Raw genomic sequence first — 70,803 nt, 5'->3', positions numbered from 1 at the left:
TATCAAACTCAAGAGCTCTCATACTTGCTAAGCTATCTTACCCACCCTCCATCTTTCCTTTTTGAGACAAGGCCTCTCCTTGAAAGTCGAGGGTCAGCATTTTCACTGGACCGGCTAGTCATTCTGGAATCCACTAAGGTTAACAAAGTGCACCACAGTGCCCTGCTTTTATGTGTGCAGAGAACCCTGGAGTCAGTTCAAGACACCCCAAGACCCAAATCAGCACCAAGGAGATTCATTTGCTCCAGAGAGACAGAGGGCATGGAATGAGGGATAAAGGCACAGATGATAGAGGCTGAGGTAGAAGGGGAAAGAAACAGAGAGAGGGAAAGAGGTAATTTACCTTGGAGAACAAAGGACTTTTTCTGGATAGAGAGGAGACAAAGTTGGCCTATGGGGAAATGGAGGTTTATAAAGGTAAAGGGAGGAACCCATGTTAGGATATGGTGTTTAATTTTTATGGGATATGTTGATTAAATAGTTGAGCAAAAGGGGGCTTCCGATTGCTGAACTTCAATACTATGATAACTGTATCTTGGTAGTTAGCCTCAGGAGAAGGAAGAAACCAAGTAAGGAAATAAGCCTTGGGGGGCTAGCTTCAGGAATGTGACCTAACAGTTTTTAGCAGGCAGAGGGAAATGGGGAAAGGCAGGGCTTCTCAGAGCCATGTTTGCCATGCTCAGAGTCCCTTCGTTGTGGGCATGAGATGCAAACTCAGGCCTTTGTAGCAAGCACTTTACCCACTGATCCACCCCTCCAGCCCTCTTGCCTCCCTCGTGTCTTTTGAGACAAGGTCTTTCGATGTAGCTCTGGCTAGCCTGGTGCTGGCTATATAGCACAAGATGAATCCAAAATATCAACACCACTGCCTCAGCCTAAGTACTGGGCTTACAGAGGTGTGCTACCATGTCTAGCCTAATGTTGAATTTTATCCCAATTTTGGGAGTATAAGTGTAGGGGGTCTTTGTCCCTCCATTTTGGAGGAAGAACATAACTTGGAGATTTCACTGCTACAAGTACTGTTTGCCCAGCCAAACCTCCTGTGGAGGGCACCCACTCTGTTCCATCCATTTGAAAGCACCCCTCACTGAGATCCCACCTCTATGTAAGAAGTGGGTTAGGGGAAATGGCTCAGTCAGTAAAATATTTGATGCACAAATAGGAGGATCTGAGTGATATTCCCAGCACCCATGTAGAAGTGGGCAGGGTAGCCTAGGTGGTACCTCACCCCCAGCACCCTCCTCCCTACCGCATAGAGGTAGGTAGATCTCTGAAGATCATCAGGCAGTTAGTCTAGCAAAAAAAAAAAAAAAAAAAAAAAAAAAAAAAAAAAAAAAAAAAAAGCTTTAGGTCCAAAAAGAGGTGCCACCAGAACGCCATGCTTGGGACACTCTTGCAAACTCCTTCCCACATCTAAGCCTTAGCACTGCTCCTGCTGCGGAAATGGAGGCAGGGGGATGCTCCCAGCCTCAGCCGGCCTCCCCAGCTGTAGCTCATATGCCAAGGACCGGGAAGAAACAGAAGAGTTTACAACCTTTAGAATACAAAGTCGGAACTAGGAAAGTGGCTTAGTTAACAGAGTGCTCGTTCAGGCCCTGGGTTCAATTCCCAGCATCATGTAAAACCTGGAATGATGGGTAAACATCCCTATTACACTGCTCAGGATAGAGGCTAGAGGACCGACACATCCAGGTCATCCTAAGCTAAGCAAGCTTGTAGAAACAAGCTGGCATTATATGACCTTGTCTCAAGCAAAACAACGGGAAAAAAAACACCACCCCAAAACACAGGGCGGCTGAGATGGCCTATTGGACAAAGGCACCTGTTGCCAAGCTAGAAGACCGGAGTTCAATCTCAGGGATCCATAAGATGGAAGGAAAGAACCAACTACTACAGGTTGTCTCTGACCTCTGAGAGAGCGCGCCATGGCATGCGCGCGCGCACACACTAAATAAGTAAATAAATAAATAGTAAAGAAAAAACAAGCTCATCAAAAACTAAAAAGTTCAATCCCTCTCTTTTTACAAGGGGTCTAAAGAGGTAAAGGAAAGTCAACCCCTAGCGGAAAGTCTTGGGGGGTCAATAGACTCCTCGGCTAGCTCCTTCCCAAGTTTATTCTGCTGGGACTTGGAAGGGGCTTTTGGAGTATTCAAATATAAGAATCTTGAAGTGTACGGCAGCAGGCTTGTGAGGGTGGGGTTCGGCAGCTTTTAGGGCGCTCACTAAGATGAGCTCTGGCTTTCTCAGCTACCTCCGCCACCCCACGCTGGCACGGGCTGCGGAAATCAGGATTCTCAAAGTCGCCTGACGCCTGCCTGTTGATCTCTCTTCCTTCGCTTGATCCCGAACTGCCGGGATCCCAGGACACCAGCTCCCTGGGGCCAGGCTGAGGATTACCGCACCCCTCTCCCAGCCCCAGCTCCCAGTGTGGGTGGAATTGCTCCCGCCAAGGCCACGGAACCACCCACACCTGAGCGACTCCCCGCACTTCCCCGGGCCATTCCCTGGGTCCAGGTTGATGACCACGGTGGGATGAAAGCCTCCCAAGCCCCCGCTACTTACACACTGCTCAGGGATGGAACTCTGGGGCCCAACTCCTAGATCCTTTGGAGTAGATGGACCCGGACTCCCGCAGAGTTCCCGGGCGGGCCAGAGAGGGTGAGTCAGGGCGGGCTGGGCCAGGAGCCGCCCCGCCCCGCCCCCGGGATTGCTCGGCCCCGCCTCGCTACAGACGCTCTCAGGTCGACCCCACTCCGCGCCACGCCATCGCTAGCACGGCGAGATAGTCCTGAGACTGGGGACTTTAGAAGCCTGCAGTCCCTCTACCTCCTGGCCTTGGGGGCAAACTGGTATCCTGTAGATGCACACCACCTGGACAGGTGTCAAGAAAGTGGTTCTGGGAAGGATTTTCTTCAACCCCTAAGCATCCCCAGCTGGTACTAAAGCTCAGTCGAGGCACAGGTACCACAGGCGAGGCACAGGTACCACAGGCTTCCCGCAGGGGAAGACCAAGAGCAGAGAGGGCTGTCCCTCTTCCAGAGCTGGCCTGCCATCAGGAGCTGTGTGCCCAGCCACAGGAAGCTAACCCAATGTGGATGCTAGCCTGCCTCTGCTGAAGCTTGTGGCCCATCCTGAATGTTGAAGGGCTGGGGTAGGGACAAACACTTTCCTCAGCCTGGACTGTTCCAATTCGTAGAGTTGGGCATGCAGGCCAGGGGAGGGGGGAGGCGGGGGGGGGGAGGGCAGGAACTAGTTTTTACTTCCCCCACCCTTCTCAAACTAGCTTCAAATTCTTCAGGTAAACAAGGATGACCTTGCATTTCTGATCCCCCCTGCCTCCAGCATCTGAGTCTCTACCACTTGAGAGGATTACAAGAGGGTTTGCAGCCTCAGGGATTACAGGCTAGTGCCACCATGTGTGGTTTATATAGTGCTGGGGATGGAATCTAAGGCTGTGTGTGTGTTAAGCAAGCACTCTATCAGATGAGCTAAATCCTCGGCGTCTGAAAGGCTCATTAAGGGCTGGAGAGATGGTTCAGTGGTTGAGAGCACTGGCTGCTCTTCCAGAGGTCCTGAGTTCAAATCCCAGCAACCACATGGTGGCTCACAACCATCTGTAGTGAGATCTGATGCCTTCTTCTGGTGTGTCTTAAGACAGCGACAGTGTACTTATATATAATAAATTAATTAATTAATCTTGAAAGGCTCATTAAAAAACCAGCAAGACAAAAACTCACCCTGCCTCTCCCTGACTACCACCATTCCCCAGGTCTCACAAGAATCTAAAGGAAACTTTGACCCCCCAGTCATACACCATCAGACCAAGAATACTGCCTAGTTCCATCTGAAGGCAGGTAAAGTTGAGCCTTCATCTATTCTGTGTGAAAATGCCATTCCTGATGGGAAAACTCCCGCTTTAATGAGGAAAATGAACATGTCCGCAGCACGCGCGCGCGCGCGCACACACACACACACACACACACACACACCTCTGCAGGAACATGCACACAGAGAAAAAAATTTGGCAACTGGAGACGGGCACAGCAGACAAAAGCATGTGTGCATTGCTCTTACTGGGGTCCTGAGTTCAGGTCCCAGCTCCTGGTGATTCACAACTACCTGTAATCCTACAGGATCTGATGCCCTTTTCTGGTTTCTGTGAGCTCCTGTTCTTTTGTGCATATAATTAAAAATGAAAGAAATCTTTCCTTTTTTAAATCCAGCTCTTGGGAAGATGGCACAGGTCTACATTGCTGTGAGGTATCCACCAGAGACTTTCCCAGAACTGTGACCTTTGATGGATTCGGTTTTGTTTTTGTTTTAGCTGGTGGAGCTGTCGATATGCTTGCTGATTTTTATGGCCTGAATGGTACTTCCATCATGGAGTCAGATGTGCTAGGGGCTGGGGGTCTACTGCACAAATAGAGAGTTCCAGGCCAGCCAGGTCGACATAATGAGACCCCCTTTTTTTCCCTCCAGACCAGAGACTGGAAATGAATTGGAATGCGTTAAGCCTGGAGTGACTCTTCAGGCAGCCCAAGAACAAACCTTTCTGTGTTTAGCAGGCTTTCCCTCACCCCATTCCCTCCTCCTCTTCTTCATTTCTTCTGGCACTAGATAGCAAAACTAAAGCCTTCTTTAAACTAGGAAAGTGTACTACCACTGAGCTATTCTCTCCAGTGACCTGTCTTATTGATCTTTGTTTAAAACAGGGTGTCACCACTAAAGCCTACGATGGCCTCAAATTGCCAAAATGGTGTGTGTGTGTGTGTTTTGTTTTGTGTCTGAGACAGACTATTTCTCTCTATGCCTGCGTTCTTCTGCCTCAGCTTCCCTGGTTCTAGGATTGCAAGAATATGCTTCTATGCTTGGCCCTCCTCTTTTTTGAGACAGGATATCACTGTTGCCTGGGCAATGTACTAACTAACGTTCTCAAAAAATACAAAACAATACTGCAAAGGCAGCTCAGCTGACAAAATACCTGCCCCTCAAGTATGAATGCCTGGATTTGGATTCTAGCACCCATGTGCAGACTGAAAGAGGTGAATCCTTGGAGCTTGCTGGCCAGATACCCATCCTACCTAAATGGGTGTGCTCCAGGTTAAGTGACAGACTCTACCTGAAAAGATAAAATAAAGGAGGCTGGAAAAATGGCTCAGAAAGTAAAACACATATTGTTCTTGCAGAGGCCCTGAGTTTGATTCTCAGTACCCACACCAAACAACCTATGTATGACCCCTTGTAACTCCAGCCCCAGAGGATCCTGGATAGTCTCTCCTTGTCTTTGCAGATACTGCACTCTACCCCCACACAAACACAAAACTAAATAATAATAATAATAATAATAAACAACTAAGGGGCTGAAAAGATAGCTCAGTGTTTAAAAGCACCAGCTACCTTTCCAAAGGATTAGGGTTCAATTCCTTGTACCCAAGTGGTAGCTTACAACTATATGTAACCAGAGTCACAGGGAATCTGGCGCCCTCTTCTGGCCTCTATGGCCACTGCACACATGTGGTGCACATACATACAGACAAAACATCCAAACATACAAATAGAGATGAGCCATCAAAGATGACACTTGATATTAACCTCTAGCATGTACATGCACACGCACACATGTGAACACACACATGCACACATGTGAACACACACATGCACAACAAAACTCTGAACACATAGCTGGGTACGGTGGCACCTGCTTGCAATCCCAGCACTCGGGAGGCTGAGGTTGGTGGAGCTGTATGTGTCTGAGACCAACCTGGTAAGTCCCTTTCTCCTTTCTCAAAACAAACAAAATCAGAACGCTTACTAGAAACATTTACTTAAAAAAATCATATAAAAAACACATGAGCAAAAAAAGAGAGAGAGAGAGAGAACAAGTTAACATGAAATATGTTCTGCAGTTATAATACATCACAGCAAAGCAGGATCCAGTGAAAAGGGTTTTCTGGGTTCTTCATGGAGTTGGAAGCATCCATCTAAGAATGGTTGTCTCCTTTCTCTCTGACAGGCTCCCTTGTTCTAGGGTGCAAGTGGAAGGTTGTGTGTGTATTGATCTGCTGAATAAGATCACTGATACACTTAGATCTGTTACTTGTTCAAGAGTTTGACTCCAAGGATGGAGCTGGAGCTTAGAATGCTTACCTACCTTACTTACATTCAGGAAACTCCGAGTTCCATTTCTAGTACTCCAAGACAGGACGTGGGATAATCCTGGGAAGGTAGAGGTAGTGGTGTGTGTGTGTGTGTGTGTGTGTGTGTGTGTGTGTAAGAGAGAAACAGACAGACAGACAGAGACAGAGATAGACAGAGGCAGAGAGAATTTCATGAAAACCAGAAGTTTAAAGCCATCCTCAGCTACAAAGCAAGTCTGAGGCTAGTCTGGTATGTAGCAGACCCTGCCTGCTTAAAAATAAGCCAATGGTGATGTACATCTTTAATTCCAAGACTTGGGAGGCAGATGCTGGTGAATCTCTGAGTTCCAGACCAGGCTGGTCTACAGAGTGAGTTCCAGGATTGCAAGGAAGGGCTGCACAGAGAAATTCTGTCTTGGAAAAACAAAACAAAGCCAACCAACAAACCAAGTAGAGGTCAAGATCAGAAAAAAAAATCTGTGAATTCAAGCTAGCTTGATCTGCATATCAGATTCCAGGACAGCCACGATTATATAGGGAAACCCTAACTCTCAAAAAAAAAAAAAAAAAAAAAAAAAGTTCAAGGTCTTTTTTGCTGCCTAGTGAGTTGGGGATTAGCATGAGCTAAAGGAAACTGTCATCAAAAGGAACAAACTGTTACTGCTACCAACAGTAATCTGTCCTCACTAGAGTACAAGCCCCACAGGCGTGCTCAGTCACCTGCCTCTTTACTCTCTCTGTATGTTTTACACTAGGAATGGTGCCTGGCACAGCAGGGGGCATCCGATGTACAGTGGTAGATGATCTAGCTAGTGCTGTCTTGGTTTTGGACCCTCTAAATTTGGATTCTGAAATGAAAAATCAAATGAGAAAATTTTATCCGGCACAAAATGGATTCTGGTTGAAGCAAGGTGGAGAAAAAGAGGTAACCCGGCGAGATGTGTGTTTTGTATTTGTTTACTCATTCGTGCTCAACCCTCCTCTCTCTGTCTGTCTGTCTGTCTGTCTGTCTCTCTCTCTCTCTCTCTCTCTCTTTCTCTCTCTGTGTGTGTGTGTGTGTGTGTGTGTGTGTGTGTGTGTAGTTCAGAGACAAGCAGTGGGAGTCAGTTCTTTGTTTCTACTATGTGGTTCCTGAGGATCCAACCCAACTTGTCAGGCTTGGCAGCAAGTACCTTTTCCCTCCCAACCAATTTTCTCGACAGTGCTTTTTAAAACACATTTTTATTTACTTATTTTCTATGTGTGTGAGTGGCTGTCCCAAGCCATAATTCGTTTTCTCTTTCCCATGTGTGTGTCCCAGAGATCACACTCAAGCCCTTGGGTCATCAGGCTTGCTAGCAAATAATTCGACCAGCTGAGTTAATTCTGCCATCTCCCCTTCAAGTGTAAGATCTTGCTGTGTTGCGCAGGATGCCTAAATGGAACTCCTGAGTTCAAATGAACTTCCTGCTACCTCTTCCCAAGTGGCTGCTGTTACACGTGAACACTGACTTGCCTGGCTTCATCTCCTGGTTGATGGTCATTTGGAAAGGTTTGTGTTTTGTTTTGTTTTCTAGACAGGGTTTCTCTGTGTAACAACCCTGGCAGGCTGTCCTGGAAACTCAGTTTGAAGACCAGGCTGGCCTCAAACTCAACAAGATTCGTCTGGTTCTTGTGTCCCATTCTCATAGCAAAGGCATAGCATAGACCAGAGACACATGGTTAAAAATAGAGGTTGAGACAGAGTATTGATGAGAGAACATTCCGGAGCATGGGAGTGGGTTAGTGAGCTGAGAGAAAGCCTGAAACTGAGAGCCCTCAACCTCATATACAGAGATTTTACATGGCGCCTGCTCCAACCGTCTTAGGTAATCCAGACATTCTTTGAGCTCTCTATGAAGCCCAGGTGACAAAGGGCTTCTTTTGTGTTAAGGGTTAATCGTGTGGCTTTCTCCCGGTACTCTAGTTTGCTGCCACAGCACCACCTTTTGCAGAGGTGGGGTCTTTTATTGGCCTGATTTGCCCAGTAGATTAAAGTAGCCACTTAGCAAGCTTCCAGGAATCCACCTGTCTCCTGTCACACCCTGCTGTCATTAGGATAAAGGTACAGGCCACTGCACTGAGCTTTTTACCTGAGTTCTAAGAATGGAACTCCTGTGAGGCAAGAGCTTTTTACCAAATTTTACCTCTGAAGCATGTATTTGCTTAAAAAACAACCCTTGTTACATTTATTTATTTTTTTCTTTTATGTGAACACACACATGCATCCTGGCACATGTATGGGGTTTAGAGTGTGGGTCTTGGGCAACAGACTCAATGTCAGCAGTGTTGGCCGCAAGCCTCCTTTAATCACTGAGATATCTCCCTGACCCACTGTTTGAGTTTTTTGAGACAAGGTGTTACTTTGTATCTCCTAAGCTGACTTTAAGTTAGGGGTGGGTCCTTTAGGTTAGGCAGCAGGAGTGTTGGAATTGCAAGTATGTATCAGTATGTATCATCTCACCTAGCTGGGTGCAACTCTTGCATGGAGAGAGCTCAGCCCTCCTGCTTCCTTACTTAGGCAGCTCTCTGACTTCCGGGAAGGGAGGAATTACTCTCTCTCTCTCTCTCTCTCTCTCTCTCTCTCTCTCTCTCTCTGTGTGTGTGTGTGTGTGTGTGTATGTGTGTGTGTGTGTATGTGTGCCTGTGCATGCACATGTTTCACATGTGTATGTACATACAAGCTGAGTGACAGGACACAGGGTGCTAGTTCTGGGCCATAGGGTGGGGGGAGTGGCTCTGGATCATCAAGGCAGAATGTACCATGGGGTGGTAGATGATACTCAGCCAACGGATTTGATAATGCTGAAGGACCCTTAGACAAAAAGGAAGTTCAGCAGAAGGCCACATAAGTAAGCTACCAACCCATGGAAAGCCTCAGGAGGGGAAAGGAGAAATGAGGAAGGCAACTAGTTAAGAGTTTTGAACCAAACCAACCAAAGATACCTTCTTGAACGTTAAAACCTTGATTTAAGGCCAGGGGAATCGCTCAGTGGGCAAAGGTGCTGCCTGTCAAAACTGAAGATCTAAGTTTGATCCCTGAAACCCACATAAAGGTGGAAGAAGAGAACCCACTCCATAAAGTTGGCCTCTGGGCCTGGCTTCCATTCGTGGTATGTGCAATTCACTTCACCCCACCCCCAAATAAATATATATATACATTTAAAAAACCTTTATTTTATTATTTCTTTAATAAAACTGTCTAGTATTGTGAGCATCTTTTTTTAATGTTTATTTATTTTATGTGTATGAGTACACTGTAGCTGTCTTCAGACACACCAGAAGAGGGCATCAGATCCCATTATAGATGGTTGTGAGCCACCATGTGGTTGCTGGGAATTGAACTCAGGTCCTCTGGAAGAACAGACAGTGTTCTTAACCGCTGAGCCATCTCTCCAGCTCCCTTGAAAACCTTTAGACTTAAGGGCTGAGACTACAGCTCAGTTGGACCACGATTGCTTAGCATACACAAAACTCTGGTTTCCCAAGCATGTCATAAAGCAGGTGTGATGGAACACACCTTCATCTAAGTACTGGGGAGGTGGGTGCAGGAGATGGCTTTAATGAACATATGTCCAATGTCATTTTTGGCTTCAAGTGGAGCCTAAGACTACACTGGGCTACACGAGACCCACTTTCAAAAACAAAAACTTCATAGAACTCTCTAGATGCTCACCCACACCCCACGCCCAACATTTCTGATTACCATTCCTGCCATTCCAGATGCACCAAATACCGCTCCTTATATAACTACACCCTTATCCCCAAACGCTGCTCTCTCTTCTTTTGTTTCTTTCCCCATCCTCCTCCTCCTGCTTTTCTTGGTAAGCTGCCCTCAAACTTGTAATCCTCTTGTCTTAGCCAACCGAGTTAGAAAATACCACCAATATTTATCTATCTTGTGTGTGTGTGTGTGTGTGTGTGTGTGTGTGTGTGTGTGTGTGAAGTCAGAGAACAACTTGTAGAAGTTGTTCTACTATATGGGTCCTGGGGGATCAAACTCAGAACCCCAGGCTGGGTTACAAGAGTCCTTATCCGCTTAGCCATCCCCTTAGCCCTTCTCCATTTTTAGTTTCCCTTACCATTCTGCTTCCCTACCTTTAGCCATGGCGATCCAGCGGGAGAAATTCATGTCTGCTTTCCCTTAATTTTGTTATAAAAATGCCCTCCTGCCACTCGTACGTTTTTCTGAGACAAGGTCTCTTTGGAACCACACTGGGTTCTAAAATAGGGCTTTGCATTTTCAAATTATTTTATTTCATTTTAGCCTGGGGCAGTGTGCGCAGCTTAAATCCAAGCGCTTAGAAGGCAGAGGCAATGGGTCTCTGGAAGCTTGAGGTGGCCAGCCTGGTAACATAGCAAGTTACAGGACAGACAGGGGCTATATTATAAGACCCAGTTTAAAATAAAACCAACACCTCATTTTTTAATAAAGATTTATTTTTATTTCTATGAGTACACTGTAGCTGTTTTTAGACACACCAGAGGAGGGCATCAGATCCCATTACAGATGGTTGTGAGCCACCATGTGGTTGCTGGGATTTGAACTCAGGACCTCTGGAAGAGCAGTCAGTGCTCTTAACCATTGAGCCATCTCTCCAGCCCTCTTGTTTTTGTTTTGTTTTTTTCAGGAAAGGATCTCACTATACAGCTCTGGCTGTCCTGGAACTCACTGTGTAAGACCAGGCTGGATTCGAACTCACAGAGATCTGCCTACCTCTGCCTCCTGAGTACTAGGATTAAAGGTATGTAGCTACTACTTCTGGCTGTTACTCTTTGTTTTTTGAGACAGGCCCAGGCTGGTCTCAAATCATCTCTCAGCCAACGAGGATGTTGAAATTGATTTTCTTGTCTCCGCCCACCAAGCTCTGGGATGACAGCCGAGTTTATGTGTTGCTGGGGATAGAAACCAGGAGTTCTTGTACGCCACAGAAGCACCCTGCCGACTAAGCTACATTGCCAGCCCTAAAAATGCTCTTAATTCTGGGTCCGGCAGAAATCATTCTAGTTGCTTGCTAGCCCTCCTTCTGGAACTTTCCAAGCTGTTTCAGGACTCATTTCTTTTATCTAGCTCGCACCTGTAATGACTCAATAAGGCTGGTCTGGAACTCAGAATCCTTCCGCCTGTATCTCTAGAGTATTGACCGTACAGCCCAAAATGCCCAACTCAATGAGCCCACAAATTCAGCTCTGCCCCGAAACTCCCGAGGCCTTGACTGCCTGTGTGCCAGCAAAATTGAGATGCCCTGTCCCACGGGAGGCAGAGTCACCACCGTGTTTCCCATTTCTCCCCTTTTCTTTCATCCCGATATTCTCCCTGTTTTCTCTCAAATCTGTGGACTGCTCTGCAGCCTCTCAGCACAAGAGAGGACCTGGTGAGATAGCTCAGTGGGTAGAGACGCTTACCGCCAAGCCTGATCACCTGGATTCTATTCCCGTTCGTAGAAGTGAACTGAGCCCTACACGCTGTTCTTTGACTTCTGTCATTGTGCAATGGTATATACGTGTGTGCAAGGACACACACACACCACCACCACCACCACAACACCACCAACAACAAATAAAATGTAATAAAAAGTAACTCCCAGGGAGCTGGAGAGATGGTTCAGTGGTTAGAGCACTGACTGCTCTTCCCAAGGTCCTGAGTTAAAATCCCAGCAACCACATGATGGCTCACAACCATCTGTAATGGGATCTGATGCCCTCTTCTGGTGTGTCTGAAGACAGCTACAGTGCACTCATAGATGAAATAAATAAATGAATCTTAAAAAAAAAAAAGTAACTCCCAGGATTCTCATTCTCCAGCAACCCCCACCAACCCGTAACAGGTAAGGACTGTGAGAAAAGTCACAACATAGGTGAGCTGGCATAGGTGTCACAGGCGTATCTACCCTCCACAGTCATAAAGTACAAGAGGACCAGGGCACACAAAATGGCTGGATTGGTTGGTGGGCCAGAGGCACAACGATCCCTCCCTACTGGTTGCCAAGGCCCAGCCTATCCCTGTCTAGGAGAGTGTTGGCCTGCAAGTGCTAGAGAAGGGGTGTCGCCGGAGCAGGTGCAAGAGGACTGTGAGGGTCTTCACGGGATTTCCCCACGGAGCCTCTCTGCTTAGTTCTGTGATTGTTGGACACAGTCACCGAAATAGGCTTCTCCTGGGGTGTTACAGGGAGGCAGCACCCGCACCTCCCTTGGAGGCGCGCCTCTTTCCTCAGCACCCTCCGCACGCTCCCGGCTCTGGACCGAGAGCGAGTGCGCGCATCCTCGGCTTTCCCCACCCGAAGCTGGGGGGCGGGGCCGCGGCCAAGCTCCCTAGGCACTGTCGCCTGAGGCCCCCTCCCCTTGCCTTTTCGCTGCTCCCCGCTACTGCTCTCGGGCCCAGCCCCACCCCAGGCGACCCCGCGTGGAGCGGCTGGTGCCCAGAGGCGGAGGTGAACGCGTGCAGTGAGCAGGTGGATCGGGCGGATCGCTGGCATAGGGGACCAGGCTGGGGGAGGGGTCAGCTCTTTGTCTTCCGGAGCCCGTTCGCGGGCAACAAGGCCACTCTTTTTCTCTGGGCAGGTGCCTGTGGAACCTGAGGGAGGGCGCTGGCGAAACCCCTTCGGCGTGCACACGGAGGCCCCTGAATCTGGAAGCCGGAGCCATTCCCCCGTTTGCTGGATTGGTCATTTAGGTTTCCAAGAGGCGAGGGCGTAGTGGGGTGGATGTTGTTCTTGGAAGAGGGCAGAGGCAGGGTCGGGGGGGGGGGGTTGGAGGGTGGGGAACGACCAGGGCGTCTCAGCTTTGGAAGATGGAGGTAGCGGTGGAACTTGAGGACAACACTGAGCGGCCTGGTTGGTGAGCGGGTGTGGGTGGTTAGAAGGAAAAAAAAAAGCAAATTGAGGCTCTTTTAGGCTGGGGTTTAGGCACCCATGGGTGGCGATGTTAAAGGGAGCACAGGGAGGCGTCAGGATTGGTTCAGGACCTGGGATACCAATCCTCCTGTCTTCCTCCTTAGGTGCGGTATGGACAAGAGGGATAGGACCAAATCAGGAACTGCCCCGCGGATGCCGGCTTCACGACCCCCTGGCCTTCTGAATCCTAGGCCTCCTTCTGGGTCCGCTCGCCCTCCTCCCCCTGTAACCACTGCTGCCCTTCGAGTCTTGGAAGCAAACGGAGCTGTGGGGCGGAGGGCCCTGGTGGAGCGAACCCCAGGTGTCTGTAAAGCGGCCGCTCCACAGACCAGCAAGGCTCTTCCACAGACCGCTGCTCGTGGGGTACCAGCTTGCAGCGCTGGGGCAGGCCCTCGCAGCCCAGGTGAGTGGCTTTATTTGTGACTCCGTCTGCACTCTGCTTACCTTCTCTCTTCCTTCTTAGATGCTCCTCTTTTTCAGAGGTACCATTGATTTTTGTCTTCTCCCTGAAGCCAACAGGCCCCCAGCTTCTGGGAAAGGAGAGAGGGCCCCTATGAAGACCTCTGGCCAGGGCTCTATTTCTAGCCCGGGGCGCGCCAGCAGTGGGATCGCCAGGTAATAAGCTAATTCCTCTAACTCCCTAATTCTCCAAGCAAGGGTTAATTTTGCAACGTGGAACCTTTTGACATTACACACGAATGGGCCGGAAAGGTAGCTTCGTGTGCCAGAGTGCGTCTGCACAAACATGAGGTCCTGAGTTTGAAACTCCCGCACCTGTGTAAAAGCCGGCTTTGATGACGTACCACTGTAACCTCAGCTCTGGGTGGGAATGGGGTTTCTGGTGACTGGCAAAGGGAGTGTCTAAGATCAGATTCTATGCGAGATCCTGTCCCCTAAAGTGGCCAAGGGTAGTAGCACTTGCTGTTAATCTGAGCTCTTAGAAGCTAGAGGCACATGGGTCTCTGTGAGTTCAAGGGCAGCCTACACAGTCTGTATCGTAATCATAAGCAAAACAGAATACAAAATAAGGCAGAGAATGGATTCAGCCTGATGTCAGTGTTTATTTCTGGTCTCCATATGTGCATGCATGGGGCGGGGGGTGAGCACACCTGTATACACATGTGTGCACACACACACAAAAACATTACATAGTAGATAGCTCAGGAACACTTGCAGATTGTGGACACGAATTGGGCAAAAGCCATTATTGGTTGAAAGGCAAGCAACTCTACTTCAAAGATGGGGAAATGTGAAATTGGGAGTTCTAACAACTGGCCTTCCTGTGCCCAGACCAGGTCCTGTTGTCCAGAAGGGACTCCAAACTCTGACTAAGGAACCTGTGGTCAGAGGCAAAACACCAGAGATGCCCAAAAGGAATACTCTGAGCTCTGGAACACGAAGAGGTATGTGACCTGGAGTTAAGTAGGTTTCTACCAGTCTTTGAAGGCAATCAGCCCCAAGATACCCATGTTTCTTTTGGACTTTAGTTTTGTCTGCAGATTCTTTAGGACCCACTTCAGGAGCCCCCTCCCCCGCCATCACCCGTCGGTCCAAGGCCCCAGCTACAGAGGTGGGACTTCCTCAACTAACTCCCAGTGCCAGACAGCGTCCTCTAACCACGGAGGCATCCAGGAAACCTGTGAGCAGCAGTGCTTCTGAACCCAGTGCCACGGAGCTGAGCCCAGCCATTAGGAGGCGCTCTGTCGCCGGTGGCAGCCAGCAAAAGCTGGTCTCCCAGCAAAAGCCGGCCTCGCAGCAAAAACTAGCCTCCCACCAAAAGCCAGCCTCTCAGCAAAAGCCGGCCTCCCGTTCCCTGATCCCCAGCGCCACTCCTCAGCTCTCCCCAGCCCGCTCCGGAGTCTCACCGCGTGTAACCCCACGGGCTCCTACGCATACCTCGCAGCTCAAGTCGAAAGGGCAGCAAGCTCTGCACCCAACCCAGACCCCAGTCCCCAGGAAGAACAGGCCCTCTGCACAGAGCCTGATTTCTGCTTCATCTTTAGTCACGCACGCTCCACCTGGGGCTTCCTCTGCCCAGGTCCCAGACGATCCCTTGCAGATCACACTCCCTCCCTCTCCACCTGCCACCCCGCCTCTACCTTCTTCACAGCAACTACTCCAAAGACAAGCCTCTTCAGAGGCAATGCCCCATTCACAGTCTGGACGTGGCTCACCATTACCTTCCCCTCTTTCTCTGCAGAACCTCCCCTCTCCACCAGCCACACCCCCTTTGCTAGCTCCACCCACATGCCTGGGTCCAGAAGAGGCCTCTGACTCACCCCCACCAAGAACTGTCATCTCTCCATCGCTTCCCCCCCTTTCACAGAGTATGCCCCGCAACCAGGCTTCTTCAGCTTCGCTCCCCCAGGAAACTCTCTCGGCCACGCCTTTCTCACCTGCTCCTCTGCTTCCAGCCACGCCTCCTCCACAACTCCTTCCTTCTCGGCCAGCTTCCCCGCAGAATTTGCCCACTCCCCTCGTCACATCCTCTCAGCTGTCCCTTTCCACTCTAACTACTCCCTCTTCCCCGGACAACTCTGTGTCTCCTCCACTTCCCCAGGCTACGCCCCCTGGTCTAACCACACCGCCTTTGCAAGACCCTCTGTCTCTGGCCATTTCTTCTCCAGTTTCTTCCTCTACCTCCACCTCGCCCCCTCTGCTTGTCCCGCCCTCTTCTGTGGTCACGCCTCCTCTGAGGCTCCCACCTTCTCCGACTTTGCCCACTTCACAGGCCTCTTTGCTGACCTTGCCGCCAGCGCTGGCCTCCGTGCCCCAGCAGGCCACGCCTCCTCCTGTCGCCTTGTCCCCTCTATCCACACAACTCTCTATGGGCTCACTCTCTTTGCAGGCCTCGCCTCCTTTGCAGGCGTCTCCTGTTACATACCCTTTGCCTCTTTCCTCGCCCTCTGCCTCATCCCCTCTGCCGGCTCTTCTCTCCCCTCCTGCCTCACCTCCTCTGGAGGGCCCTCATTCCCCCCCAGCCTCACCTTCGTCTCCCTTGGCAACTCCCCCTCCAGAAGCCCCACCTTCACTGGGCTCACCCACTCTTTCACCCCTAGCCACGCCCCCTCCTCAAGCCCCACCTCTGGTTTTGCCCCCTCTGCCAGCTTCCACCTCCTCCCTGGACACAACCACGTGTTCTCTACAGCTTTCCCCCTTGGATTTACCTCCTCTACCAACCTCTCCTTCTCCTCTCACAAAACCCTCTCCACAGACCCCAACTTCTCCGGCCTTGCCCTCTCTGCAGCCTCCCTCCTCCCCACCGGCCACAGCTACACACCCCCTGCAGATTCCCCTTGTAGTTTTACCTACTTTACAGACTCCTCCTTCTCCCCTGAGCACTCTCCCTCCGGGGGCCCCTCCTAGCCTGACCTCGCCCGTTGTTCAGCCTCCTTCTCCTCCTGCCTCACCACCACTGCAAGCCCCTCGTCGACCCCCGACCCCGGGTCCAGATGTCCCTATCTCAGGTCCACGGCTGACCCTGGCGCTGGCCCCTGCCGCGCCTCCGCCGCCCTCGCGAAGCCCCTCTAGTACGCTGAGCGGCCCGGACCTGGCAGGCCACAGCAGCAGTGCCACGAGCACACCGGAGGAGCTCCGCGGTTATGATAGCGGGCCCGAGGGCTGCGTAACGATTTCCCCGGCCCCGGACGCCGAGCTAGCTGCCTGCCACCCAGCCTCCTGGAGTCGAAGTTCTGCTCCGCCCTTAGCAGTGCGCAGCGCTCCAGGTAAGGATGCTGAACAGATATTCCAGTCTCGGGGGCGGAGCTTCCCAATATGTTCTCAAGTCCGGTGTGTGTGTGTGTGTGTGTGTGTGTGTGTGTGTGTGTGTGTGTGTGTGTGTATGTATGTATGTACTGTGTGTGTGAATCATCTGAATTACAGTTGTTTGCAAGCCACCCGAAATAGGTGCTGAGAACCAAACTCAGGTCCTTGCAAAAGCTGTACCTATTTTTTTTTTTTTTTTTTTTTACCTCCAAGTCACTTTTCCAGTCCTGCCTCCTTGAAAATCACGTTTATTTTATTTGTGAATATGTTTGTATCTCTTTGTGGGCATGCACTCCTTTCGTGCACTTGAAGTTAGCCAACTTGGGGAATTCAGTTCTCACTTTACCTATGGATCAAATCTTAGTGGCAAGTGTCTTATCCACTAAACCATCTTTCTAGCTCTATTTTTATTTTATTCTATGTGAATGGGTGATTTACCTGGGTGTATGTTTGTGCGCTGCGTATGTGGTGCCACAGAGGCTAGAAAAGTGTCAAAATACCTGGAGCTGGATTTAAAGACCATAATGAGCAGTCACGTGCTTACGGGGGAATCAAACTCAGTTGTTCTGAAAGAGTAGCTAGTGTTCTTAACCACTAAACCATCTTTCCCTGGTGGTCCTTAAGGTTTTTGTTTTTGTTTTTCATATCAATGAGTTTTATTTATTCACATGCCTCTCTTGAGAAATCTTGCTGGTCCCCACTTTTGCTCTTCCAGGAGTTCCCCTGTCGTGGCCTCCCAGTGCTGGCCCGGGTTCCTCTGACGGCCTGTGCACCATCTATGAAGCTGAAGGACCAGAGTCGGTGGCCCCCACCCCTGGGTCCCTAGACGTGGAACCAGAACCCAGGCCTGGCTCTGGCAGTGCGAAGGTTACTGCGGCAGCCTGTGCGGGAGCATCCCCGAGAAGCCCGAAGTCGGCTCGCCTTGGGGAGCTGCCACTGGGGGCGCTTCAGGCCAGCGTTGTGCAGCACCTGCTGAGCCGGACACTGCTGCTGGCGGCCGCGGAAGGTGCAGCTGCGGGCGGCGAAGGTGGTTCAGGAGGCTCAGGGGGTGGTGGTGTCTCTGGAGGATCCCGGGCTCAGCTCAGCGATGCTGAATTGGGCCGCTGGGCCGAATTGCTGTCTCCCCTGGACGAGTCGCGTGCCAGCATCACTTCGGTCACCAGCTTCTCCCCAGACGATGTGGCCTCCCCACAGGGTGACTGGACCGTAGTGGAAGTGGAGACTTTTCACTGAGCCAGACCCCAACCCTGTCCGTCATACACATACCACTTTAGAATCCACCCTGCTGGTTCCACCTCCTTTGTCTTAGTCTCCACTCCTACTTCCTGTGATGTGACACTTGGATGGGTTGGTTTTTATCTCTTGAGCCCTGTGTTAGGGCCCAGGCTGTACCCCTGTTCTTCCTTGGCTTAGGCTTGGACCATACCTATACCACACCAGGCCTAGCCCTTTCATTTGAGCTTCTCCTCTTTGGCCTAAGCCCCACCCCTTCTCCGAGGAGCCACGCCACACCCTATGTTCAGTGAATGGTTTACACGCCGGCACCTGTGCGCACTGCCACCTTGCGAGCTGGGAGAGGACCGCAGAGGTAGTTCGAAGGGCCGGGCTACACCATACCAGTGGTTGTGCCTGAGCAGAGTTCTGGCTGAACTGTGTGACTCTTCGACAGAAAAGGGGCTGGCAAGACTGTGGCTACAACGATTTTTCGGGTCTCACTTCTGATGAAAACGTTAGGCTCACAAGGGCCTGGGTGGATGAACTGGAGAACCACCGAAGTTCTTACTTTGGACATGGGGTGGTTTACTCTCCTGGGTACCCCTTGCTACAGCCCCTTGTCCTGTGTGCACCCCTTCCGTGCTTGCCAGTTGGGCCTGAAAGCTGAACGTGGAGTAGAGGAATAGTGAGTCCTTGACTTCATCTGCTACTCCATGATGGGTAGTGTCAAGTTGACAAAATGTAGAAAACACCCCAAAGAGGGGTCTCTTGACATGCCTATGCTTGGACCGAGGTGGAACACCCCTCTAGTTTTGGGGGGCACCATTCCCTGGCTGGAATACTGGATTGAGTAAGCAGAGAGCTGGGCATCAGCCCGCTCCTCACTCTTCTTCATGATTGTGGATGCTAAGTGACCAGCTACTTCCAGCTCTGATTGCCTTGACTTCCCCAGTGATACATGATACACTGAACTGTGAGCCAGAATAAAACCTTTCTCCTCTAAGTTGCTTTTGTCGAGGTGTTTTTTATCACAGTTGAAAATAAACTGAGGCAATCTCCATTTGCTTTTACCAAGGAGGCTTCAGTGTTAAAGCAGTAACTTGCCCGGGTGTGCAGAAGGAACCTCCACGAATGTAGGGGCTAAGTGGATCCATCTGGTTGTAGCTTGCAGGGGTGGGGATGGGGAAGAAGACCCAGGCGTTGACACCAAGCCAACCGATGAATTACCCTCTCAGGGCATCCCTGCCCTGTCTCTAACTCTCGATGATCTCATGAATTCTCACCATCTTCATTTAAGTCCTCCAGTCGGGACTGCTTTCCATCTCCTGGGCATCAACCTGTACCAGCATCCCCTAACCCCAGGCAAGCTGACACGTTCTCTCTCTCTCTCTTTCTCCCACCCCTGCATGAGCTTTATGTTCCTCTCAGAAGAGCATTGCTGTCTCCACTGTTGAGAGGAGGAGGATTCGCGTTGAGATTTGTGACCAGCCAGAGATGTCTTCTCTAGCCGAGTCCTGGAGGGAAACTCAGATATCCTTGTTCCCAGACTTCAAGTACAAGAGAAAAAATTGATTTTTTTAAAAAGGGAGGTTTTTTTTTTTTTTTTCCTCCTATATAGCCCTGGATGTCCAGGCCTTCAACCTGTATACCAGGCTGGCCTAGAACTCAGAGATGTGCCTGCCTCTGCCTCCTGAGTGCTGAGACCAAAGGTGCCACCACGTCACGCAAAAAACTTGACTCTTGATACTGGGCAGCTAGACCCTCAAGGCCAACTTCTGTAAGAACTTTTCCTCCATAGCTAGGCTCCAGCTAAGGGAGTCAGTTTGGGAACAGGAGTATGTGGGTGATTAATTACCCAAGGGATGCAGCAGTCACGGAGCAGCTACATTTGTGGGACAGGGATGGGAACATTTGTGTTGTACCCAGTTGTTCTGTGCCATTGGGCAGTAAACAGTTGGTTTTAGTGCCCCAGGCTATATTTCCCCCATGGACGTGAGCTGGAGCTAACCTGGGCACTCACTCCCATTCAGTGCCACTGCCTGACTCAGTTTGGCATTTGATGTACTGGGCTGGTTGCTGATCACGACACCATTTCCCACTCAACAGTCTCTACTCTCAGCCTGTTCCATGGGCTTCATACTGTCGCTCACCACCTTCCTGATCTCACCATACACCTAAGTTCTGTTCCTTCTTCCTGGACACCCTGCCTCCTCCAAAGACAGTGACTCTCCCTCACCATTCCACCACTCCCCACGGCATTTGGCCTTTGTGCTTTTGTCCTCAGGGAAACCTCTCCCACTGCCTCCTCCACGAAGGCTTCTTTGATTTTTCTGCTCGATTGTCTACTTTGGCATTATATTAATGGCAATTCGCCCCCCCCAACCCTCGGCACCCATTCCCATGACATCAGAGACTCCACAGAGGAAGGTGTAGGGCAGAACACCAATGGCCTTGACAGTTTCCACTGAGCAGAAGCCACTGGGCCAGCTCTTCCTGAAGCTGGCATTTTTGCATTAGGCCAGGCTCAAGCCCCCTCTTCACCCCTGTGGCATTTCTCACACCAGCTAGCCACTGAATTCATCTTTGAACTTCCAGAACACATGGATGGGGGCTTAGCCCCTTCTTGCTGTGATTTTCCCAGTCCTCTGGCTCACTCAGCATCCCTATGGCTGTGTAAATACACTTTATTTTTCCATCTTTTCTGCCTTGGAGACATGGAGTGTGAACAGGCAGTGTGCAAAATGGTGTGGGCAGTGTGGAGGGGCACATGAGGAGCACATGAGAGGGCCTCCTCAGGGTACCCTACCCCAGCCCCCAGGCTTTTTTAACACTTGAAGAGTGGGCCACCAGGAATGGAGACTGAGCTGGGGGCCCCATCCAGAAAGCACCCAGGGAATGCTGTGGGCACCATTCTACCTGAGGCTCTAGGAGCATTGAGAGGGGGTCAGCCCCTAGGGGTCCCAAGATGCAGGGGGTGAAGGATAAAGGAGCCTGGGAGCACTGGTGGACTTTGGCACCATTCTCAACTCTGACAGGGCAGAGCCCATGGGAACACTTCAAGGAGACAAGGGGAGGTAACTGACCGGGAAAGTCTAGCCAGAATAAGTGGAGTAGGTCCACAGAAATAAGTGGACTGAGGCTGAGAACTCCCAAGGAGGGGGGTTCTCTTCTACAGACAGCCAACGCATGTGATATTAGCACTCCCCAGAGAAAGATGGGTGCTCTAGGGGAAGGGTCTTTTCTTTGCAGCCTCTATAGCCCTAGAGAGTGGGGAGACACTGCCCAGGCCTGAGCTGGTTCCCACTGACCACTCACACCCCAGGTGGTCCTGCAGACAGGGTGGGGAGGGGGCTTTGGTTTCTGCTGCAAGGGCCATGATGCCTGCACCAGGCAGAAAAGTCCAGCCTGGCCATCTGTCCCCAGTGGCAGGGGACTGACTGGCTGTTCAATATCACTGTGTTCAGAGAACCTGTCCTGGGGTTCTAATATCCAGTCCAAGTTGCCCCTCCTTCCTCAGACTTGCTGCAGTTCCAGGGCCCCACCCAGCAGGGCCACCCTTGTCCCAAAGGGAAGCTTATTAGGGAGAGGAAGCTTCCTGCTTATTAAGTTCTGGGACCTCTGCGCTTTCGGCCCTTGTCCATGTCAGGAGAGCAACACCCTCCAGGTAACTGGCCCATACACCCCTTGAACTCAGGAGGGCTTGGGCGATATGGTCTAAGACGGGTAAACACTGCTGTGTAGGCCAGGCCTGCCCGGAGGCCCCGCCCTCTGTGCTGCCTCCTCCACCCGGCCCTCAGTTGCTGGGAGTTACAGAGGCACAGAATTCCTTCGTACTGCGGAGCAGCGCGGTCGCGGACTGCTGCTCTCTCCTCCCAGCAATGCGGGCCTCCAGGCTCCCAGTGAGTGGCCCCCAGCTTCAGTTGTCCAGGACCTGGTTGCTATAAGGCGTGGCTAGCTCATCTGCGTCGCTGTCTGAGCTACCTTCGCTGTCCTTGGCTGGCCGGTCCAGACTCCTGAAGAAGCGTGCGTCCCGGGGAGACAGAGGGTAGAGCGGGTCCTGCAGGGCTGCGCCCACGCCCACACCAAGCAGCTCCTCATCAGAAGATGGTAGCGAATCCTCATCCAGGTGCCGCGTTAGGCTCAGCCCATCGAAAGCCAGCGGGTCCTCGAATGTTGGGGGGCCTTTCAGCAACCGGACCTGGGTGCGCGGGGGAGGGAGGGGTGCCGGCGGGTTGGAGACATAGATCGACGTACCCACAGAGAACCCCGGCCATCAGACGCCTTCTTCCCTTACCCTCCCAGCTTCATGCTTTGTGAGTTCCCGCACCAGCGTTTGGCCCGTGGTCACTCTCCCTTGCTCTCACCTCAGTCTTCAGCTCCTCGATCTGGTCCTTGAGCTCACGGATGTACTGCGATGAATCCGAGTGGTTCAGCTGGCCCTGGATGCGGCCCTCCTCCCTCTGCCGGGAGGGCCGGGGTACTGTCGGTCAGAGCATGGCCAGCCCCGGGGTTCACCCTCCTCCCAGTTCCTGGGGCTCACCTGGATCTCCAGCTCTGCGATGCGCTGCCTCATCTCCGCCACTGCAGCCATGCTGTCTGCCTCCCGAAGGCGCACAGCCATCACCTCCTCCTTACTCTGAAGGAAAGGAGGTACAGAGGGCGGATCAAGAAGGTGGCAAGGTCGCAGGTAGGGCCGTGGGGTCAGGGCAGGGGCTGCACCTTGCACTCAGCCTCTGCCTGCTTGCGGCGGCTTTCGCTGAGCTGAGTCTGGAGTCCCTTGTTCTGCGCTGCCAGGTACTGCAACTTTTCCTGCAGAGCCGCGCGTTCCGCCTCCACACGGTTCAGCAAGTTGCGGTGGATGTTATCCTGGAAAGAAGGTCCAGAGGGTGCAGCAGCAAGAGGAGGGTAGTCATGGTATGGCCTTGGGGTCCACCGTGGTGTCCCTATAGAGACCTGGCCTACCTGCGTCTCCAGTTCCACCACGCGCTGTCGCCATTCGCGGCCATCGGCCAGGGCCTGTGCCTCCCGCAAACGCACAGTCATGAGCTCGTCCTGTAACTCGCCCAGGACCAGTTTCCGCGGGGATTCCTTCCAGCGGCCACCGCGGGAAAGATGGGCCTAGAAGGCAGGGTGGAAGGGTGCTAGAGGCCAGGGTTGGTCTCCGATGAGTCCGGAAGTCTGGTCCACCAGCTGCTCCACCATGCCCAGCTGGGCTCCCTCACACCTGGCCCTCACCTGCCAGGTGTCTGAGAGCTCCTGCAGCTGCTGCTTTAGCTCCCTCGCAGAGGCCACGGCCTCGCCCTCCCGCACCTTGAGCGCCTTGAGTTCCTCCTGCAGCCTGGCTACATTGTTCTCATCAGGGAGCGAGCTGTTTCTCTGCCGGGAGACAGGAAGTAAGGAATCCGGAAACCGCAGAATTTCCGAATCCTAAACTGCAGGGCCCATACCTTCCGACTTCTCTCCGATCTCTGCTTTGGCAACTGAGCGAAGGGAGGACAACACCCTGGACTACAGCATACCCAAGGGAACAGAGACTAAGCCCAGGGGAAGAAGACCTTCATGTGTAGCCAGGGTTGATTATCTACAAAATGGTCTGTCTTTGAGAAACCTCTTTGAACTGAAGCGTCCTGTAAATAAATATCACTGAAATCACACAATGCACTCTGAGGTAGCTAGGGTAAAGGCAGGTCTTCTCATAATTCCAAGATCCAAGCCTTTCAGGACCCATGACCAGTCCTGAGAACTGCATCAGCAGGGGCTGTTAGAAAAGTGGCAAGCACCCTGTACTCTCCCTGGAAGCCCCTCTTTCCAGAAACAACCTATATTCTGCCCTGGTGTAGAGACGGCCCAGTGGGGTGTGGGGTGATCATGCACTAGCTTCTTGGTATATAACTTGCTAGGCCTGGTCCTTACTGACCTCTCCCCCTCCCCCTCTCCCTGTGTGTGTGTGTGTGTGTGTGTGTGTGTGTGTGTGTGTGTGTCTGTGTGTGTGTGTCTGTGTGCGCGCTCTTGAAGAGGCCAGAAGATGATGTCAATGATGTCAGATGTCCAACCCATCATTTTACCTTGTCTCTCACTGAACCTGGAGCTAAGCTAAAGACCAACAAGCCAGAGGTCACCCCATATCTCCGCCATAGTACTGGGATTATTGGTGCATGTGGTCATGCCCGGTTTCTACATCTTCTAAAACTCACTCAAAACCTTTGTCTCTTTTCCCAGCCATACCTTTTCCATGTCCAGCACTTTGTCCTGCATCTCTCGAAGGGCTCCCAGAGTCTCTGTCTCTCGTAGCCGTGACTGTTCCAGTTCTGTCTCCAGGTGGGCCACAAAGTCTTCTGTGAGGCGAGGGTTTTCCTGTAGGCAAAGAACTGCATTGGTTTCTGTGGTTTCTGTGGTGACTGCTACGTGGTGGATAGACTTCATGCTAGTGGGCCTGGGCTGGAAGAGGGTCCCAGCTGTTGGGCATCCTGAGTTGAACCCATGTTAAGTTCTGGCCTCTTTCTGGGGAAAGCTGAACAGAGGGAATGTTGGAAACGGGACTTCCCATGATTTCAGGGTTCCTTCAAGACTCAGTACCAGGACTATGGGCTGGGGGTAGGGCATATGCTCCTGCAGTATGGCCAGATTGGAGTGGAGCTGGCTGTGAGGGGCATCAAAATCATACTAGCCTCTGGGAACCCTCACCCACCTCACAGATCTAAGCCCTGAGGGCCAGTAGGTAAGGGTGGCACACAGGCCACACAGGGGGTGTGGTCCTACCAGTCAACCCCATTTCACCACCTGGTACCTGCTGTTCCTGCAACTGCCGAATGGTGCTCTGTGCTTTCTGAAGGTCCTCCGCAGTTGAGCTGCACTGCTGCCTCACCACTGCCAACTCCCGTTTGATGACGTAGTTCTCCTCAGCCTCCTGTGCCCGTGTCACTTGCCCCTGAGCACAGTGGGGATGGGGGTGGGAAGGATAGCATGACCATCTGCTTTGGTCCCAGGCCTGGCCTCTAGGAAGCTCAGAGAGGATGAGAGAGGGTTAAAGTGAGACAGGCATGGCTTTAGTGCTCAGAGCCTGGGATGGGGTGCCCACAGAGACCTCAGAATGTATCGGGTGAAGACAGGTAAGGAGGACAGGCCACCTAAAGGATCCTGGGAGTAATGGGCATCCTGGATGTGCTACTAGGCTTAAATGACAAATGCCCCCAGCTCCCAGGCTTGGGCTCCATCCCCAATCCTGGTTGTTTGCCTCTATCTCAAGTGAAGAGAAAGATTGTTTTAAAAGCCAAAGGCTTGTGATACACCTCTACAACTCTCCCCAGGCATTTCCTCCACCCACATCCTCTTTTCCACCCAACTTGATAGTCCCTGTCCCCATTCCAGGCTCAGAGCCACTGGGTGCTGTGCAGAAGCTTCTAGAAAAGCCATCCAAGAATGAAGCAGCAGCAGAAGCAGGCAAGTGAAAGATGATGATGGGGTGACAGGCAGAAGCAGAGAAGGAGTCAGAACAGTTGTGTGTGTGCCTGCATGCATGCATGCCTGTTTGTGAGCGTGTTAGTGTAAGCACAATCAATGTGTCAGGACCTAAAACAGAATGTTCTAAGGGTCCTGAGTCCTACTGGGGTAGCATCTCTTGCTCCTTGGTGGAGGAAGCCTGCTGTTTATGCTCAGTGTAAGCTTTCTCCTAAACTCACCCCCACAAATGCCTCCCATCCTGGTGTTTGTCTCCAGCTCACATGCCCCCTCCCTCAAGGCACTGTTCTCCCTGGAAGCTGCCCCTCCATGCAAGTTGCTCTTGCCCCCAGAATGGCAGTGGCTAGGAAAGAGGTGGTTCCTGGCTGTTGTGTGCAGGGACCAGGAAGGGCCTGGGATGGAGAGTAGAGGTATATGGAAAAGCTACAGTACCTGGATTAACCTATCAGCCAAGGCCGCGCTCTCCTACCAGGCGAAGGGGGTTCCCAGCAACGGGGGAAGGAGGCAGAGCAGAAGGCAGGGGACAGGAGAAGGGGAGAGACAGACAAGAACCACTTGTCACTAATGCAGTGGGCTATCTCTAGAAGCAGGGGATAGAAAAGTGAAGACCAGAGAACCAGCGGAAGAGGGCCCAGAGAAAGACCACAGCCAGAACCAACTCTGTCCTGGAGGGGGGTTCATGTGAGTGGGGAGGTTGGGGTTCGCTGGGCTGAGAAAACTCAGCAGGAAGAATGTCTCTTCACTGCGTGTGTGTGGAGGAGATCCCAGAGAGGGCTGGGGCAGGGGATGTATTTTAATCTTGAGAGAAAACAAGAATTGAGGCCTTTGGTGTAGTAATAACATCCTGTCCAAGACCTACAGCTTCCTGTGGTCAGCAAACAGTCAAGTGAGGAACACTGAGGAACAGGAAGTAGCTCAGAGTCACACTGAGTTACCCACACCACCCCATCCTGACCTAGCAGGGTCCCAGGCCAAATCCATGCTTCTCTACCTCAAGCGATGGCCCCGCCCCTTCATTCTGTCTGTTTTCCTTCCTTCTAGGATGAAACTTACAAATTACAGGTTTGGATTCCTTGTGGCCCAGTGATGGAACCCGCTCTCCCACCCATGAAGTTTGTGATTGCCATCCACTGAGGTGTAATTTAGCTGTAACCCTGGGGCTGAGCTGAGATCCAGAGGGGGATAAAGTCTTCTGAGAACCCCTAATAACAGGGCAGCCCAAATCTCAGCAGGGCGCAGGGAGACTGAAGGCAAGGCCACTCATATGTTTTGTGGAGACAGGGTCTCATGTGGCTGAGGCTAGCTGGCCTTGAATTCTTAACCCTTCTGTCTCTACCTCCCATATACTGATATTACAAGAAGACAACCACGATGCCTGCTCTTAGCTATGCTTAAGACAGCTAGGTCAGAACAGAGGAATGGCCCCGCCTTACAGCTGCCCGGTGTTTTGAGGCAGAGAGTTTTGGAACCCAGCAGCTGGTACCCACACTCCTCACCTTCTCTAGGGTTTCAATCCGTTGTTTGAGCAGCCGGTTCTCTGTTCGAAGTCTCTATAAAGGAAGAAGAAGAACTTCAGAGCCCTCCAAACACTGTAGGCCTTAACTTTCCACTCACTAACCAGAGGTCAGGAAAAGTTCCCTGAGGGATCTTATGTTTTGGGCCAGAAATTTCAGAAAATGAGGCACATTACTGTCTAAATGGTTTATTAAAAATACTGACCTATAAGATGGCTCATTGGATAAAGGCGCTTGCTGCCAAACCTGACTCCCTGAGTTAGATGTCCAGGATTCATGTGGTAGAAAGGAAGAACTCACTCCCACAAGTTGTCCTCTGACATTCCATATGTATGTTATTCCATATCACCCACATACATACACAAAGTAAAATACAGTTTAAAAGTTAAAATAAAACTGTTCTGGTGCTAGGAATGTGACTCGGTTGGTACGGTGATTTTTGTAGCACACATACAGAAGCCCTTACTTTGCAAAAACCTGGCTTGGTGGCACATGCCTATAATCCTAGCACTTGGGAGGCAGAGGCAGGAGGATCTTAAATTCAAGGTCATCCTTAACTATTGGATTGGAGGCCAGCCTGGTCTGTATGAGAGTTTGTCTTAAAATGATTTTATTTTATTTTTGTTTGCATTACAGGGTTTCTCTGTGTAGCCCTGGCTGTCCTGGAACTCACTTTGTAGACCAAGCTGGCCTTAAACTCAGAGGCCATCCTGCCTCTGCTGCAGGGGTGGTTCTGATGCTAAGTTTCTGTTCCCCAATTGGTTTTGATAAATCAGTAAAGATACCATGGGGCAATTGCTGGGGGGAAGGATAGGCAGGACTTCAGGGGAAGCAGGCAAGCTGTCAGATGCAGGAGAGAGGAGGCGAGTTCATCCTGCCTCAGAGAAAAAAAGCTAACCAGCCATGTGAGATCTTGGGCAGAGCGACCACAGGCCATTTCTCCAGGTGGGAGGATAGGGTGTTGAGCTGGGACTAAAGTAAATGAGCAACTCAAACGGCTAAGAGGGCTGGGCGGGCATGCTAGCCGAGGGAGATTAATAATGCCCAGCGATTGAGCCAATCAGGCAAGTTGAAATTAAGCAACGTGTGTGTGTGTGTGTGTGTGTGTGTGTGTTCCATCCACAGATTCAATATTCTCTGGGCTGGAGCTGGTATCAAGGTGGATCTCTATGAGTCTGAGGCCAGCCTGGTCTACAAAGCAAGGTCCAGGACAGCCAGGGCTACACAGAGAAATCCTATCTAAAAATATAAAAATAAAAATCCTTCAGTGTCTCCTCCTGTCCCCATGGGGAGTGTGTGTGCACGTGTAAGTGTAAGGAGCAGTCACAGCTATACTATCCAAAGACGTCAGTGTCTGCCTGGTCTTTTAAGGGTTTTCCCCTGTGTTTCAAGGGAAGCTGATGTTACATAGTCCTGACCCCCTTTTCCTTTGCTTCCAGTAGCCACTAAGTTAGACTCTCTGGAACCCCCCCAAGTTAGGTCTCTTATGTTGATAGTTTCTGCTTTAATCATATTTTCTCTCTGAGACAGAATTTCATGCATCCCAGGCTGGCTTAGAACTTGCTGTGTGGGGCTGGAGAGATGGCTCAGTGGTTAAGAGCACTGACTGCTCTTCCAGAGGTCCTGAGTTCAATACCCAGCCACCACATGGTGGCTCACAGTCATCTTTAATAGGATCTGATGCCCTCTTCTGGTGTGTCTGAAGACAGCAACAGTGTACTCATATAAATAACATAAATAAATCTTAAAATAAAAAAGAACTTGCTGTGTAGCCAAGGACACCTTTGACTCCTTGCTGCTGCTGTTTCTACCTCCTGAGAACCGAGATGGCAGGTGTGCGCCATGACGTTATGATATGCCTGTGGTGCCAGGGTGGTCAGAACCCAGGGCTTCCTGCTTGCTACGCAACATCTCTACCACATTCCTAACCGTTTAAACATATTGCCTTTACTATTATCTTCCTGTTCCCTATAGTCTTGTTATCTAGTAGAGTCAGCTTTGAAATTTGGGACCACAGAGGTATGCCACCCCATGCTTGGCCCTGCCTTCCGTTCTGTGATGAAGAATTTAGGATAAGTATCTGTGGTTTCAAGTTCCCTCAGGATATGCAAATGTGTTGTAGGCAGCCCCCTCAGCTTCTTGGTTATGAAGAAATCATTGTAGTAGTAGATGACCAAAGGCCGACCAGGCTGTGAGGGTGGTTTTAGTTGTCAACTTGACACAACCTAGAGTCACCTGGGAAGCAAATCTTAATGAAGAACTGTCTACATTAGGTTGGCTCATAGACACAATTATAGGGGTTTTCTTTTGCTCACTTCCTTCCTTCCTTCCTTCCTTCCTTCCTTCCTTCCTTCCTTCCTTCCTCCTTTCCTTCCTTTCCTTTCTTCCTTCCCTTCTTTTTGGTTTCTCAAAGCAGGATTTCTCTGTGTAGCCCTGACTGCTGTCTTAGACCTTGCTTGGTAGACCAGGCTAGACATGAACTCACAGATATCCACTTACCTCTGCCTCAGGGGTGCTGGGATTAAAAGTGTGTTATCACCTCTCAGCTAGGGGAACTTTTTTTGATTGCCTTAACTGATGTGAGAGAAGACAGCCCACCATTGCCCAGACAGGGAATTCTGAACTGCACGGGTGGGCAACGAACTGAGCACAGGGAAGAGAGTATATCCAACATGTCAGCGTCTCTTTCTTCCTGACCGGATGCGATGTGACCAATGGTCACAAGCTCTTTCTGCTGTGACTTCCCTGGTAGTAATGAATTGTAATCTGGAACTGTTAGCTAAAAGAAATAATTTGTCTTAAGTTTAAAAACTTTTAAAATTTTATGGCATGGAGTGACTACAGAGGCCAGAAGAGGGTCTGGGATCTCCTGAGACAGATAGTTGTGAACACAGGTCCTCTGGAAGGGCAGCTAGGGCTTTTAATTGCTAGGCTATTTCTCCAGACTTCCTCATTTTGTCAGAATATTTTATCCCAGAAGCAGACATGAAACTAAGATACTTCCTGTAGGTTACATAGGACATCTCCTGGGTTGCTTCTTGGGGAGACATGGTGATAAAAACACCCAGAAAGCAGCTGGAGCAAATCATGGATCTGATGGTCACCAAGTACATCATGGGTAAGGAGACCGTCAAAGAGGAGTGTTGCTTCAGCTGAGCTTCCTAGCTGCATCAGAACTGTGTAAGGACAGGGAGGATTAGGTCTCTTGTCCCTGGACTATAATCCTAGACTGCTCTATCCAATCTGAACTCAGCTGGTCACTGCATCCAGCACCACCACCCACAGAGGAGCTTGGATGGGCCTAGCTGATGAGTTGTATCTTTCATAAGTATCGCAAATGGAAAAAAGGAGGCAGAGTGAATGAGAGTTATGTAGGGCTATACAGTGGTCATGGTTTACAAAAAATTAGGATTGGGGGTCTGGTGGTGTAGCTTAGTTCGTAGAGTGCTTGCCTAGCATACTTTCAGGCCTGGTTTCAGTCCCTAGCATCACATAGACTGGTATGATGGCACATGCCTCTCATCTCAACATTCACAGGAAGAGGCAAGAGGATCAGCAGTTCAAGGTCATTCTTGGCTACAAAGTGGGTTCGGGTTATATATCTGGTCAATATGAGTGAGCCCTTGTCTCAAAATTTTTTTCCAGCTGAGGATGGGGGCACATGCCTATAATTTAATTACAGTACTTAGGAGGTGGAGATGGGGACTGCAGATTGGAGAACAGCTTATACTGTACAGAGAGACCTTGTCAGGACAAACAAACAAACTTGCTGCTTTCGGCATTTTTGGCTAAGGTTAAAAAAAAAACAATAAAAAAATAAAAAAATGAGGAGGGGCATGGTAGTACATGCCTGTTATCCCAGCAATGGGGAGTCAGGGGGAGGCAGACAGTCAAGTTCAAAGCCAGGCTAGTCTATATAGTAAGTTCCAAACTAGCCAGGGCTGCATGGGAAGTCAGTCTAAAACAAAACAAAACACCCTCAGAAAACATTCCCAAATAAATACAATTTTTGTGCTTAAGTATATTTTTCTGTTTATTTTGTGTGTGCTCATGAGCATGACCACCATGACCCACCTGTGGAGGACATGCAGAAAGAAGTCAGTCCTACATTTCCATCACATGTGTCCTGGGGATCAGACTTAAGTCATCGGCTAGTGGCAACGCCTTCACTACTCAGTCAGCTTTTCAGTACAAAACCAACACGTCCAGAACCCAAGCCTTTAACTCTGGCTTTGTCTGGTTCTTACTAAGTGGATACCACCTTCACTCTAATAACCCAGGACTGATACAGATACTACAGAGATCTCCTTGAAGCCAGAGCAGAGAACATCACTCAGAGTGCCTGCTACAATAGCCTGCCGTGCCTGGGTACTGAGCCTGCTCACACACACCTGCACTGATTTTATTCTTCCTTGTGTAGAGACCATGTCAAAGGTCCTGGACCATGCCTCCTCCGTGCTCTCTGACTGACGTGGCCATGACCTGCCATTTCCTTCTGAAACAGAAATAATCGTCTCTCTTTTCTTTCCTTTCTTTTGTGTGCTTGTGTGTGTGCACGCGTGTGCACGTGCTCAAGTGTATGTGTGTGTATGTGCACTCACAGACGTGTGTGTATAAGCTCATGCTCCAGTGCGCACATACACATGGAGGCCAGAAGTCAGCTTCTTTTTATTTTAAAATACTTAATAACTTTAAAATTGTTATTTCTATTTTGAGACAGTGTCTCACTTTGAGTCTTGGTTGTCCTGGAACTCACAGAAATCGGCCTGCCTTTGTCTACCAAGAGTTGGGATTAAAGGTGTGTACCACCATGCCTGGCTCCAGCTTGTTCTGTTCTTTTACTGAGACAGGGTCTTATGTAGCCCAGGTTAACCTCTAATTTTCAATATAGCCGAGGAAGACCATGTACTCCAAAGTTCACCTCCCTAGTTTTAGGATGACAGACTGTGCCAAAATACCTAGGTTTGTTTGTTTATTTTGAGACTATGTAGCCATGATAGGCGGGAACCTGTAATGTAGTCTACACTGGCTTTGAACAGAGATCTGCCTGCCTAGACCACCTCACAGCTGGGATTAGCAGCATGTGCCACTGCCCCTGTTCTGTGTTAGTTTTGGATTGCAGTTTCTCACTAAAGCCAGCTGGCTAATGAGTTCCATGGGTCTGTCTGCTGCCTCTCCCAGTCCCAAGTGCTAGGGTTATAAATGCACACTGTGTTAGGCTTTCACTGTTGGGTTCTGGGAGCTCAGAACCTAAGTCTTCATGCTTGAGACACAAGTACTTTACAGAGGTATCTCCTCAACCTTACCTTCCGTTTTTAACCAGGACTTTGTCAATTTGGCTAAACTGGCTTGCCAGTGAACCCCAGGGATCTAGCTGCAGTCTCGTGTCTCCATGGATGGGATTAGAAGTACACACACTACTCTCGTGGGATGTAGTGGGGTCTCGTGGGGTCTAGGGGCTGAACTCAGGTCCTTATGCTTGCACAGCGAATGCTTTATCCTTTGCCCTCCTTTCTCTTTTTCTTTTGGTCTGTACTGAGGATGGAGCCCATTAAATGCTCACCACTAAGCTAGAGCCCCAGCCTCAACAAACGGCTTCCTTCTTTCTTTTCTAAGATTTATTTATTTTATTTTTATCAGGGCACCAGATCTCATTAAGACGGTTCTGAGTCACCATGTGGTTGTGGGATCTGAACTCAGGACCTCTGGGAGAGCAGTCAGTGCTCTTAACCGCTGAGCCATCTCTCCAGACCCCAAATGCTTCTTTTAAAGGTAGTTGTCTATGCAACTGTCATCTTGCGTTATCTGATGCAAACAAATAAGAGACTTGTTTTTGTTTTGAGACAGGGTTTCTCTGTGTAGCCCTGGCTGTCTCAGAATTTTCTCTGTAGACCAGGGTGACCTCAAAACTCAGAGTTTTGCCTGCCTTTGCCTCCGTGTTGGGACTAAAGGCATGCATCACCACCTCCTAGCATCAAATCAGGATGTAAAATAGGCTAAAAGTGAAAGACCAAACTTCAGGACACTTGTGAGATGCCCTGTGAGGAGACATCTGTCTGACTTGTCAAGGCCTCTGGGGAAAATCTCTTCTCAGGGGAAATTTTCAGTCTGGCCTGTGGTCTCTAGATCTGTGGTATTCTTGTCTATTCTGGTCCTCACTGTCACCAGATGAAGGTCGCTCATCCTCACACAGCAAGAACCACGTTTGGTCTAGTGCAGCACTCCAGCTGCCTTCTTTGTGAAACATTTCAGCTTGAGGCTCAGGCTTCTGCCCGGCTTCCCACAGGAGGCAGGAACAATGAATACGAGGTTGACAGTAATAGGAAGGAACATCACAGCGGAGCTCCAAGGCTCAGAGAGGTGGGCTCACCAGCCAGGGTCATACAACTGATCCTCGGTGGGACACCAGTGCAAACCACTTTGACTCATCAACTGAAGAGGACAAACCAGGCCTATGTGTAGGGTTGTGTCCCTGCCTGTCCCCCGTATTGGGTGGCAAGGCCTTTATTCTTGGCTAGCAGGCTTTGGGAACGTGTAGCTGGTAGGTGGGAATAGGTGGGTTTGAGCTTTTCTTTCTCCTTTCCTCTACATCCTGGCCCTGGATTGTGCCGGGAAGTACCTGGGCCTCCTTGGAAAGATACTGAAGGGCTCTAGATGCTCAAGAGTGCCTTTATCTGGGAAGCCAGGTCCTTGTCACTTAAGACCAGGTCTCATCTTTGTTTCAATCGATATTTGTTGGATGAACAGCTAAAATCACATGAAGAGGGTGAAGAGGCCATTGAGAGGTTGGTTTGGTCTGAGATGTTTTGTGTACTCAGGAACTGACTCTGATGGGCGAGCAGGCTGGCTACCAGCACAGTCAGGACCTATGCGGATGCCTACACCTTAGCTAACACATGCTGCTTGCCTAAGCCTTTCTCTTTAGCTCCCAGCCTTGAAGGCTCCTCTGCCTCCAGGTTGTTCTCCTGCCCACCAGGTACATACTTCTATCCTAGTGCCTTTACACTGGACTCTTGGACCTAGAGTGTCTCCCCAGGCACGACTGTCTCCTTCTTGTATGACCATATCCAATCACTCTGTGGAATCCACATTATTTCAGTGATTTATTGACTGTCATCCCATGACATTGGGGGTTTGGGGACATGAAGGCAAAGAACTCTGACTGTCTTGTTTACTGCTGTGTGGTCAGCTCTGAGGAATGCGCTCCTACTCCGGGCTGGCAGGTGAAGGAAGGGTCAAGTGAGCGAGGGTCATGCGAAGCCAGAGATTGTCTGCCCAGCCAGCCTGTTCTACCCGCAAGCTAGACAGGAACTGCCCTCTAGCGGCCATTCTGGATTTACGAGGGAAGCCCATCTTTGCCCATGCCTCTGGCACTCACTTTGATCTCGATCTGCTCTTCCATCTCCTTACTCTTCATAGCTGCGTACTCCTTCTCCAGCCTGTGGGGACAAGGCACACGGTCAAAGTCCCGCCTCCCTGGGGTTGAGGAGGGTTTCCCTTTTGAGTTCTCCATTCCTGGGCACTGACCTCTTCATCTTTTTAGGGTTGTACTTGACTTGGTAAGCCTTGAGGACCAGCTTGTCTGGGCAGCTGTCAAACTGGTGGGGGATCACTCTCTGGAAGTACTGTGGAGACATAGGCAGTCATGGTCACTTAGGCCCTGACCACCAGGGTCTACCAGAGTTCTCACTGTGTCCTGGTACTGCTGGGGTTTCTCTTTGTCTCAGCATCTAGGCTATTTGTCTTTGGTTACTCAGTCAACGTTTGTAGTGCAAATGAGTTGACTGTAGGAGAAGGAACAGCTGAGGAAGAATGGAGGCCCGCCTTCCCAGCATGCTTTTGGGGGAAGCTTGAGAAAATCAGAGTAGTCTGTAAAGGGATTTGCTGCCCAAGCCTGTTCCATCCCTGGAACCAACAATAGAAAGAGTAAGACAGTGTGCCTGAGAACCCAAAGTGGAAGCAGAGAATTGAACTGTGAGTACTGTGTGCCATGAGCCCTCCCCCTTCTCTCTCCCACCCCCACATTAACACTAACAATAAATAAAACTAAGACAATCAGGTTAGAGGACCTCCTGAAGGCAGGGCTGGAATGAATGGGGTCTGAGCATGGGGGAGCCCTCTTTAGGAAGTGGGTAGACAAGCCCAGTGGACACAGGTCCTATTCCTCTGCCCAGCTGCCCCAGCCAGGCAGTCTAGGACAATGTATGCCGTGTTCACAGACACAACTGTGGTCTTTGTGCATTCTTTCCTGAAGCACCAGCTGGAAGATGCTGGGAGGGGCTAGGGGCCTGTGTGATGGGGAAACCATGGTGAGGGGAAAGCTGGCTTCTGATCTAGCAGACTGTGCCAGGAGAAGGCGCAGGCAGGGAGGAGCAGGATAAGGAGGCTACCTCAAGATGCCTTGCTCCTTTCTGTGCCTCCCAGGCTGAGAGCTGGGATGAAAACACACTGAAAATCTCCCAAATCAGCCAGGGGTTACTTTGCAGGCAAGCTTTGGGGACCTGCGACAAGTGGGTGGGTAGGCCCTCCCCATGTCACTTAAATGTTGGCCCCCTGCTCTCCCACTTGCTAGGTTGCTGGCTCTAGGTTGTATCTGACAGAGCCTGAGGTTCCTCAGTAGGCCTCAGGGGACAGCAGAAAGGATCCCAGATGCTCAGAAGTGACTTCTATTGGGAAGCCAGGCCCCCTCGTCACTTTGTTGTTGTTGTTGTTGTTTTTTTCAAGAGTATAACTTAAACTCAGAGATCTGCCTGCCTCTGCCTCTCAGGCTGAAATTAAAGGTACGGGCCACCACTGCCAGGCCTATTACTTAGAATCTTGTACAGCTCAGGTTAGCATTGAACTTCTGATTCACCTGCCTTCACCTCCTGAGTGCTGGGATTTTAGCCATGCGTCATTATGTCTGTTTATATAGTGCTGTAGGATGGAGCCCAGGGCTTCATGCATGCTAGGCAAGCACTCTACCAACTAGCCATATCCCTTCTAGTCATATGGGAAGGTTTCCTGTGCCTGTCACCTCCAGCAGAGACAGTTTCATCTTCCCAGCCAACCTGACCCACCTGAGACATGCCCTCCATGTCCAGTTGCATCAGCTCTGTCTGGTTCACTTGCAGCAGGGCAAGGCCTACTCGGAACACAATCTCCAGTCCCTGCAAAAGCAACCACAGTCCCATGAGCCTCTGTCCTTCCACCTGAACCCCCCTCACTCCCATACCCTCCCATTAATAAGCCCTCACCAATGAGCTTCCTGTCCTCCCTCCTTGCATTCTAGCTCTTCCTTTGCCCTGTTAGTCATGATTCATTTTGGGGGTGGGATGTGATTTCCCCCACATGCAGAGTGGAATGGGCAAGGGCAAGGGTGTCCTGTGGAGCACTCACCTCATACATAAAGATGTCAAAGACCCGGGTGGCAACAGGCAGGGGGAAGGTGGTAAGGAAGAGCGTGAGGAACCAGGATGATGCATACATGGATGTGTGGAAGCTTTGTGAGCGGAAGTGGGTGTTTAGGTCCGGAAGTTGCTCCTGTGTGGGGAGGGGGAGGCTGGTGGGCATGGAGAGGGAAGCACTGGGCTTCAGTGCCCCTCACCTGCAAGGAGTATTTGCTGACCTACCCTGGGCAGCCTAGGTCCCTCCTAGGTCCTCTTTTAGCTACTGTGTTTGGGGGGAAGCTGAGGCATACTGGAACTTTGAGTGCCTTGGGGCTACAAGCAGGGCCTGGGAAAATACATGTCAAAATGTGATTGACCCCAACTTCAGGCTGTTAGATAGTAGCAGACCACTGGGGAAAGTGAGGCTGGAGAAGGCATCAGAACTCTGGGCCTCCTCCTTTAGGCAGCATCTCTGTGCTTTCAGTTACACATTTGCTTGGCTGTGTAAATGTTAGGCTGTGAAAGTCTGGTCTTCTGGCTTGGGGTTGTAATTGCTTCTTAACTTTGAGGGGGGCAGATGCTGGGGATCAGATTATTTTTAATCTGTACATACGTGTAGGAGGTTTGTATGTGTTCCTATGTATGTACATATTGGGGGCTGTGTGGAGGCCAGAGGTCGATGCTGCTGTCTTCTTTAATCTCAACCTTTCTTTATGAGAGCATCTTACTATGTGGTGCTGAATGTCTTGGAACTTGCTATGTAGATCAGGCTGGCTTATGAACTCACAGTGATCCAGTTGCCTCTGCCTCCCAAGTGCTGGGATTAAAGGTGTGAATTACCATGTCCAGCTGTCTTTTAACTATCAGACAGTGCCTGTCATTGAAATTGAAGCTCATTGATTTGGCTAGGCAGGCTGGAATTTACTTGCCTCTGCCTCCCCAGAGTGAGGATGACAGGAATATCCTCCTCTGAGCCTGTGGGGTTCTTACATGGACACGGAGGATCTGAACTTAGGATCCTTATGTTTGTGCAGCAACTTTACTGATACAGCCGTCTCCTCAAACCACAGTTTACTTTTTGGAAGAGGATCTCCTGTATCATAGGGTAGCTTCAACTTGTTAGGTAGCTGAGCTGACCCTGAACTCCTGATCCTCCTCCTGCCTCTACTTCTAAAGTGCCAACTACCACAGGAGGGAATTGAAACCAGGGCCTCTGTTCACACTTGGCAGGCACTCAAATAACTGAGCTATGTTCCTGCCCTATTCTTTTTTAAAAAACAAGGTCTTACTCTGCAGCCTGTTGGAGTTAAAGGTTCTCATCACTATATCCAGCTGTGGAATTTCTTTTCTTTTTGAGGGTAGGGAAGGATATTGGAGACCGAACCCAGAATTGCACAAATACTAGGCAAACATGCTACCCCAACCCTCTGCTTTCATCTTTGTAGGTGCCTGGGCCTCTTGTTAGTTCAACTACTAGCTGCATGGAGCTCTATGTCCCTGTCCTCAGAGTCTGGAAGAGAAGCCTTCACTGACAACTCACTGATGGTACATTTCTCTTGCCACGGGCTTCTGAAGCTGGCCAGAGAGTACAAGAGTAAAAAAATTGTGTGTGTGTGTGTGTGTGTGTGTACACATACAGCATAAACACATTCTGTCTGCCAGCCAGGAGTGAGCCCTGTGGGGACTGCTATTTATAAATGGAGATGTCTGTAGCTCCCCCGTAATCAGCAGAGGCAGGCAGACAACACTTTCCCTCCTTCCACCACACCCTTAGCACATGGAGTCAGCCCTCCTCCTCCCATTCTGCCTTAGTGCTTCTGGGAGCCCCTTTGGGAGCCTAGAGGTCTCTGTCTTGGCTAGCCTTGTCCCTCCAGCACGCTCATCTCACAGGAAGGGACGGGGTGTATCAGATGGGAGTGCCTTCCCAGGACTCCTCCTTTCCTCCCTCTCTTCTGTTCTTCCTTCTTTCTCCTTCCATTTCCCCTCACTTCCTCCTTTTCCTTCTCCACAGAACTTCACTTTGAACCCAGGACTCTATGTGCCAAGGAAGTCCTCTACCACTGACCTATACTGCAACCTCCCCACACCCCAGCTCTTAGATACAGGCCTTATTAAGTAGCCCTAGGGTGGACTTGAACTTGATACCGTCTTGTCTCATAACCCTAAGCACTAAGATGAGTGTGTACCACCCTGTCAGGCTCCAGGCTACTGTACCACCACTTCTTTCTAGAGAGGGCTTCATGTAACTCAGGCTGGCTTGAACTTCCCATGTAGTTGAGACTGACCTTCAATTTCTGATCCTTCTACATCTACCTCCTAAGTTGTGGATGACAGATGTGTACTACCATGCCCAGTTTATGAAGTTCTGCGGGTGGTATCCAGGGCTCTGCACATGATGGGCAAGGATCCTACCAACTGAGGCACATCCTCAGCTCTCGAGGGTCATTTCTCAGGCCTAGAATTTCCAGTTTAGGGGCTTTCTGGAGATAACCTCAGGGTGGTCATCCCTGGCCTGCTTACCTGTAGCATGTATTCAAACTGGTAGATACAGAGTCCCAGCTCGGCCATGCTGGGCTTGAAGAGCTCCCGCAGCCGGTACTCCTGCATCAGCCGCACGAACACACAGAAGGCCTCTTCCTCAGGCATCTGGAGGGACCAGCAATGTGTGTGTGTGTGTGTGTATGTGTGACGAAAGGAGTGGGAAGACCATACTTGGGCTCTGGACAATGTCATGGTACACAGGGGCATGTTTCTGTCCCATTTATATTTATTCTAACTGTACTTGGCTACTGGGACCCATCAAACGAACCATAAATATGGTCAGCACTATTTCTTGATGGCTGAAGTTATTTGCTGAGGGCCACTAACAGGAAACAATGGACCTGTACTTAAACTTTGCTAGCGTCCCAGTCTCATCTATCTGGTTGAGACATCCCTGTTCACACTCAGCTACCTATCTCCTTTCTCCCTGTCCACTGAGAGCTTAGCCTGGCCTTTGTCAGAGGGCACAGGGAGCTGGCTGTGGAGGAGGGCTCTGGCCCTAGGAGGTCACTAGATTCAGGGAATGCTCTTATGTATATCTCTCGGGGGAGCTCAGGGCAGTCACTTACCTGCATGAGGAGTAAGCCCACAATGAAGGCACTGCCCTGGCAGTAGCCCACCTCACGGTCAACCAGGGAGTATGCCTAGAAGGGAAGGAGCCTGGGTGAACACAGGATTCCAATCAGCCCCTATGGAGCCATCGCAAGTGGGGACTGTTACTAAGGTGGCTGGGGCCAATACTGGGGCCTCACCTTCATGACATTGAAGAGGACTTCCTGGCCCAGGCTATCCTGGCCTTTGAAGAATTCATGCTCTGGATAGGTGCGGGCAATGTCCCTTCGGATCAGCTTCTCACATGGTGAGGACATCTTGAGGAGCTCAGAGTACTGGTTTTTGACTGGCATATCTGTGGCACTGCACAGGAGCTGCCAAACGATGGCCCGAAAGTGGTGTGGTATGCCCTTTCGGATCAGCTCCTGACATGGGAGGGGTGAGGTGGGGGAGAGAGGCTAGGGCTGGAGTTGGCCCCATGCACTGCAGCCATCCCAAGGCCAACCCAGTTCAGCACTTCAGGTATGGCTTACACATGCTTTTACAATGGTACAGAGGACATCTGAATCACTGTGCTTTAGCTAGTCACTCCTCTACTACTAAGTTATAATCCCAACTCTCATGCTTTGTGTGTGTATATATATTCATGTATACACACATACACATGCACATGCACAGATATATGTATATGTATGGAGGTCAGAGGGCAGCCTTAGTTGTCATTTTTCAGAGGTATCCACCTTGGATTTTTGTTGCTTGTTTTTGTTTTATTGTTATATTTTAAATTGCATTAAATTACATATTGTGTGTGTGTGTGTGTGTGTGTAGGCAGTATGTACCAGAGGACAACTTGCACCTGTATTTGAAGGAGTTAAGTTTCTCCTGCCATGTAGGACCTGAGGACAAAACTCAGGTTGTTAGTCTTGACAGCGAGTGCCTTTATTTGCTGACGTCTCTTGCTGACCTATCCACATGTATTTTGAAATAGGGTCTCTTAACTAGGCTGCAGCTTGCCCACAGGGCTAAGCTGACTGGCTAGGAGTTCCAGGGGTCTGCCTGTCTCTGCCTCCATAGTGCTGGGCTTACAAGCATGTGCCAGCATGCTCAGCTTTTTATAGGTGCTGGGGACGGACCTCAGGTCTTCAAGTTCATGCAGCAACCATTTTACAGAGAGGTATTTTCCCAACACCCACATTCTTTTTAAGCAAGCCCTTGGCTTTCTGACACAAAGTTTCACAATGCAGTTTAAACTGGTCCTCATCTTGCAAGCCTCTTGCCTCAGTGTCCTGAGTATAGGGGTCATAGGTATATGTACCATTACATGAGAGCACAAAGCAAGCAGGCACAAGGACTTCTCTCATCTTCCCCTCCCCCCTTGTTCCCATGTCCTATCTGTACATCTCCACTTTGGCCCTTCTGCCTAAAGTGGGCTACCTGGCCCTGGCTGGTGGATGAATGACCAGGCAGGCCAGGCTCATGCCCATCCCACATCTGCCTCAGGCCACCTTGAGTAGCTTTTCCTTTCTGCGCCGCCACTCCTCCCACTCGTTGGCAATTCGGCCCCAGAGAATCCATGTGTCCTCCTCCAGGTGGCTCAGGTTGGAGGAGGCCGAGGAGCTGGACACTAGTGAGGAGCCGCTGTTCCTCCGGGAGCCATTCATGGAGCGCATAGACTTGGAGTCGGCTTCCAGGAGCCTGGGCAAGAAGAGTAGGAGAGGGGAGGCCAGAAAATTCCAGTGTCCCCTAGTCACAGGGGCCCTTTGAAGCACTTGACCTCCACATCGTCTGCTTTCCTTTCTTTAAAAACTTTTATCTCTACAACTGCGTGCCATGTTCGTGTGTAGGTGCATTTGGAAGCCAGAAGAGGGCACTGGATCTCCTGGTGCTGGAGTGGTTGTGAGCCACCCAGTATGGGTGCTTGGAACCGAACTTGGGTCCTCTGAGGGAGTAAGTGCTCTTGGCTTCTGAGTCATATCTTTAGCACCCATGCTGCCTTTCTTGCTAAGTGATCTTGGCCAAGTGACCTAACCTCCCTGAGCCATGGCCCTTGGAAAGTCATTTGTGTGTTCTTCTTCTGTACCAAGCACTGGGCTAAGTGTGCATTTCTACCAGCTCATTCTCAGACCAACTCTGCACAGCACATTTAGGGATGGTCTATGCTTTATAGAGGGGCTCAGAATGCAAGTTCTGGCTGAGGGTACTTTTGAGTACCAAGGCCACTGTGGGGTTGTATGAACCATGTCCTTTACCTTCTCTTTCTTTGTATGCATTTGTACGGGTTTGCACATAAATGTGGAGGTTAGAGGTCAACCTTTGATACTGTTAAGGAGTGCATCTTAATTTTGAGACAGGGCCTTTCATGAACTTGCTCCTCTCCAGTTAGGCTAAGTTGGCTGGTCAGTGAGCTCTGGGGATCTGCCTGTCCTTACCTCCTTGTTGCTGGAATTTCTTAACAAGTGTTTTTGTTTGTTTGTTTTTGTTTTAGACAGAGTCTCACTATACAGCCCTAGCTGGCCTGGAACTCTCTATATAGACTATGCTGTCCTCAAACTCACAGAAATCTACCTGCCTCTGCCTTCTGAGTGCTGGGATTCAATGCTGGGTATGATTACTTTATTGTAGATCTGGGGATCACAGTCAAGCACTTTAAAGATTAAGCTATCTCCCCCCTTCCTCCTTCTTTTTAATTATTAATCCTCCTCCTCTTCCTCCTTTTTCTTAGTATTATTATTTTGAATATTTTGAGACAGGAATTTCTCTGTATAGCCCTGGCTGTCCTGGAACTCACTCTATAGATCAAGCTGCCTTCAAACTCAGAGATCTGTCTGCCTCTGCTTTCTGAGAGCTGAGATTAAAAACATGTACTACCACTGCCTGACATTCTTATTTTTAAATAGTCTGTTTGTATTCTAGGTGTTTTGTCTATATTAATGTCTAAGTACCACTATGTGCTGGGTGCCCCAAAGTCAGAAGAGGGCCTCCAATCTCCTGGAACTGGAGTTAAAATGGCTATGAGCCACCATGTGGATACTGGGATTGAACCCAGGTCTTCTGGAAGAGCAATTAGCTAGGTCTTTTATCCGCTAAGACATCTCTCCAGAATCCTTCCCTTTATTATTTTTTGAAATGGGGATTGAGTTTAGGGACCTGTGTATTGGTGAGTGGCCTGTGCATTGGTGAGTGTTCCACCACTGATAACTCCAGCCCTTATTTTAAAACAGGATCTGGCTACATAGCTTAGGCTGACCTCAGCCACTTGATCCTCCTGCCGTAGCCTTCCATGTGCTGAAATGCTTTTAGGATACTTTTGACAGCTTTATATATGCTGGAGAGATGGAGGGACTGGGATGGTTCTTCCTAGGGCTGGACAGTTATTAAAGATAGGATTTGCCTATATGTATGCCCCTGAGTGAACTTTCTCATATGCAAATCAACCAACCCAGAGCCCACCCTGATCTCCCTCCATCAAACAAATCAACCAACCCAGAGCCCACCCTGACCTCCCTCCATCAAACAAATCAACCAACCCAGAGCCCACCCTGACCTCCCTCCATCAAACAAATCAACCAACCCAGAGCCCACCCTGACCTCCCTCCATCAAACAAATCAACCAACCCAGAGCCCACCCTGACCTCCCTCCATCAAACAAATCAACTAACCCAGAGCCCACCCTGACCTCCCTCCATGAAGCTTTTACACTCTGCTCACTGCCCATCTGCTCAGATCACCTCAGGGTTGAGTGCCCAGTATCTGGGACCAGACTGAAATGCTTCAAGTCAGTGACTCTCATGCCCTGTCTCACACACTTCTGCCCATGGAAACCAATAGGTGCTTGCCAGTCTTTTCCCTCAGGCCCTGTCTACCTCTGGACTGATAGGTTTGCCTCCTCTCCTTTGGGAACTGTAAGTAATAAAGCACCTTTTTACTTGGTGGCCAGTGTCTCCTGATATATTGGATTCACTTCATTCCTGAGTAATGGGATGAGCCCAGGACTGTCACTTAGTAGCAGAGCCCTGCCTTGAATACCTCATTGAGGGGCTGAGGACATGACTCTGTGGTATAGCATTCCCCTAGAATCCCACAGTGAGGAGCTGGGAGTGTGGTTCAGCAGTAGAGGCTCTGCCTAGAATTCCACAGTGAGGAGATTCTACAGGTAGAAAACTCAAAAGACACACCCCACCAAATACAAGACCTATAAGACAGGGGCAGGTGGGAACTTTAACATCTTCCTTCAAAAAATGGCTTTGCAAAAGGAAAGCTAGATTCATTTGACCTTTGGAAATGTGGATTTCCTCTTCTGAACCAATTTATCCAGCCCACATAGGAAGGACGAGTGAGAAACCATTCTTTAAGCATCCTGTGGTAGCTGTTATTCTGTGTAGCCCAGGTCCAGCTTTGAGTGTGAAGGGTCCAGGAATTGGCCCTCCTCCCCCCCACTCACCGGTTCTGCTCCTCGAGCTTGGCCAGTAGTTCTAGCTCATCTGGGCTGAGGTTCTCCGAGTCAGAGGTTGGAGAGCAGGTGGGTGCTGACAGGGCCTCCTGAGATGAGGAGTCGGGGCTCAGAGTAGGGCTTGCCATGGTGGGCAGGCTCATCAGCCAGGGGACGTCAGGTTACAGCTCTGTCTGGGGGTGGGAGATACATATTGTTAGCACTACGTAGATGTCCACCTTGGACTGTCAGCTCTGTGCCAGCAAAGTTTGCCTGCTCACCCTGAGAACACTCCATCATCTCAGACGCTCCACTCCTGGTCCACCCCTACCTACTTCTGCTGTAAAAATTCGATGCACTACAATCAAAAGCCAAGGCTCAAATCTAGCAGCGAGGCCTGGGCCGGAGGGTTCCTGTCACTGGAGGTCCTACAGATCTAATGTGGAATGTCAGGGGGTTACAGAAGCCCCTGTTCTGGTAATCTTTTTGGACAGTGTCCTGTCCTTTGCCGTGGCGTGCCCTAGGAGTCTCATGGTGGCATCTGACTTGCCGTATCTGGAGAACAGTATGTTGCTGGCACAGACCGAGCAGTTAGTCTCTACTGTTGTCTGCTGCTGTCAATGGCTGGAACAGTAATGTCCCCTTGGGCTGGGAAGCCAAGGCCATATCAACGTGCCAGGAATTGGTGCCCTAGGGAATGCACATGCGGTAGGGGTGGGTGGGTGTGATGGTTCAAAGGGGGTATCCTGGTCCCAGGATTCACACGACAAGCCTTCTTTCCTACTTTTCCTGGGGTCATCTGCCTAGCCTTCTAGAGACTTTTGAGGACACTGACCTCTTGATTTTTGCCTGACTGGTGACAAAAACAAAGTCTAAGGTTTGAAAGATGGCTCAGTCTGTCAAATAGTTGCCATGTAAGCATGAGGACCCAAGTTCAATCTCTAAAAGCCATGTTAAAAAATGCTGGTGTGGTAGTGTGTACTTTACTCTCAGTTCTGGGGAGATAAAGACAGAAGGGTCCTTGGGTACTCTGACTAACCAGACCATAACACCAAAAAACAAACAACACACAGAAACCAAGGTGATAACCTCAGCTATGGCTCAGTGGTTAAGAGCACTTAGTGCTCTTTTCTAAGTTTGGTTCTTGGCATCCACACTAGGTGGTTCACAATAGCCTGTAACTCCAGCTCCAGGGGATCAGACTCTTCCTGGCCTTTAGGGCAGGAAAACACATCTGTACATTCATACAGACACACATATAAAATTAAGATACAAAAACAGATATAAAGCAATGTGAACAGCATCTGAAGAACAACAGCTGCAGCTATCCTCTGGCCTCCACAGGTACACTGAGTCACATATGTGAATAAAGCAAAAACAAAGGGTGTGTGTGTTGATACAGGCCCATGTGTTTAAAGCCTGGCTCTGTCAATGAGTTGTGTGATCTCTGGTCTCTAGAGACTAGGGTCATTCAAAGGGAAGGTTGTGAACCAAGCATATTACATAGCATATGACATGTTTGTCCATCAATGTAGGCCATTATTATCTATCCTGGGGCCAGAGCTGAGTGTCTTGATGAGAGCTGGGATTCCTAGGGTCTGCCATGGCATGTAGGGGATTGGGGTAGAGTTGGCACTTCCCTGGTAGGGAGAATTTCTGGGATTATAAAATGCCTTGGAATGGGCTGGGAAAATGGTTTAGTGGATAAAATACATGTCAATGAAGGAAGCTTGGATTCCTACAATCCACCTACATATCAGCACATACACTTTTGTAATCTCAGCCCTCCTTCAGCGAGAGGAGGAAGACAGGAGAATCCCTAGAAACTTGTGGGCCAACTAGCTTGGTGTACAGAGTGGCTACCAACAGGAGACTCTGACACCCAAGGTTAAGACCTCTAGACTCACAACATGGTACACGCACACTTGTATTCACACACATTAAAAATAGAAAAAGGAAAAGGCTCTGGAGGGGAGGGTGTAGGCTGGGGAGCATGTTTCTTTTGTCTAGCTATATTTCCTCTGGTTAACCTAGCCCATATACAGGGTCTGAGAACCTAGAGCTGTAGAGGCAGAAACAAATCTCTGCTCCAGATAGCATGGTACTGTCACACTCCCTTCCTCCCTGTGCTCTATGCCAGAAGTCTATTCTGTGTTCCTGAACCAAACCTGACCCGGTTCTGATTCATGGCCACAGAAAGGGTCTCACATGGTCCCTGCAGAGGGAACATCTGACTTCTTAGGTAGTGGGGAACAGATATAATATGAAAGAACACCGCTCACCTGTCTGTAGTAAGCACCCAATCAATTCCAGGGCTCCCAGATAAGCTGGATTTCACCTTAGTCCTGAGCTTAGTTCTGGGCCTCTCTCCACTGATGCCTTATTGTGGGTGGATCTTGGAGCTTCACAGCTCTCATCTTTTGAGAATCTCAGAATTATCTCCTCAGGAATCTGGCTCCCTTCAGGACCAGGGTGGCCTTGAGGGCTCCCCCAACTCTATTTGGGGACAGAAAACTCTGGATTTTGGTTTTCTTGTGTGTGTGTGTGTGTGTGTGTGCTTGTATTTGGAGTCGTGAGGTTGAATTATCCTTGTCAGAAATCATCTTTGATTACTCTTACACCTTATTCATTGAAGTAGGGTCTGTCAAGCAAAACCCAGAGCTTATGAGCTGGAATTATAGGCAGACTCCTCCACCCGGCATTTATATGGTTCTGGGAATTGGAACACCAGTCCTAAAACTTGCATAGCAGGCACTTTAATCCCTCCCCAGCCCAGGGTTATAGATTTCAGTGAGTGCTAGGCTGGTTTAGGATCACCAGTTCCAAATGGTTTTAAACAATTATAAACTGCTGTACTGCCAGTTTTGACACAAGCTGGAGTTGTCACAGAGAAAGGAGCCTCCCTTGAGGAAATGCCTCCATGAGATCCAGCTGTAAGGCATTTTCTCAACTAGTGATCAAGGGGCGAGGGCCCAGCCCATTGTGGGTGGAGCCATCTCTGGCCCAGCCCATTGTGGGTGGTGCCATCCCTGGGCTGGTAGACCTGGGTTCTATAAGAAAGCAGGCTGAGCAAGCCAGGGGAAGCAAGCCAGTAAGTAACATCCCTCCATGGCCTCTGCATCAGCTCCTGCTTCCTGACTTGCTTGGGTTCCAGTCCTGACTTCCTTTGGTGATGAACAGCAATGTGGAAGTGTGAGCTGAATAAACCCTTTCCTCCACAACTTGCTTCTTGTTCATAATGTTTGTGCAGGAATAGAAACCCTGACTAAGACAACTGCTGAACTAGGAGTTAATCATTTCTCGGGGTAAGGGGGGGCGTTTTATGGCAGCTAGAAAGGGTTGTGGCCACAAAGTGCTAAGGTAGAATGATCTTTCTAGGAAGAGCTAGAACTTGGAGCACATGGAAAGAAAAGGCAGATGAGGGCTCCAGAACTACTGTTGAATTTGGAGAGCATCAAGCACTCGGGGCAAAGGCAGTTATGGATAATGAGGTAGCCTGGGACTATCTAGGACCTGATAAGCAGCCTCAGGATGGTCTCCGCCTGCCTCTCCTTATTCATACACCTTCACACATATACACACTCTCATGTACACATTCATGCACATACAGTCTCACCTACACCTACTTGGACACACATTCATACATACTGAAACACATATACAACACATACACACATACTCAGACTTATACTCTTGGGGTACATATGTACTCCTTCACACTCAGACATATCACATACTAGTCACCGACACATATTCTCTTGAAGTTCATCCATATTCACACTCTAACTCATCCACTTTATGGGCTTGTGGCACGGGTGGTGGAGTTCTCTTGGTTAGTTTAATAGAGGAAGACCCACTGTGGGACCGGGAGAAAGTGAGTAAATCACTAGAGCATATTGCTCTCTGCTTCCAGATTGTGAACTCAGTGAGTCCCCACAATTTCTGTGGCTGCGACCACCCTGACATGATGAAATGGCACAAAATTGTGAGCCAAAATAAACCCCTTTTCCTGAAGGTGTTTTTGTCAGGATATTGTATCACTACAATGGAAAAGAAAGAAGACAGTCTAGACTGGCCTCAAGCTTGTGATCCTCCTCCAGCCTCCTGGGAGCTGCGATTCACAATCGTGAGCCGCACATCTATCTGGCTCATGGCTTCTGAAGCTGAGTCAGAACAGAGGGCTGAGCAGAGATGGTGCTGGTGGCCAACAATTGTGAGGGACAGGAAAGTCCAGATGTTAAGTGCTTCTGAGTTCCTCTTCCTTTTCCCTCTGTCACTTGGGCACTGCAGCCATTGTTTCTTTTTCTGAAGCCCTAACCTATCTAGTTAACAAGAAGAGCCACCTGCTTCCCTTCCTACCTCTATGGCCACCTCTCTTCTTAGTCACCCGTGTGTCATCTCTCCTTTCATCACCTTGCAAGGGTGTCTGGTAGCCTGGGCTGGCCTCAGACTCACTAAGTAGCCAAGGATGCCTTTGAACTCCTGATTTCTCTGCTTCCATCTTTACATACTGTGACAACGGGACTCTGGAATCTTGCCCGGTTTATACAGAGACAGAATCAAGATTGTGTGCATGCTAAGCACACCAGTGCACTCTTAGGGTTTATTTTAATTTTATTTTTCAAAGATTTATTTTTTGTGTATGAATGTTTACTGCTTGCATGTTAGTATACTACATGTGTGTCTGGTGCCTATAGGGGCCAAAAGAAGCCACTGGAACTTCGAGAAGTGGAGTTAAGGATGGTTGTAAGCTACCATGTAGGTGCTGGGAACAGAACCCGAGTCCTCTGCAATGGCATCCAAAAGAGCTCCATCATTCCCCAGATCCTTCACAGGACGTGGTGACCTCTCACTCTAAGGCAGGAATCACTCTTGATCTTTCTGAAGAAACCGTCACCCAAAATGTATATGATAGATCCAGATGAATGCTCAGAACAGAACAGCCAGAGTTTCTTGAAGTAATGTTACAGTAGGACCTGGCAGTTTCCTACTAGGGTACCCAAGACAGCTGAAGTTTCGCCCAGATAGGTGTACATGTCAGTGTTCATGGCGGTGCTGCTCATAGTGGCTACAAAGTACAAATGATGCGAGTCCATCAATGGTGAATGCATCAACAAAGACACGTACTGAATCTTAGTCACAAAAAGGAATGGTATACTGACATACACTACAACATGGGTGAGTGCTGTGTTCAGTGAGAGACTCAAGTTACAGGTTGCTGTATTTCCCTTTAAATAGGCAGATTAGAGGACTATACAGTGTCAAGAAATGGATTAGTGCTTTCCAGGGGTAGAGACAGCAGACTAAGTAGAATGACTGCCTAGAGGGCAGGGGTGTCTACACTTAGATAATGGTGATGGCAGCGCAGCACTGTGCATGTGGTAAACTTTAGTGGACAGTTTTATGTTATATGAATTACACCTCAACCAAAAAGATAAAGGATAAGGTAGGCTGCAAAGGAACTAAGGCACAGAGGCCAGCAGTAGGGCTTGGTGGTGTAGGCCTGTAATCATAGCTACTCAGGAGGCTAATATAGTAGGACCACAAGTTCAAGGCCAAGCTGGACTGGAGAGTTCAAATGCTATTGGCTACATAATGCGTTCCAAGTCAGCCTAGGAAACATGATGCCTTGTTCCAAAACTTAAAAAAGACAAAAAGAAAAGAAATGGAAATGTAGTTCAGTGGAGGACACTTGCCTAGCATGCATGAGGCCTTGTACTGGAAAAAAAAATCCCCAGTACTGAGAAAGAAAACAAAACAATACAAAGTTGGGAGAGGGATGGAACACCAAAGGAAGTCAAAACAATCCTGGCCTACTATATGCAGTTGAATCCAACATGTTTTTCTTCCTCCTCCCCTCTCTATTCTTTGTGTTTTGTTCACAGGTACCATCACCATGCTCAATTTTGTATGGAGGATAGAACCCAGGACCTAGAGCACTCTGGGTGAGCATTCTGCCAGTTGAGCTGCAGTCCTGATCCAGCTGAGAATTCCTTTTTTTCCAATTAAAACAGATTTAGTTAATTAGTTAGTGGTGTGGATGTGTGTGTGTCATGGCACGCATGAGATCACGTCTGTGCTCCATCATGTACATCCCTAGGAGTGAACTAAGGCTGTCACATTTGCTGGTAAGTGCTTTTATCTACTGAGCCATCCCTCTGGTTTTGAACATTCTTTTTTTCATTTCTTAGATTCATTTTATGTGTCTGAGTGCTTGGCCTGCACGTATGTATGTGTACGTGGTACCATCAGATGTTAGAAGAGGGTGTTGTATTCTCTGGAACTGGAGTTAAGGATGGTTATAAGTCATCATGTGAGTGTTGGGAACTAAAGTTGGAAAGAGCGATAAATGCTCTTAACCACTGAAACATCTCTCTAGCCCCCACTTAAGCATGCTTACTATGAAGTCTGTCAACCGTGTTCTACCACCCTGAATTTTCCCCCTGAAAATACACCCACACCTTAGCCCAATATACATACTTTCCCCAACGTGTGTGTGTGTGTGTGTGTGTGTGTGTGTGTGTGTGTGTTTGTACATGGGAAGTGAGGGTACGGACTTATATGCACTAGGGTCCATACAGAGAGCAGAGGTTGATATCCAGCACCTTCTTCAATTGCTTACATTATATATGGAGACAGAAACTCTCACTTGGACTCAGAGTTCATCTCCATTGCTAGCCTACCTAGACAGAATTAAAGGTGGGCCATAACACCCATCAGGCACTAGGTGGGTACCAAGGAGCTGACCTCCAGTCCTCATACATAGCACATGTCTTAACTACGGAGCTCGCCAGCCTCCCTATATAAATTTTGTGTCAATGGCTTCTGTCCTTGCCTGCTTTATTATGATTTGAGGACAAAGCAGTAGCTTAATATTATGCTCTAATCCCTTAATGTACTATTAGCATTTGGCAGGTGCTCAGTAAACATTTGAGTGAATCAAGACAAAAATTTCCCGTGTAGTTCAGAGAGGCAACCAGGGTCAGCAGCAACAGTAACCTCAAAAGGCTATCATATGCCCCTGACAGGAGGTAATGAGGAAGGGTGCTTTAATTCTGTGATTTTTCTCCACTGAAGTCACTGTCTAACTATGAGAAGAATGTCAGAGAGGTCCTGATGAAGATACATTAAATGAAATATCAAGCAGACCTTTTGTCTGTGAAGGTCATTAAAAACAAGGGCATTACAAGGAAGTGCCATAGCCCATAGGAGCTGGAGGAAATATAACAATTAAATATCATAGGGGCAAAAAAATGGACACTAGAGGTAGGTTGGGAGACGGATCAATGGTAAGTACTTGCTGTGTATGTTGGAGGACCTGAGTCTGAACCCCTTGAACACTTGTAAAACTGGAGAAGTAGTGCATGTCTGTAATCTCAGCGTTCCAGTGGCAAGACAGGAGGTAGAGAGATGAGAATACATAGCAACTCTCAGGCCCGGCCAGCCTAACAACAAGAGACTGTGTCTCAGACAATGTGGACGGTGTGGCCAGACGCTGCAGGCTGTCTTTTAACTTCCACATGCACAAACTAATATGCATCCGCATGCCTAAACATATCTCATACAGACATATACATACATTGAGCCAATAAACAAAAAAAATGTGCATTAGAAAATTAGGGTGTTGGACTGGAGAGTTTGCTCAGCAGTTAAGACCCCTTGCTGCTCTTTCAGAGGACTTGAATGAGGTTCCTAGTACCTAGGTCAGTCAGTTCTCAACAGCCTGCAGTTCCTTCTCTTCAGGTATCCATAAGCACATGCTCATGCACACAAATTTAACCAGACTCATATGCATGTAAATAAAATTAGAATCTTTAGGGACTGGAGAGATGGTTCAGTAGTTAATAACGTGTACTGCTCTTGCATACACGTACACACTTGCACGCAAAATAAATAAAAATGTAATAAGGCCATCCTTGGTCACATAATGGATTCAAATCCATCCTGGGCTACAAGAGATCCTATCTCCCCCCCAAAAAACTCTACCTCAAATTATAAAAATAAATTATACACATAATATATATGTGTGCTAATATACTTTTATTTGTGATACTCATGATTAAATCAAGGACTTCATGCTAGACAAGTTATCCACTACTGAACTATATCCACAACCTCACAGAATATTGTTCAAAAAAGATTGTGTACAGGGTAGTTAGAAAAATAAAGAACAGCATATAGAATATTAGAAAATAAAGAAGCACCACACTGGTAGGGAGAGTGTCACTGGTTGGTACCCCAATTCTGTCATCGGAAGAGGATTTGAACTTGGTGTTCTCTCTCCAGTCTTTGTTTGCCCTAAGGTCATCATTGATGCTTCTGCCTTCTCTACATTTTTATTTTAAAAACAATATACGATTAAATATATGTTTGTTATATTAGACATATAACATACATAATATATAACATCATATTATATATGTATATGGACCAGAATATGGCTCAGTTGGCAGCATGCTTGCCTAGCATATATGAATTCCTGGGTTCCATCCCCAACACCACATAAAACCAAGTGTGTGGGCTAGAAGGATAGCTCAGTGGCTAAAGAATACTTGCTGCTTAACCATGAGGAGCAGTTATCTGATCCCAGCACCCGTATAACAAGCCAGAGTGGTGCTGCATAATACTGTAACCCCAGTGCATTTAGAGCCAGAAATAAGATTATTGCTGGATTTGCTGCATGCTAGTCTATTCTAAAAATAGGGGCTCCAGGTTCAGGGAGAGACCCTGCCTCAAAGGAATAAATCAGAGATTGACAGAGGAAGACCCTGATTCCTTTCTCTGGCCTCTGTGAACATATAGAGGTGTGTGCACTTGCACAAATGTCCCCCTTCCACAAAATCAGACATGGTGGTTTATGCCTGTCATTTCAATACTCAGGAACTAAAGGCAGGAAGATCAGGAGTTCAAGGCCAGTTTCAGCTATATAGGGAGATTGATGCTAATATAAGACCCTCTCCTATCTCAAAACCAAGGGAAAAAACAAAACAAAACAAAACAAAACAAAAACCCCAACAACATAAAAAAAAAAAAAAAAAAAACCAAAAGACAAAACCCAAAAAACCCCAACCCAAACCAAAAACAAAGTTGGGCATGGTGGTGCACACCTTTACTCCCAGCACTCAGAAGGCAGAGGTAGGAGAATCTCATGAGTTTGAGGCCAGCATGTATGGGTCCACGTTCTGTCCCAAAGTTGGGGTGTGGCGAAGTGTTGAGACACTGCTCACGAGGTGAGAAAATAGAGTCTAAGATCTAGTCACTATTGAGGTGCTTCACAGAAATGTTGGAAATGAAGGATTAGGGTCCACGAACCAGTGATGAGATTGGAACGGGGTGCTCCCAAACTCCTGGACATTCTGGTCTGCTGAGTTGCAAGGAGAGCAGAGTCAGGGGCCCACAGGATGAGGGACTGGGGGAAATGGGAACTTCGGCTTAGCTCATCAACGAAAGTCCTTAGCTTTGTGATGGTTGTCTGGAAGTGCAGAGAGGCCTTCTACAGGAGACTTAGGCTGCAGCTCTGTAGGAGTAGATTTTCTCCATGCTCCCCATGTGTTCTTGATACTTTTTATTGACTGTTCATAATGGAAATGGACACATACCAACGCCTCAAGGTGGACCAGAGATTAAATACCTTAAGGGAGGAATGTCTGAGAAGGGCCACTTATTGGTTAAGCCCTCGGGGCCTCTAGATACTTCATTAGAATGGAGAACTCTGTTCTTGGCTTCATGACCTATGTGGCGAGTGTGAACAGGTATTCCAGGCCAGGAATCTGGCAGAAAGCAGGAGCTGCCTACTGTCTCAGGTGGGTGCCCAGGAGCTGGGGACTCTGAACACACTCGTCCTACCAAGTTTCCTGGCATGGTCCACTGTCCCACAAGCATGGTCTAGAATGGCGAGAGCTATAAAAGAACCCAAAACAAAACCAAACAACCAAGCCAGAGATGACAAATGTAAGACACTGGGTGCAGCTGGTAAATCTGAGTGAGCACTTGGTAATTCACAGTCATTGTATTTCAGCACAGTGAGCCAACCAGCCTATATAGGCAACTTCTATGACATGACACTACAAAGAGGAATAAAGACCCCAAATTCCCTTTTGAAAAATTTGAATAGAATTGAACTGAAAATACCTCATTTCGATCCCCTCCCTCCCATAATCACCACAAACATAGATTCAGTTCAGGATCTGAAGCTTGGAATAGGACTACCTGACCCCAATTTCCCCAAACTAGTCAACAGACCGTCATTTCTGTGGCTGTCCCCAAGTCCTGGGGCAATGGTATGGCTGGGTTCTAGGTCCTTTTGTTTGGTAAAGGGTAGGTTATAAAGCTCCTGGGGTAATAAGAACAACATTAAGGATTACTTTCTTCTCACTTTCATTTTTAGCTGTTTTAAATTTTCTTTTTCTCTTCTTTCTCTTCCTCCTCTTCTTCCTGGGATAGAGGTCTTATGTAGCCTTGGCTGGTTTCAAACCTGATATGTAAACGAGGATAACCTCGAACTCCTGCCTCCACTTACTGAGTGCTGGGATGACACATACAGACCACCAAGCAGGCCAGTCTTAATTGACAGTTTGCTGTAACCTAGAATCACCAGGGAGGAGTGTCTCAGTTTCAAAATCTGTTGGGGTATCTGTTGGGACCGTCTTGACTGTTAAATGACAGAGCTCACTGTGGGTGACACCATTCCATATGCTGGGCTCTGGAATGTATGAGAGTAAAGAAAGCTTGCTGAGCAAAGGTTAAGCAAGTAGGCAGCATGGATACTCTCTGCTCTTGACAGTCATCTAAGTTCCTGCTTCGACTTCCCTGAACTGATGGGCTGTAACCTGGAATGGTGAGCCAAATAAAAACCTTTCTCCCTCAAGTTATTTTTTAAAAAGATTTATTTATTTATTACATATAAGTGCACTGTAGATATAATCAGACGCACCAGAAGAGGGTGTCAGATCACATTACAGATGGTTGTGAGCCACCATGTGGTTGCTGGGAATTGAACTTAGGACCTGTGGAAGAGCAGGCAGTGCTCTTAGCTACTGAGCCATCTCTCCAGCCCCTCAAGTTATTTTTGATTGGGGAATTTTTCAAAAATTCATTTTATTGCTAGGTGGTGGTGATACAGCCTTTAATCCCACTCCTTGGGAGGCAGAGACAGAAGTAACTAACTCTGAGTTCAAGGCCAGTCTAGTCTACAGAGTTCCAGAATGATCAGGGCTACACAGAGAAGCCCTATTTTAAACAAAACAAAACCATTCCATTTTTATTTATTTTGGGTTTTAAAGTGTTCAGATTAAAGGCTTGTGCTACCATACCCAGTGAAATTTTAGTTTTAATTATGTGTAGTGTGTACTTGTGGCTGTCTGGTGTATGTATGTACTCCTGTAGGATACCAGAAGAGGACATCAGATCCCCAGAGTTAGAGAGTTGTGAGGTCCACTCCCCTCCTCCCCCCATCCCCCTGGACACTGGGAAGTGAACTTAGTTACTGTGCAGAGCAGCAGGTACTGATATTTCAAACTTCTGGCCACGGCACTTCATCCCAGCAACAGAAATGCGGCTAGAATAGATAGTAAATCTGGTTTTTATAGTGCTTGGGACTGAACCCAGGGCTTTGTGCGTGCTAAGCAAGCATGCTGCCAATGGTGTTACGTACCCTGTCAGTTTACCCATTTCTTCAAGTTGCTCTGCAAGTTTCCATATTCTTGCAATGTGAATAGCTATTCTAGATCTTTTGGCTTACAGCTGAAACCTCCTCCTATACTCTTTTTGTGATCCAGGGTATCATGACATTTCAATCTGTAAACAAGGCTAATGACAGTACTCAACCAACACTCTTTCTCCCCCCCCCCTTTCTTCCTTCCGCCATTCCCCATTCTGTATTTTAAGACTCCCACTTTGTCCTGTATTTAGTATCAGCAGTGGCCTATATTTACTCTTTGAGGGTAAGGGCTGTCAAGGCCACTGTGTGGACCTCACAGTCCAGTGCAAATTGTCCCTTAATGGTGATGCCCTTTAAGGACTAAACACTATAAAACTATAATCACTTTTATTGGTAATAACAGGTGCAGTAACATGCAGTAACAACACACCTTCAGGTGAAAAACCTAAGGGTGGACCATTATGACCTACAAATTCTCATCTGACCTAAAAAAAAAAAAAAGAAGTTTATGTTGTGTGTCCTTATCAGCTCATTTTCTGCCACTGTAACAGGTTCACCTGGGAGCAAATGTCTTCATTTTCTCTATTTTAATGTCCTTGAAATGACAGAGGAAGAATATCAAAGCCCTTTCATAAGGGCTTCCTGTGGCAGGTGCACAGGTGGAGATGTGTTTCTGGCATCTGCCTTCCTGGGCTTGTTGAGCTGGCACAGGTGAGGCAGATTGGCCTTACCTTTAGCATCTTTATCTAAGGTAGACAGATCTGACCTCTTTCTCTTTCAGAAATGGCTGAGGGAGGGAAACCCACTGGCTTGTAAAAATCAAACACATTTTACTGGGAAACTGCTAAGTGAGTCTGGGATTCCCCTGTGGAAAACACAGATAGGCACCCTGCTTTCATGGGACTTGCTCACAGGTTGTGTGGGAGACAGGTAACAGTGAAAATATTTCATAGGGGTTCTGGGGAGAAGCTCCGTAGTGTTTGGACTCACAGAAGCCAGGTCACAGATGAGCAGGAGGGGCTGGAGAAATGGTTCAGTAGTTAAGAGCACTGCTCTTGCACAGGTCCCAGGTTCAATTCCCAGAAGCCACTTTGAGGCTCACAACTGTCTGTAACTCTAAATTCAGAGGATCCAATGCCCTTGTTTAGCTGTGGGCATTGCAAAAAAAAAATGCATGGACATACATGTAGGCCAAACAAGGATACACATACAAATTATTAAAAATTAAAAAGCAGAGAAGGGATGGTGGCCATCTGTAATTCAAGCATTTGGGACACAGAGATAGGAGATCTCTAGGCAAGCTGGATAGCTAGATAAACGAGAGCTGCAGACGCCATGTTGGTAGATGAAAGTGGACAGAAATGGAGGAAGACACTCTGCTCTCCATGGGGACATGCACAGAAGTGCATCTTCACAGACACTTGTGCCCACATATCGAACATACAAGTACACACACAGAGGCAAAAAACAACTACTTGCAGATCCTATTTTATAGGGCCAGGGAGATGGTCAAGTATTTTCCATGAAATCGTAAGGATCTGAGTTCGAGGGCTAGCATTCATGTGAAAAGTCAGGCACAGTGGTGTGTGCTTCTGATATCAGTGCCAGGGAAGCAGAGGCAGGAGGGCAGGGCTTTTTGTTAAATCCCTACCCCCTGCCAAGATAGGGTTTCTCTATGTAGCTCTGGCTGTCCTTAAACTGGCTCTGAAGCATAGGCTGGACTTGAACTCACAGAGATTCTCCTGCCTCTGTTTCCTGAGTGCTGGGCTAACCAGCATACACCAAACATCACCCAGCTGAGAGACCTCTTTCAGAAAACAAGGTGGACAGTGTCTGGAGAGATGACTGTGTGGTTAAGAGCACTGGCTGGTCTTGCAGAGAACCAGGCCTCAGCTCCTAGTACCTACATGGCAGCTCACAACAGATCCTGAGGAATGACACCCAAGGCTGAGCCCTGGACTCCACATGTACATGCACACTCATGCGTTTACTCATATTTGAAATATCCATGCACACCCACCATGTCACCTACAAACAAAAGATTTTACAAGCACACATATACGTGCTGAGGACAGTAAAGTGCAGGCAAAATAAGCCAAAAGGGCATTGGAAATGTTCCTCCGAGGGATAGGCATCTTCTCCAACTGGGGAGGACACAGGACGCATGCTAGCTTTCAACAACTTCCTTCTTTCTAGTGCTTAATTTTGGCTTTCCTGGAGATGGTATGGTTTGCACCTTCCCACAATTTCTCCAATTTCGGACCATGAGTTCCTGATGGTGTGTACTGTCATGTGGATCACATTTGACATACTCTGGCCTGGAGGATAAAGATCATCCATCCGTCCATCCATCCGTCCATCACCGGAAGTCACACATCCCTTGAAAGAACTATGCTGGTTCCCAGCCCCTGTCCAAGCATTTCTGTAACACTCTAACCTACCATGCCTGCCTGGTGACTGCATCCATAAGTCATCCCTATCACACCTTCCTGGATGTCCTAGAGAGGCGTTGGTCCTTTCTCAGAGCTCTTACGGAAGCACAGTGTAAGTAATTCTGTCTCCTGCATTCCTACTGCAGCAGCAGCGTGTGATAGCGAAGGCGCACCCTAGAACACTGGCTCCTTCTGGCTGCTCAGAGGATTAAATGAGATGATATGCAAATGATGCTTGGCATAGTGAACACAAGGCATGAGCTCAATCAATGTGTGCTTCTGGGTCCAACTCTTCCTCAAGCTGGCCTTGCAGGCTTTAGATACGGGACACCTGAGTCAATTCTCTGGGCACAGTGGGGTTATCACCCATAAACACTGACACTATATCCTACAAGGAGACATGTTTTTGATCTACCAGTATCTGTCAAAGCACAAACACAAAAGACAATGTATCCATATCCTCAGGCTATGGCAAAGCTGTGTTGGTTCTACTAACAAACTTGAAGTCTTCTGGTACTTTCTATGGAGTTCAGATTATTCCAGGGGCCCTTCCTACCCTGCTGTGTCCATCTGTGCAAAGTCCCCTGGGGTGTGGGAAGAGGTCTTGCAGCTTCCCATGTAACACATGACCTTTGAGTTCTTTCATGCAGTCTAGCTTTCAAATGGACATGATGAACTTCTATCTCATGTCCATCAGGATGGTTGGCCAGTAGTTCCCCGTGTCCTCAGTCCTTCCAGGGGACCCTTGCATGACTACAAGTCCCATAAAGACATCTTTTTCTCCACTCTTTCAGCCCCGATTTAAGCCAGCTTCCTGCAAGATGGCTAAGTCCTTCAGCTATGGCTACTATCCACAGAGGACAAGGGACCATCAGGGCCAGTGATAATACCAACTTTGCTAGGTCTGTCCTGCTAAACCCCACCGTTCTATTTTTCACTGTTCCCAGGAAACACACAAGGCCACACCCTAATTTAACTGTCGCCCTTGCAGCACAGAGTACTACTATTCTAAGGGCTTATTCCCCCCCCCCACTGTTTTCCAGATGGAGAAGTTGAGGCTCTAAGCCAAGATAAGTTGGTATTTTTTCCCCCAAATCTGTCCAGAATTTGTTTGTAAATATTTTACAAGGAAACCTAGGCTTTTTATCTGGGTCTTTCCAGGCATAACTAAATGCTTGTTTGTTCTGGATTTTCTTTACACTCTATAGTCCTGTACACTACAGCCAGTTCTGCAATCTCTTCTTTCCTCTCTGTCTTGTGCTTTAGTTCTGTGCCAGGGCCAAGCCACCTGCGATCCCTTCCAAACCGCCACAGCCAACCACAGGAGCCCAGAGGGAACCCACAGGTGGGACCCTCGGATGGGAAGAACCAATACAATGCAACCATGAAAGAGTGAGGGATATGGAGAGTCTGGCTCACTGACAGACCGGCTGGGAGTGGTGTATGCGGGGTTGGGAGTGTCACACAGAGCATTCGTCCTTTCAATGTTCTCCCCACCCCCAGTCCTCTTTACATTTTTTCCCCCTTCTGAAAATATTCCTTAGAGAGGTGCTTGCTTTTGGCAGGTCTGACCCAGTCAGAGCATATCCCAAATGCTAGGAAGAAACTGTTTTATTTTGACCAAACACTGGTGGTAGGTAAAGAACTCACTGGGCTCTCAGAAACTGGCCTTGATGAGCACCTTAGATGGCAGCACAGTTTATATCATTGGAGGCCAGCAGATGCCGTAGGCTCAGGGATGCTGGTCCTACCAGTCTGGTCAGACTTTAGGATTGGGGCCAGGAGCAGCTGGAAGATCTCACTCCTTATGGTATGTGTAGGGGGGGGGTGCCACTGATTAGAAAATGGGCAGTGGTTCCTTTTGGGACACTGACATAGGAAAGAATGTCCTTCTTATTAAAAAGGGTAAGGCAAGGAGAGACAGAGATGGGGAAGAGATTTGTGGTAGGTAGATTCTAGGCCCTGACACCCCCTGGAGTCCCAGCATAGTCCCATCTCAAAGAGAATGGGGTGGAAGAGACAGGCTACATGCTGGGGACAGAGCTTGTCACCTCATGATCTTTTTTTTTTTTTTTTTTGAGTTAGGAGGTCTGTTGAGGGTACTGGGCTCATGGAGGTGTGTAGACGTTCTTGTGTGTGGTTGGACCCCTAGGTCCGGTATATTTAGGGGTACCTAAATGACCCCACTCTGTGTATCTCTCAGGAAGTTGGATGGGGAGGGTGTGTCTATGGGGGATGGGATTCAGCATTATCTTTTGGGAAGTCCTGAGTGCTCAGCAAATCTAGATGGCTCAAGATCAGCAACAGTGTAAGGTCCTCTCAGAAGATTAGAATTTTTTTTTTTTTTTTTTTTTTTTAAGTAGAGCCCTTGAACAGGAGGGGTGCCAAAGCGAGCAGGCTGAGCTGATGTCTCTGGATTCAGCTGGGAATCTTTCCATTTAAGAGGCGAGGCTCTGTGGAGTCAGAAGGAAAGAGTATAGAGCTCTGATCTTGGTCTCCTTGGAGAGGCTGAAGGTGTAGGCAAGACACAGAAGACAGGAATCCAAGTGAGGGGTTTAGGGGGACATAAAGGCAAGAGATGTGCAGATGGGAGGGGTCCTGGGACTCGGGTTGTGGACTGGATGGGGATGCTCATGGTGTGTGTGTGGGGCAGGTCTGCAGACTGGGGGATGGGGAAGCCCTGGACAGGTTCTTAGAGAGGAGTCCTGGGAAAGATGTACAGAGGTCCTGAGCCTGTGGGAGGCGTCGCGAAAAGACATGAGGTCCTAGAAGCCCTGGGAGGGATCCTGAGGGGATCGGGAAGGAGGGTGGGCGGAGGCCGGAGTTCCAGCGTTCAGGGGTGGGAATGCCAAGGCTCCTAGCGCGGATTCTGGAGGCGAGGAGACCCCAGGTCACGCTCCTGGCCTGACTTCCCCGCGGGGCCCCGCAACACTGACGCCCCCAGGAGAAGAGGCCCGGTTCGGGGCCGCCCTACCTCCGCCGAGAGCGCCGCCATCGCCGCGCCGAGTCTCGCTGTCCCTGCGCTGCGTCGTCCGATGCCCCTACTCGCGGTCGCGTCTGCTCGAGGGTCCCACAAACCCCGCAGCCCGGCCCCTTTCAATCAGCCACCCCCGGGGACCGCGGCCGTCGCCGGCTCCGCCACTGCCATTTCACCCGCTGACAGGAGCAGCTGCCCCGCCCCCCCCAGCTCAGTCAACCAATTCACCGCCCCCTTAGGCCCTTAGCTCCGCCTACTGTGGAAGAATGACATGAGATCTGACCAATCCATAACCAGCCCATGAGGCGGATCCTGGCTACGGTTCTCTGAGGAGAGGAACGAATTGAAATGAGAGAATGTATGATGGACGTCTAATTTTGCCTATCAAAATAAGCAATAATATTGATCGACACCTAAACTACTAATGGTGATGGGCAAGAGGTGTGCCTCTGAAGGAAAGCTGCGGCCTAGAGCAACCCTTAGCTGAGGCACTAAGTCCCTCCCAGAGCTGAGATTTCTACCAATCATGAGAGGTTCTGAGACGTCCATTACTATCTGCTCTTCAAACCTCGGCCCTGGTAACTGTTGAGATGGCTATGAAAAAAGATTGACATCTAAGCAGTCAGTGATACTGAGGGAAGGCGGGCTCTTGTATTTGACCAATGGAGATGAGACTGGGAATGAGGTTGGCGTCATGGGCGGTAGGACTTAAGGCCTTGGGCTGAATGAAATGGAGGAGTTAATGAGGAGAAGGCGTGTCCCAGGGCAAGGATAGGCGGGATCAGACAAGGGCAGGGCTCCGGGCTTGGGTTTTAGAGGCGGCTATCCAGAAAGCGCCTCTTCAGAGCCAGGATCTGTGTGGTGGGCAGGTGGTTAGGTCAGGTCCTACCCTTGCTGCGTGTTTCTGGCATCAATATTCCGATTGCATCCTTCACCTGTCCCAACCATTTTCTCTCCCGGGGCAGGGCGGGGATGGGGCGTGGAGCTGTGTAGGGGGTGTCAGGTCTCCTTCAGGTCCAAAGCCACGCGAGTGAGAGCTGCTTGTAAATGCTTGAAGAATGAATGAATGGGACCATGATTCTTTTGCCAAACTCCTCGTCCTCCCTTTTCTCCCCCTCTTCCACGTTCTCCCACTTTCTGATTTTTTAATTTATTTTTTATTAAATTTTTTTTTAATTGAGACAGGGTTTTTTGTAGACCAGGATGGCCTCGAAGATTTTCATGTAGCAGAGGGTGAGTTTGAACTCCAGATACTCTCACCTTCACCTTTCACTCACCACCTTGGCTGGATCCTAGATTCTTTTAATAAGTAAGTGAGGGCGTAGACCATGTATGGACCATCACTGATAGCTAGCAAGACTTAATACATGGATTACTCCAGGATGTGGGTGGGCCTTGCATAGGGTGGGGCAGGGAAAGATGTGTCATAGAAGGAAAGGTGAGATCATACGTTCAGCAGGGGTAGTGGTTCCCCTCTGGAGGAGACAGTTGAGTAGTAGTACAGTACAGCTTGACTCACCAAAGGCTACAAAAAAGTTCAGTGCGGTGGCTGAAGATAGGGAGGCAGAAGGGGAAACAGAGAGGAGTCTATTCAGAATAGACAATGTCAGGATGTCTAAGGTTTGAGATCGTAACCTTTTGTATAGTCAGGGCTTCTGTTTGATAGTAAGAGTAACAGTTGACATTCATGTGGATTGAATATTTTTATTTTTGAGATTCCAACTCGCAGTGCAGTTTAGACTGGTGTCAAAATTTTCCTACCTCGGCTTCCAGAGTGCAGGGATTTCTGATGTTGTATTATGGGGCTGATCTTAAACTCTCCCCCTCTTTTCTCTATATTGCCCCATTAAAATTCTGAAGCAGTTGAGAAAATCTATCACTAAAACTCCTGTGATTAAAAACCTCCTCCTTAAAACAAACAAACAAACAAAAAAAGCTTCTTCAGCCAGGTTGTGTGCTGTTCTATTTAACAGGGTCAAGTTGAAATCAGTGTCCTGTTGAGGCTGTAGCTCAGTTGGTAGAGTGCTTACCTGGCATGCTCGAAGCCCTGGGTTTGATCTCAGCACTTTGGTGGGAATGAAATGGTAATAAACACCTGTGGTCCCCAGCACAGGGGAGGTGAAGTCAGAGAGACAAGTTCAAAGCCATCCTCAGCTACACAGTGACTCTGAGGCCAGAAGGGGAAGGGCTCCTGAACAGTTTGGTCAGGGGTTAAGATTGATAACTGCTCTTACAGAGGACCTGAGTTCACTTCCCAGCATCCATATCTGGTGGCTCACAGCTACCTGAAACTCCAGCTCTAGGGGATCTTACGCCTCTTTTGGCCTCTTAGTGCAGTGAAATTATTTTGAAAAAAATTAAAATTTATTATCTATCTATCTATCAGTTTATCAGTTGTCTATTTTTTTTTTGTTTTTGTTTTTTGCTTTTTTTTTTTTTTTTTTTTTTTTTTTTTTTTTTTTTTTTTTTTTTGAGACAGGGTGTCACTGTGTAGCCCTGGCTGTCCTAAATCTTGCCATATATACCAGGCTGGGCTTGAACTCACAGGGATCTGGCTGCCTCTGCTTCCCAAGTGCTTTGACTAAAGGCATGTACCACCACCCAGCTTTTATTCTATTTAACATTTTATTTGATGTATGTGTGTACACTGTCGCTGTCTTCAGGCACACTACAAGAAGGCACTGGAGATGCCCATTGCAGATGGTTGTGAGCCACCATGTGGTTGCTGGGAACTGAACTCAGGAGTGTGTAGACAGTGTTTTTAACCGCTTAACTATCTCTCCAGCCCCAGCTTTCACTTTAAAAAATTTAAAAAGTAGTTCAGTTTGTGTTTATATCACCTGAAGAGGCCAGAAGAAGTGATCGGACAGTTGGACAAGCTGCTGTGAGCTACCCTACGTGGATGCTATGAGCCAAACAAGTTCTGTGGAATAGCAGCAAGCACTCTTAATCACCGAGCCACCTCTTCAGCCCTCTCAATCTTCATTTTTAATGGCTATGAGTAATTTTGGGAAATCTGAGGATGTAGCTCAATAATAGAAAACTTGCTTAGCATGTGTGAAACCAAAGACTTCATCCCCAGTGCCACCAAAAAAAATTTTTTTCCCCTTTTGAGACAGGACCTCATTTAGCCCAGGATGGTCATACACTCACTAGCCAAGGATACCCCTGAACTTCTGATTATCCCACTTCTACCTCCTAAATGCTTTAATTATAGGCAATGCCACCAGTTAGGTTTTATATGGTGTTGGGTTTGAACCCACAGCTTTATGCTAGGCAAGCTCTATGCCAACAGAAGCCCAATTAATTTTTTATTGTTTTGAGATTGGGGGGGTGGTCTATGTACCCCAGGCTGGCCTGAAACTCCTGGGCTCAGGGAATCCTTTTGTTTCAACCTTTGAATCAGCAGAAGCTTTAGGCATGGCTCCTGGAGTTCTCCAGGTGTATAGACTTTTGTATAGACACTGTTTTCTCCTAGCATCCACACCGAGGCTTTTCCTGACTTGACTCACCCCAAATAGGGAATCCACGGCAGAAGACCAAAGTAACAATTCTACTCAACGACAGCTTGGTGAACCAATTGGTGTTACTTACAGGAACAGGGACGAGTCAGAGTCAGCTGTGTCACCAGAGCAACACCCCAGTATGGTTGAGGACTTCAGAAAGCTGCATTCTGAGAGCTCTCTGCAGGACGCGTAGGCAATGCTATAGGTGGGTCAGAGCCCTTTCCTCTGCAGCAGCAGGTGTTATATGACCTTGGAGCAGGACCCCTGGTGAAACTTGTTCAATTTCAGCTTTCCCATACTCGTGAGGTTTTCTTAGTTTCAGAGTCTTGAAAGCCTTCTTCCTCCTTCCTGGAAGGAGGAGACAGCTGTGTGCAAGGGGATAATTTTTATACTCTCGGGCCCTGTAACATCTACACATGATCCACTCACTAAGGTCCCTGTGTTCTTTGTTCTATGGTCTTTATTTTTACTTCATGTGTATGGGTGTTTTGTTTGCATGTATATCTGTGCATCTTGTGTGTACTTGGTGCCCGGAGAGGCCACAAGAAAGCGCTGGATTCTCTGGAACTGGGTGTAGAGATGAACTCATCTGTGAGTGTTGGGAAATGGATTTGGGTCTTCTGGAAAAACAGAATGTGTGTGTGTGTTCAGGTTGCTAGTAGTTTTCTATTTCTACCATATAGATTGTGGGATTGAACTCAGGTCCCCAGACTTAGTAGGAAGCACCTTTACTCACCAAGGCATTGTGGTAGACCCTATTTTTAGTTAAAAAAAATTGTTTTTGAGACAGGATTGTAACTTTAATTTTTTTATGGTCTATTTTTAATGATGGTTCTTAAAAGCTTTAACCTCCCTTTTATCCCACCATCCACCAGAGGTAGTGGGAAAGAAAGAATACGGGGTGGGGGTGGGGAGTGGACCTGTTTAGGAAGGTTCTTTGAAACAACTCTCGTCTCTGTTGTCTGGGAATCGGCAGTTCAGTTCATAGGTTAGCAGCGGCAGCTCGATCCCCTCGAAAACACTTCATAGATACGCCAGCAGTCAAATTCAGTAGAATCAGGTTAGCAACAGTGGTGACATGACCTAGCAGAGTCAGCCAGGCCACAGCCTCGGCACATGTCAGCAGGAGGGACCAGAGGGATGCCAGGAAAAGTTCTCAGCTGTGCCTCTCTCTCAGGGAAGCAAAGATCAGGGAAGAGACCCACAAGCATTGCACAGCAAACTCTATAAGCAAGCCAAGCTTGGCCTCTGTCACTGTCCACGGAGTCCTATTTACACCCTCCAAACATCATGTGTCCTCCACAGGTCTTGCCTCACAAAGGTTGTCCGTCTCAGCTGACATCACTCTGCCAATCAGAGTTTTCGGGAGAGGCAAGAAACTGTTGCACACCACCAGAAGTATTTTAGCGTTTCTCTCTATGGAGTCCTGACAAATGGAGCTCAGCTCTGCTGTGTAAGGTGGACCATTGCATGTGCGTCATCAGCCGAGAATCCATCATCACAGATCACGAGCTTGCTTTAGCAGAGCGTTCTTTTCCCTGTGTCTGCTTCGGTGAAACGTTCCTTCACGAGTCTGCCTTAGTCTTTCACCTGTGTTCACTTCAGCAAAACGTTCCCTCACACGTTTGCCCCAGCAAAACATCATCCAACTGATTTTTCCAAAGGACCCTTAAGTTTCCGACTCACAGGGTCTGACTGTGTAGCCCTGCCTGGTCTGGAACCCTCGATGTAGACGTGTCTGGCCTCAAACTCAGAAGAGATCTACTGTTTGTTTGTTTTCTGGTGTATACTTATTGTTCTAGGTTTCATAAGGACATTTTCATGCTGGCAGGTGCTCAAAGCTCTCCCAAATGCTCACACCCTAGCCCCTCATCTTGCATTCCCAGTACCCTTCCAGTCACTCCCCTGGCAACCTAAGCAGTTTCTCTTCTATTTTCATGTTGTATAGACTATGCTAGTTGATTTTGGTGGCCACTGTGACTGGATCCGGAATCAACTAAAAGGTAAGCCAATAGAATTTTTGTGAGGATTTTTCTTGATCAGATTCTTTTAAGTGGGAAGACCCACAGTAAGTATGGGTGGCACGTTCTGGTCGAAGCCTAGAGAAAGGACCCAGAAGGAGAAAGTTTTTGCTCCTCCTTGCCCTGCTTGCCATCACTCTTGCTGGTAAGTTTGTTTACCCTGTTCTTGCCTCTTAAAATACTTTACTGATGTTAAGACTCACTTGGATACTCTTATTTAAAAAAAAAAAGTCTTCCCCAAATTAAATTCAGAGGGGGTTAAGGATGAACTTTAAGACTAACCCGGCTTAGTAAAACCATTCTGAAACGTTCCCTCACACCTCAGAAGAGATCGAGATCGTCATCTGACTCCTCCTGGTACTTAACTGACTTCTTCGCTCGTCCAGATTTTTCTCGAGGAGCCACATTGTCGTCTATGTCATGTGGAAATCCTGCTCCATTCCCTTGGATTTCTTGCTTGTGGCACCTTTAGACATTTCTTTCTCACAATCCGAGTCAGAGCTGTCAGAAGAAGACGGTTTCCTTTTGCAACTGTTCTTGGCTTTGGTCGGAGCAGGCTTTTCAGAGACATGAGCACTAAAGGCTGGATCTGATTTGGTTCCCTTTGTGACAGCTCTCTTTCCGGTGCCAGCAGTGGAGATTGAAGACTGGCTTTTTGGTTGTTGTTTTCTTCACTCCCACAGTCTGTTTGGAGGATGGCTTTAAGGGTTTAGTTTCAGCGGGAAGTCAGCAGCAGGAGCTCCTGGAGAAGCCGGCACACTGTCCTTAGCATCACTTTCAAGATCAACTACTGGCATGGAGCTTTTTTGTGGCTTCAGTGCTCTTTTAGTATTTTTTTTGCAGGGATTTTGGTCTTAGGTGGACTATCATCTAATGGGAGGAAATCCTCATCCTCTTCCTTTTCATCCAAACCTGAGAACTCTTTATTGGAGTCTAAATCCACTACGAATTTGGCTTTTGTTGTAGCAGTTCTTGTCCCCTTTTCTTGTGAAGGAACATCAAAATTACTTTCGTTACTGCTCATATCTGATTCAGAATCAGAGCGGGGGATTTTTTTTTTTCCCATCTTTGATAGGTTTAAACGGCAATGTAGTTTGCTTCTTTGCCCGGGTACCTGGCTCTCTCTTCTGCCTCTTCTCTAATCTTTCCCGTAGGCTTCCTGGTCCCACACCATCCTCAGCAGATGTGCCCTCAGTGTTTTCACTCTTAATTTTCTTCCTAATTTTCTTCTCTGCCTCAGCTTTCATCTCCATAGTCACTCGGGGAATGACTCTCTTTTCCCGAGAAGAAGGCAGGACTTCACACGTGTGCTTTCTTCCCCTTCACTTTCCCTCCCTTCTCAGGAAGTCCGACTTGTTCATCCTGTTTTTCCTTGCTTTCTACAACCTCTAGTGCTTCAATGAAAACAGCCAGATCTTCCTTCCACAAATCCGATGGACTCTTTTGCTCTAATGTGTTGAGCTCTTGATCCTTCTCGTCCCTTTGCCTGCACAGTTCATCCTTCTCCTTGGTTAGACACCACAGGGGCATATCGAGAAGGTAGTTGAAGGTTGGTCCCGACTCTGCTGCAGAGTCAGTGGTCTCAGTGTCACTTTCTTCATTTTCTTCTTCCTCTGGAACCTTTTGCTGAGCTTCTTTCCAGGCTTTCACAGGATCAGAATCGTATCCTCTCTGAATCAGAACCTTAATTAATTCTTTTTTAGGTTTATTTTCAATGACTATTGTGCCATCTATTTTCTCTAATATGAAGCGGGCTTGATTATTCAGTTTAGCAGATTTTGCACCAAGCATTCCTAGAAGCCATTCTTTTCTTAATCCATAATATTTAAGCCTGAGCTCAAAGAAGTCTCCGAGAATATCCAACGCAGTGTCATATTTCTTTAAGCAACCTACATGGTCAAAAAGCACCGTAGAGTTGCAAGTGAGATTAGCCTGGAGTTTGAAGACTTTGTGGAGTCCCACTCTCTCTGCCTCTGCCAGTTTTCCTTCAGTCATCTTTATGACAAACTTCACAGTGGTATCTGTATGGTATTCCCTAAAGTCTGTTATCAGAGGGGGTGTCTTGTTGGTGCCATTCAACATGGGTTCTAGAACCTGTTCTTTATATGTCTTGGTCCATGTTCTGATAGGAAGCTCAGAGATTTCAATTGTCGTGGAATCCAGAATAGCCACTTCTCCATTAATCACATAATGACTTAAAGCCAGTTCTTCAGTACTACCTTTGAAATTCTTATAACTTGGGAGCATGGGCAGAGGCTCTTCTCCATTTAACAGCCGTCTGATATTATTTACGACTTCACGAACATCGAAGTTGGGGATTCTGCAGGACCACCCAGTACCAATTCCCTCAGCACCATTTATCAGCACCATGGGTATAATAGGAATGTACCATTCAGGCTCAACACGCTGGTTATCATCATATAAAAACCGCAATGTGTGATTATCTTTTGGTAGAAACAACAACCGAGCCAAAGGGCTGAGCATTGTAAAGATGTACCTAGGACTAGCTGAGTCCTTGTCACCATGTAGCCCTGGTACCTAGGACTAGCTGAGTCCCTGCCACCATGTAACCTGGTACCAAACTGACCAATGGGCTGTAAAGGTTCAAATTATTGCTACCCACAAAATTCTGAGCCAAACTGATAATGGTCATCATTAGTGACATCTCACCATGGTGATAAGAGGACAGATGTACCTAGGACTAGCTGAGTCCCTGTCACCATGTAGCCTGGTACCAAACTGACCAATGGGCTGTAAAGGTTCAAATTATTACTACCCACAGAATTCTGAGCCAAACTGATAATGGTCATCATTAGTGACATCTCACCATGGTGATAAGAGGACATTTCTGCCACTGACCCAGCTAACTGGGCAACCTTCACCTCTCGCTTGTCATTCCGTTTGAAACAAGTAAACAAAACCTTTCTCTGACCTGGTTTCAAACCATCAACCCTAGATGGGATAGATCTTTCATTATCAGAGTTTGAAAAGAGGATAAGTTCTTTGTGTATGAAGTCATTATAGGTCAGGTAACTAGTGGTTTGTCCATACAAATAATCCTCAGAAAGGCCAAGTAATTTCCCTTGTCTTCTACCTTCCATAAAATTGGTCAACCATTCCTTTCGATCATCCACTTGTGCTGATTGCAGCATCATCTTCAGGGCCAGAGTATTTGAACAAAATACAACGTCACTTTATATCTGCAAAATATTCCTTAGCTTCCTTTGATGTGCTGGTGCCCAAGCCTTTGTAGTATTTGACTTTCCATTTCTGATGATTTGGAGTTGAACTCTTCCATTCTTCAAACTCTGGAAGACTATAGAATGCCATTTCTTGCTTATTTTTAGACACCTTTACAATAGGAGTGATAAATTCTTCTAGAAAACGATGTCACAGAAGAGATGGCCAATTGTGATGGATAAAATTGATCAGCAAGCCTTTGATATGGGAACCATCTTGGTCCTGATCTGTCATAATCATGATCTTCCCATAACGAAGAGTTTTCAATGAATCTTCATCTTCATAGTTTTTCTTGTACTGAAGACCCACAATCTTGATGATATTGTTCATTTCAGCATTTTCCATGATCTGTTTATGAGGCGCTTCTCGCACATTGAGCATTTTTCCTCCAAGAGGGAACACCCCATATTTGTCTCTTCCAACCACTCCAAGGCCTGAAACTGCCACAGTTTTGGCTGAGTCTCCTTCAGTCAAGATAAGTGTGCATTCTGCAGAGTTTCGGCTCCCTGCATTGTTGGCATCATCAAATTTGGGGATTCCCTTGATTCTGGTTTGTTTCACAGTCGAACACTTCTTGTTTAATTGGATTTGGGCTTTAAACTTCACCCAGTTTAGTATGCTTTCGACAATACCACAACCCATTGCGGCTTTGATGAATTTTTCACTTAGTTGACATGTTGATCCAAAGCTCTTGGCTTGTAAAGTTATGTTCTCTTTTGTTTGAGAGTCAAAAGTTGGGTTTTTGATTAAGGAATTTAAAAACTCCACATGTGATTTTTTTCACCTGATGGGCCTTCACTGCAACACCGCCCTTGTTCCTCTTTTTTACCACATCAACGAGTTTACTCACAATCTGATCAGCTACATAATCTGCCACCCTTAGAAGTAGCAATGCTGTTGACGAAGCTAATCTGCTGAAAGCCCTTTTCACTCATTGTTAAGCACACTTCCCACCAGGGATTTACTTGTTCGTGTACCACCTTCAGTGAGTTCCCAGTTTCATCTACCTTATCCTTCAAATACATAGCCACATAACTACGGAACCCTTTTACTGGCAGCCTATTTCCATTGAGAAAGA

The 70,803-nt window shown here is 48.4% G+C and overlaps 1 protein-coding gene and 1 pseudogene across 3 annotated transcripts in view; both read right to left on the bottom strand.

The window, feature by feature from the left end:
* Positions 1–20,733: 20,733 nt before the first annotated feature.
* On the bottom strand, positions 20,734–61,130 carry EVI5L (ecotropic viral integration site 5 like). 2 transcript variants are annotated; one of them, XM_080941280.1, is made up of 20 exons: positions 60,956–61,130; positions 43,903–44,084; positions 40,967–41,156; positions 39,662–39,886; positions 39,479–39,553; positions 38,889–39,014; positions 36,379–36,522; positions 36,060–36,149; positions 34,528–34,625; positions 34,379–34,439; positions 26,983–27,036; positions 25,919–25,951; positions 24,816–24,956; positions 24,254–24,382; positions 23,264–23,404; positions 22,991–23,146; positions 22,748–22,894; positions 22,569–22,664; positions 22,393–22,488; positions 20,734–22,226 (listed from the first exon to the last, which is right to left on the bottom strand). In XM_080941280.1, exons 2-20 carry the CDS (start codon positions 44,052–44,054, stop codon positions 21,945–21,947), a joined length of 2,436 nt encoding a protein of 811 aa, XP_080797406.1. In that variant the 5' UTR covers positions 44,055–44,084; positions 60,956–61,130; the 3' UTR covers positions 20,734–21,944. The 2 variants fall into 2 exon arrangements, with proteins under 2 accessions (XP_080797406.1, XP_080797407.1); XM_080941281.1 differs by lacking the exon at positions 25,919–25,951.
* Positions 61,131–66,806: 5,676 nt separating this feature from the next.
* LOC308439416 (DNA topoisomerase 2-alpha-like) overlaps positions 66,807–70,803 on the bottom strand; it is a 4,763-nt pseudogene continuing 766 nt past the window's right edge. The window contains exons 1-2 of the transcript in view: positions 69,341–70,803; positions 66,807–69,180 (exon numbers count right to left, since the gene is read on the bottom strand). The exon at positions 69,341–70,803 is cut by the window's right edge and continues 766 nt beyond it. The product of the transcript in view is annotated as a DNA topoisomerase 2-alpha-like (transcript). The remainder of the gene's footprint in view (positions 69,181–69,340) is intronic.

The sequence above is a fragment of the Micromys minutus genome (genome assembly GCF_963924665.1).
Source record: "Micromys minutus genome assembly, chromosome: 29".
Classification (NCBI taxonomy): Eukaryota; Metazoa; Chordata; class Mammalia; order Rodentia; family Muridae; genus Micromys; species Micromys minutus.
Note: the sequence above shows the minus strand (reverse complement) of the source record. Positions and strands in the feature narration are given on the sequence as shown.

Bases quoted from the DNA above. Each gene is read 5' to 3' on its own strand.
- EVI5L (XM_080941280.1), bottom strand. From the start codon at position 44,054: ATGAGCCTGCCCACCATGGCAAGCCCTACTCTGAGCCCCGACTCCTCA. The intron at 39,554-39,661 runs GTGAGGCCCCAG...CTTCCCTTCTAG, and splicing joins TCCTCTTCAATGTCATGAAG to GCATACTCCCTGGTTGACCG. The intron at 24,957-25,918 runs GTACTGTAGCTT...CACTGTGCTCAG, and splicing joins TGGCTGATAGGTTAATCCAG to GGGCAAGTGACACGGGCACA.